General features: G+C 38.4%; 1 protein-coding gene and 2 long non-coding RNA genes across 3 annotated transcripts; 1 reads left to right on the top strand and 2 right to left on the bottom strand.

Annotated features, from left to right (window-relative positions):
- Positions 1 to 10488: 10488 nt before the first annotated feature.
- On the bottom strand, positions 10489 to 12657 carry LOC134329162 (uncharacterized). The gene is made up of 2 exons (XR_010014817.1): positions 12491 to 12657; positions 10489 to 10603 (listed from the first exon to the last, which is right to left on the bottom strand). It is a non-coding gene; the product is annotated as an uncharacterized LOC134329162 (long non-coding RNA).
- Positions 12658 to 25884: 13227 nt separating this feature from the next.
- LOC134329136 (uncharacterized) lies at positions 25885 to 26819 on the bottom strand. The gene is made up of 3 exons (XR_010014792.1): positions 26677 to 26819; positions 26317 to 26417; positions 25885 to 26033 (listed from the first exon to the last, which is right to left on the bottom strand). It is a non-coding gene; the product is annotated as an uncharacterized LOC134329136 (long non-coding RNA).
- A 6576-nt stretch (positions 26820 to 33395) lies between these two features.
- On the top strand, positions 33396 to 58369 carry LOC134329108 (NACHT, LRR and PYD domains-containing protein 4E-like). Its single transcript, XM_063010354.1, has 10 exons — positions 33396 to 33781; positions 35519 to 35683; positions 35944 to 36060; positions 36251 to 36311; positions 36773 to 36971; positions 38178 to 39960; positions 41695 to 41868; positions 46039 to 46212; positions 46465 to 46641; positions 57135 to 58369. Exons 1-10 carry the CDS (start codon positions 33756 to 33758, stop codon positions 57145 to 57147), a joined length of 2889 nt encoding a protein of 962 aa, XP_062866424.1. The 5' UTR covers positions 33396 to 33755; the 3' UTR covers positions 57148 to 58369.
- Positions 58370 to 60948: the final 2579 nt, after the last annotated feature.

A 60948-nucleotide genomic window follows, 5' to 3' on the forward strand; every position in this document is an offset into this window, starting at 1 on the left:
CAATACCACATTCAATATAAGGTTCTTTTGTTGGTTTTTATAGCCTTTCATGGCCAAGCACTTACATATCTCACTGATTTACTTCATCCATACTCACCTACTCGTTCACTTTGGTCATCAGATGAAAACGTACTTGTTGTTCCCCCTTTCAGGCTTTGTTCTATGTGACAGGGCTTTTAGTATATCTGATCCCAAACTCTGGAACTCCATTCCTGAGAAACTCCGAGCATGTACTTTGTTTTGGCTGAGCGGGAGTCATCTCTTCCCCTCCTGCGCCACCAACCAGACAAACCGCCAAAGTTTTTTATGTCGTGTTGTGTATCTTCTCTGGTAGTTAAAAGTTTAACTTAGTTATGTAATTTTTTATTATTATTTTAATCGAATCTAAAAGCAGAGTAGGGGGTAAAGCCTTGTTTTTTTTTATTATTCATGACGTTTTCTCCTGGTAACAGTAGAGAGAGAGGCAGGAAAAACATTGTATATTGATTAGTGTAGTACCTTGTACGGTGGCCGAGAAGTGCAAAACAAATTAACATTTTAGAAAACAAAATAACAAAAAAACAAATTTACAAGAGCTGAAACACTTTTACCAATGCCGAGACAAATTTACAAACGGCCGATCTGACGGAAATGGTAGGTACAATACACAGGAAGTGCTTGTTGCTTACCTGCTGCCAATCAAACTGTTTCTCGGGGGTAAAGTGAACGGAGTTTGTGATGGTAACGCTAAACAATATTTTGTCTATTTTGTGGAAATAATTTTATCCAGTTGACCTGCTTTTGTTTTTCTTGTAGTCTTGAAGTCCTTAGATCAGGGGTCTCAAACTCGCAGCCCGCAGGCCAATATTTTGTGGCCCCCGACATAACGGCAAAGTTCATTGTTAGTGCGGCCCGCACGGTTTTCTCACACGCACCTGTTTTGGCGAGTCGTTGCGCAACTCGTTACCCTTCACATTTTATTATTTTTCTCACTTAGCAGAAACGTGATTCAGAGCGACACCAAGTGGAAGGAAAATAAATCCTGTCAGCCAGTGCAAGGTACAGATAACAGAAAGAATGAAAGAATTTGTATTTCTACAGTAAACAGCTCTCATTATGACTGATTGATTCCCTCTACTGATGGAAGCGGAATGGGTGGATTACAGCAGATAAAAACTGTGCAGAAATGTACTGTAACGGCTCGCAGAGGCGCGACTCGGTTCCTTTCGTTCATTTTAAAGAGCTGTTCAATAGAATCGGATTGTTCGCATTAAATAACGAAACATCAAACTCCAAACATGTTAAACTTTTTAAAATCACCCTTCCCTCCCTCCTCTATACCTTATTTTAGCACCAGTTTATTTTTCATAGCAGAATTCAATGCAGCACTTTCCCAGACCCGATTTTTTAGCGTTTATTTTACTCAGTAACGGATGTTATTTAAAATGTAGCGAATTACAATTCTTAATACAAAACATACTTAAGTAGAAGTAAAAGTACTGGTTGTAAAATCCGACGCTGGTTGTCCGGCTGTGGCCCAGCGTCCAGTCTCTGATTCCGCGTGGCGGCAGAACGAGCGTCACCATAGCAACAGTGCGACGCGAGCCGTTAAAAAAGAGTAATCGTTCGTTCGTCTGAGGTAAGTTAACGTTATCTTAACGTAATCTTAACAACTTTTTACTTTGCAAAAAGTAAGCAGAAAGTCTATTAAAGAGTTTTGGATTAAGATAGAGAGCAATTTGGAAATGGAAACTGTTAGGTAATGTTATCTAGTTAGTTTCAGGTTAACTGGTAGTCTGAACTGAAACACTTCAAGTAACGTTAGCTAAAAGCAACAGTTTCTTGCATTAGCCAACAGCTGCAAAATAATTGAAGCTCTTTGAATACTGTGTATAATGTTAACTTAAAAGCTACAATAAGCAATAAGAACAAAAATAAAATATACTACATAATGTATATACAGTATGGGGAAACAAGTGTTAATAAATAAGTAGCAGGCAGGATCTGCGGCGGAAGTGGGCCACAATTACAAGCCTGCCTTAATGGGAAGTGATGTAAAAGTGTATGGTAGGCAGAAAAATTGATAATAATTTTTTTTTAATTAAATTTTCTATTACTAGTAAATGCATTTTTTTTGTCACCCAGCCCCAGTCATGTCTTTCTCAAAACCTGCTGTGAAGAGAAAGGTTGGCGACGAGCACAGACAGTTTCAGGAAAAGTGGGAGACAGAATATTTTTTTGTTGAGCACAGGGGCACCCCGACGTGTCTTATATGCACAGAGAAAGTTGCGGTGCATTAAGAATACAACATTAGACGTCATTACTCAACTAGACATGCTGAGGTGTATGCAAAATACCAGGGAGATGAGAGAAAGGTCCAGGCAGCAAGTATAGTCTGTCCAGAAAAGAAGGGTCAGTTTAGCAACATCAGCCTTTCAGCTAACACAGTGGCAGAGCACATTTCTGACCTGTCAGGTAACATATACGATCAACTGTGTGAGAAAGCCAAACATTTCTGTGCATACTCAGTTGCTCTTGATGAGAGCACAGACATCACAGACACTGCGCAGTTGGCAATGTATGTTCGTGGTGTTGACAACAATTTTGAAGTGATGGAGGAGTTGCTCTCAGTGATTCCAATGTATGGCCAGACCACCGCTCAGTAGATATTCTGCCAACTGTGTGATGCCATTGTGGATGCCGATTTACCATGGAAGCGGTTCGCTGGAATCACAACCGATGGAGTGCCATCAATGACGGGGAGGTGAAATGGACTGGTGGCACTTGTTCAAAGAAAACTGGAAGAGGAAGGTGTGGAGGAGGCCATTGCTCTGCACTGCATTATCCATCAGCAGGCCCTTTGCAGCAAATGCCTGAAGTTTGACAATGTAATGTCTGTTGTTGTGAAATGCATCAACCATATCAGATCCAGGGGCTTAAAGCACCGGCAGTTTCGGGCCTTTTTGGAGGAAATAGAGTCAGCATATGAGGATGTGCTCTACTTCACTGAGGTACGTTGGCTTAGCAGGGGAAACGTCTTGAAGAGGTTTTTTGAGTTGAGAGCAGAAGTGAAAGCCTTCATGGAGAAGGATGGGATGGCTGTTCCTGTGCTAAGTGAACCCAAATGGCTCATGGACTTAGCTTTCCTTGTTGACATCACACAGGAGCTGAATGTACTGAACAAGAATTTACAAGGCCAGGGGCAGCTTGTCACTGCTGCCTATGACAATGTCAGAGCATTCTCCACAAAACTTGTGTTATGGAAAGCCCAGCTCTGTCAGACAAATCCCTACCATTTTCCAGCATGCAAAGCACTCATGGATGCGGGCACACCATTCAGTGGTGAGAAGTATGCTGATGCCATTGTAAAACTACAGGAGGAATTTGATCACAGGTTTGCAGACTTCAAGAAACACAGAGCCACTTTTCAAATTTTTGCTGACCCCTTCTCCTTTGATGTGCAAGATGCCCCTCCGGTGCTTCAAATGGAGCTAATTGACCTGCAGTGCAATTCTGAACTCAAAGCCAAGTTCAGGGAGGTGAGTGGAAAAGCAGACAAGCTTGGACAATTTTTGAGAGAATTGCCCCCCACCTTCCCTGAGCTTTCCAGGATGTTCAAGCGGACCATGTGCCTTTTTGGAAGCACATATCTGTGTGAAAAGCTCTTTTGCACCATGAACTTTAATAAGTCAAAGTACAGGTCCAAACTTACTGATGAGCATCTTCAAGCCATACTGAGGGTCTCAATTGCTTCCTCCCTGAAGCCAGATGTGGCTCAGCTGTGTAAGAGGAAGCGCTGTCAGGTTTCTGGCAGCAAAGAGTAGGAAAAAGAAGCCTATGTTCTGAAGAATTGTTAATGTTCTGAACTGTTATTAATAAAGATTGAGAAGTTTGGATCAGTTGTACTTTTGTTTGAAATACTTGAAACCCTTTTTTTGTTGAATACTTGATGCGGCCCAGCCACTCCTAGACTCTACCTCCAGCGGCCCCCAGGTAAATTGAGTTTGAGACCCCTGCCTTAGATTGTTTGAGCAGATGTTTAGACGTGGCCTGTGCATCTCTATCTACTGTCCGCTTCTCTAAACATCTAAGGAATTCAACAAGAAAAATAAAAGCTGCCAACTGGCTGAAATAATTAACACAAAATGGACAGAACATTGTTTATTAGGGACGGAACATTTGATACTGAGACTTTGAAGCTTGTTTCACTTTTGTAACACTGGACTCAGTGTATCGGAGCTTGTATTAAACCAGCAGGAATGTGCGGGACTGATTCAAAGCTTTGGTGCTTTTATCTCACTGACTATATAAGAGACAGTCAAACTACACTCTAATACAGGGGTCTTAAACTTAAAATCTAGATCACTTTATTTATGAATGTGAAATGTATAAACACCTGAGAGATACATTTAATAATGATAAGAAAAACGAAGTGCTCAAAAAAGCTATGAACAATGATAAAATTTTCAAATTCCTCTCAGAATATATAGAAAGGGCTTTCTGAATAATATCCCAAACACTCAGGTATTGGGCAGAGGTGGAAAGAGTACTAAAATATTGTACTCAAGTAAAAGTACTACTACTTTAAATAATTTTTACTGAAATACGAGTAAAATTACTAGTCTAAAAACCTACTCAAGTAAAAAAGTAACTCATTTAAAACATACTTAGAGTAAACGTTACTTCGTTACTTGTGTTAGTAAAAAAAAAATTCTTAACAGCAGGGGGGTCTCTCCTGTGTAATGCAAACAGGACAAGTGGATATATCTCACAATAGTTGTTTTTAATTGAAATATAATGGAAAAAAACATGTTGATAGAAGATTTAAAGCATTTAGGAATGTAATGTGTTATTTTAGTACAGACCATCCCATAAAACATTTTCAAACTGTATAACCACTGAAGTTGGTATTAATTGTGGATTCTATAGAGCAGCCTTCTTTATACAAATACAAATACCAAACAACATCCTACTGCAGATCTCATAACTCAAAACAAGTCAAGGTTACAGGTGTTGTGACTTTCACTAAATGACTTAAAGAAAACCTTCAAGATGTAAGACAATTCTGGGAATAATGGATCTTTGAAGGGAGCTGGATCTTTAGGTTTCTGGCAGCAAAGAGTAGGTAAAAGAAGCCTATGTTCTGAAGAATTGTTCATGTTCTGAACTGTTATTAATAAAGATTGAGAAGTTTGGATCAGTTGTACTTTTGTTTGGAATACCTGAAACCCTTTTTTTGTGGAACACTTGATGCGGCCCAGCCGCTCCTAGACTCTACCTCCGGCGGCCCCCAGATAAATTGAGTTTGAGACCCCTGGCCTATATTAATGATTGATGCAATAAAATGCAAATTAATTATTTAAAAATCATACAATGTCTCTCAGTTGCAGTGTCCCTACGATAAAAATTACAGGCCTCTGCATTCTTTGTAGGTGGGAAAACTTGCAAAATCGGCAGTGTATCAAATACTTATTTTCCCCACTGTATGTGTCATTCAAAATAAGAAAATACATCTGGTGCCCTAGAATATTCTATGCTCTAAATAGTTCTGGCATTGTAATGTGATAGCTTGTCTTTCTTAGATTTACTTTGTTTTTACATCGTTGTTATGTTTGCACGTTCTATCTGATTGTTCTGTTCTCTTCACCTAGGTCCCAGCGCTCTAAAAAATTCTTACACTTAATGATTACTAAATATGTGAAAATACATTATATGATTATAAAAGGCCCTCACTCATTAATATATATCACAAATATTACATATATATTTGGTACCTTGAAATACAATAAACACTGGAAAGTTTAAGAATTATTAAATAAATGAATGATTGACAAATAAATAAATAAAACAATGTAAAGTGTTTCTCCATATTAGACTCTACAGTATAGAGTGAACATTTTAACCATTATACAGAGCTGAAGGTGCAGTTTTGTGTTTGTAATTAATACAGGGAAAATACTGATCTCATTATCTCTGTCCAGGTTGTGGAATTGTAATCTAACAGAGAAAAGTTGTGAAGTTCTGTCCTCAGTTCTCAGTTTAAACTCCTCCAGTCTGAAACATCTGAACCTGAGTAACAATAACCTGAATGATTCAGGAGTGAAGCTGCTCTCTGCTGGACTGGAGAATCCACACTGTAAACTGGAGATACTGGAGTAAGATCTTCACTTTCTAATCACTTAATCCTGGGAAACAATCAGCGTAAACAAATAAACCATCTCAGTGCAACACACACACACACGCACACACACTTTTAGAGACAATATTGAAATGATTACTGATTCAGCAACGTCATTTCAACTGCTTCCACTTTCATCTGCACTGCAGTCTGGGTAATATTATCAGATCTGCTACTTGGATTCCACCTACTGCTGCAGGGTGACATCTTTCATTTCTTGGATTGATCTGATTGTTTCTCTCCAGGTTGTGGAATTGTAACCTAACAGAGGAAATTTGTGAAATTCTGTCCTCAGTTCTCAGTTTAAACTCCTCCAGTCTGAAACATCTGAACCTGAGTAACAATAACCTGAAATATTTAGGAGTGAAGCTGCTCTCTGCTGGACTGGAGAATCCACACTGTAAACTGGAGATACTGGTGTAAGATCTTCACTTTCACACTGTAGATACAGAAGATCATTCATACAGAAACTGTTATTAACGTGTGTAGGAGTTTGATATTTTACTCATTTTCTCCACACAAGATAAAACACTTTATCATTCATATAATAGAATAGTTTTACATGTTAAAGATTTCTCAGTGATGATGTCTGGTTGTGGATCTGAATGAAGATGAAGGAGGAGGTGGGAGAAGATGATGTAGGATTTTTATTAAATTAGTTTCTTCTGCAGGTTGTGGAGCTGCAGTATTACCGATTAAGGTTTTACTGCTCTGGCTTCAGCTCTGAAATCAAATCTATCATCATTTCTGAGAGAACTGCAACTGAACGAAAATCATCCAGGAGAATCAGGAGTAAAACTGCTCAAAGATCTACAGGTGGATCCACAGTGTAACCTAGAAAAACTAAGGTAACTTGTTGTTGCTTTATACACAGACACACCTAAACAAACATTTAGACACACTCTCTCACACACACAATGGTATTCAAAACTGCTCATTAGCAGAACTTCATCTGTATCAGGGTTCTTCAGTGAACAGTGAATCATGTAAAATGTTCTATCATTGTTCCAGCTGGTGTGTGTGTGTGTGTGCTGGTGTTTATACTGGTTCAGTTTATGTTAAGTCTGATATGTTACAAACATCTGATCATGTCTGATCTCTTTTACAGCATCTGATTCTAACATACATTGAATTATGAGAAGATGATGAAGAGCTAAACACCATCTACTCTTCACACTGGGATTCTACATGGTGACGCTTTGCTGTTTCTTACTGCTGAAATCTGTAAACATGCTCTCTGTGTAATTTTTTGCTCCTCTCATGACTTCCTGTACAACTGCTGATGGACCTTCATATTCTCCTTCTTTACAACAAAGTACTGAAGTAATGAGATTGGAGAGCCCATCAGGTTAATGGTACCATCTATAATAATCTGGTAGACTGAACACTGAGCGCCTGGTACAGGCAAGTTTGAAGCTGAGAAATGGAGTGCGAGTCTATGAGGACTGCTTTAGAAAACCCTGCATTAGCTTGATGCATTAGCATGCTGTTCACTATCTGGCCCATAATGAAGAAGTTTAAAATGACTGGAGATGTTGAGATTCTGCCTGGAGGAGAAAATGAAGTGGCCAGAGAATCTTCAATGAGGTCTTGAGGTCAGAACTTCTTTCTAAATAACCAAAAGTTGATTAAACTACAATAGATTAAAATGAGAAACAAAGTGATGATTATTATTAATGTTAAATATAGAAGACGATGATAAATATATGTAAATATTTAATAAAAGGGACAGTAGGTGTAGCAGTTTTGTTAATGACTAATAATAATATCAACACTAATGTGATGAATATTTTGAATAAACCTTGTGTTCATGTTAACTTTAATGACTGGAATTACCATATAATTATTTTTTGGGAATATTGTGTGTGGAGTTCATGCAGTGCAGTGAAAAAGTATTTACCTCCCCTTCCAATTTAACAAATGATAATAAAGACCAAATAAACACAATGTTCTTAAACAATGGATTGATTGTTAGTGTTGAGGTTCTTATTGACAGTAATTGTTAGTGTGGTTATGTTTTAGGTTTATGTTTTATGTTGTTTTAAATAAGGTTGAGTGTTATTTAGGTGTGGTTATGTATATAGTTATTATTATTGCTATTGTGTAGGGTTATTTTATATTGAGGTTTTGTGGTTATTATATGAGGTTATTTTTAGGTTTATTAAGAATATATTCAGGGTTGTGTTTATTAAGGCCATGCTAGAAGAGGAAAGTTAATCTGGTAAACTCAAGGAAATACCTGTATGAACATATTTACACACGCACACCATCTTTTCTTATGTATACATACACGTGTGTTGTCCTCTGCTTGTCCCCGCCTACACTCACCCCCATGTATTGCATGCAAAAAGTATTAGTTAAGTCCTAATTGGGTTCTTATAAATCTAAAAGAAAAAAAATGGCACCCATAGGCCACTGCAAACCCCTATTAGTACTTTTTTTTTTATCTGCTGTGGGTGTGCCCCAGGACCCTCCGAACCCACCTGAGCATGACTCCAGGTGTATGTCTGTGGGGGCCAAGTATATATACATATAGACACATCCATAAATCCCTGTGTACACAAGCACACTCACCTATATATGACAAATAAGTAATAAATATAGTTGTCTAGTTGCCCACATCATAAAGAAATAAATATCCAAAATGTACATGCATAAATGCTTAGTTTAATCATACAAGTCATCATAGATGCACATACCCACACCCACACATATATTCACTGCAAGCATTTCTTATAGGCAGGATTGACTTTGAATTTTTTAAGCTGTGGCTTGTGATTAACGGGATGATGTCTTGGGAGTCCAGTTTACCCACGGGCATCTGTGTGGTTAATTCTCACAAAGTTTCAGCTTTAATTGAGCAGTGAAACTGTTTCGAGTATCCCCGTGGTCGTAACGCTTTAAAGAAAACCTGAGTGACTTCTGTGATTTAATTAGACTTAATTTAGATTAATTAATTAGATTTAATAAGACTCAATAGTCTTTTGAAAGTATGTCTGGGGTGATAACATGATTTGTGCAGTGAACTGTGTAGGTAGGATTGAAAAATATTTTTGTATGTAATGTTTTGTGTCCATTTTTAGCCATGAAAAAGATGGTAGTGTCTAAAATAAATAAATAAATAAATAAATCAACACGTTCGTGATGTGAACCGGCCAATTCCAAAAACTGTTCAAATAAGGTACGGTCATGTTGTCAGATGCCAAAGATATCATCCAAGTATCTATAGTACATCATGGGCAAGTGTGTGCATTTAGTGAATAGTGTTTCCTCCCATTCTGCCATGTAGATGTTTGTGTCGGCAGGCGCAAATTTCTTGCCCATGGCTGTAACATGAATTTGTAAATACATTTCTGAGTTGAATTTAGTCATTTCTAGTGAAGTTTAATTCCAACAGTTTTAGAATGCATTTATCTGGGCGAGTTGGATCTGGGTATTTGTTAAAGCATCTCTTCACTGCTTGTACACCAACATTGGTGTCAATATTGGTGTACAAGCTCACAATGAGGATCTGTCTATAAAAAGGAAACATGAGGTTATTGTTTTAATATTGAAAATAGTCCAACATTTTAAGTTTTTTGTTAAACACATGGATGTCCCTTCCGAGTTCCCCCAGATTGCCATTTTGTGGAACTGGATCAAAGGTTAATCCTTTACTCAGAATGTTTTCTTGAGCATCTGTGAGAGTAAAAGTTTGTGAAAGGTTAATGATGTTTTTCTTTAAAGGTTGTGTTCGGCACTTTAAAATCCTCAAAAGTTTAACTGGTCTAACCAAAATCTGGAGAGCTGCATCCCTGGTCCAATGGACAGGATTCCTAGGGTCCACCTTAAATCTCAATTGGCTTAGTTCCTGTAAAAGGTTGCCCCACTCCCTAATAAAATCATCAAGTATCTTCAAGTTGTGTTGCTGCTGCTCCTGTAAAAGGTCAGAGAAATAAATGAGAGGTGTATAAACGGTGGCAGCTCCTGCAGTTGTTTTTTGGCCATCTTGTACACCTGCTAGTCTTTGCTGTTTATACCCAAGGAAAGGATGACCGTCTGCATGCTGGGGTTCGGGGTCAGCTTCTGCAGGACTTTGGCAATGTGCAAAAAGTTGGCCCCTGGGAAGCTATCCACCTGGATGTCTGGATGGTCAAAATAAGGTATTCTGGCCAAATTCAAATATAATGGGTCTGGTAATGTCAAGTGACCAATCTGTATTTTTTTTTGGTTCTGGGATGTTTTGTAGGCACCTGAAACTTTGACTCTCCCTTGCACAGGGATCTGATATCCTGAATAGAGGTATTAATTCTGCTTTGATTAATTGATTAAGAGGGCTATTATTACAGGGAAATGAAGGGAGGGCTCAGAATAGGCCTTTATTTGACTGCCATTTGGAGAACCTTTGCATCGTCTTGTCCTTCCCCTCTCTCTCGGAGTCTCCTCTGCCCCCTTTCTGCGATGCAGCTAAGGAGAGTAAAGAAATATTGTTTTAGGTAAGTTGACATTACCAATGATTGCATTATGTTTTTTACTGCTACTGACCTGTGGTCTTATAGTATCTTGTTTCTGTGTTGATTTAGGTTGTGGGTGGACTTCAGTGTGTATTGTTTTAGTCCTGCAGAGGCTGACCTTGTTTTGACCCACGTCAGATGACCCTGTCTCATTTGAAACCAATCTGGCTGTCAGTGTTGTTTTGGTTCTATGCAGAATTTCATCCTTAAGTTTATGTTTGAATCTATTTCCCAATCAGGTAGTTTAAATTGTTTAATGGATTTGTTCAATTTTGTTTAAACCTCACTGTAATGTTCTTTTAGAATTTGCATGTTAATCATTATCCAGTTGTGTGTGGTTTTTTTTACTTTGGTGGTGGTATTTTGACTATGACATGATGGCTTAATAATTGTTGTGAGGTCGTTTGCCTGTTTTGACATGCCTTTAGGAAAATTACCAGTTCTGATTTCACTGTGTTCTGATTTTACTAATTTCACTGTGGTGTATAGTCTGAATTCATTTAAAATAAGACTTCCAAAGAGTTCTAGATATCTGCATTTATTTAAAATTTACTCGTGTCTTTGCCTTGTTATTTCATCGCCTTTAAAGTCTCTAAAATAGAAAGTCTACTGCTTACTGAAACCATTGCTGTAAAACCAAGAAATTAAAAGAAGAGGTAAAAAAACATTATTTAGTAAAATAACTAATGCAATCCATTGTTTGGTTCCTCAGACTTAAAATAAACTTGGGGGGGGAGATCCAAGATGTTTGGAGAGTGCTTGGAGTAAACAAGCCGAGTTCTGGGTTAGGGTTACAGTCAGGGAAAAATTAGGGTTAGAACTAAGATTATGATTAGCTCTATGGTTAATTAGGGTTGGGGGGGGGGGGGGGGGGGAGGGGGCAGGGGGCCCAGCGAGATTATCTGCTAGGGCACCAGTGCTGGGATTTTGATCTCTCACAGTTTGAATCTCTGGCCGGGCTGGCCACGACTGACAGTGCAGCAGACAAAAATCGGCCACTAGTCTGCTGGGTTGGGCAAAGACCGGAATAAAAAGTGGGCGGGGTCTGCAACACTGTAAGGACCCTGGTTAGTAGCCCAAGATGCCTTTACAGAAGTGGAGATCTGCGTGCGACTCTCCATAAGTGAGAAAAGGCTCATGCAATTTCACTGTCTGTATTTCACAACACTGTACATAGTATTGTATTTCCAGGCTTGTGGGTCACATACAGTATTCAGGTGCTTGTGCGGTCTGTTGGATCTTTCCGGACCTAAATTTCGATCTTCTCCGGTGCATTGTCACCAAAAATCGATATGTTCCGAAACAGGAACCTTCATTCACAACTGAATACAAAGAATTGTAGTTTTTTTTGCGGGAATTGTGACGTCACGATCAAGTTTTAGAGTGAACAGAAAGCAACAACGTTGTGTATCGACTTCAATGATTATGCGTTTTTGGTTTCATTAAAAATAGCACATAGGTTCTAAGAAGTGAACAGAACCGAAATAACAGAAATGTGAGGAGTGCAAAATGTTTGGGACATTAAAGCATGTCATATTTTTTTTAGCATATTATTATATTTATAAGCATACAGTCATACAGATGCAGGTTGTGTTGTGTTTAGCCATTTAGCTGCGTACTATATAAAAGTGAGAACTTTTAATCCACCATAAATAAAGCCAAAAAAATAAAAAACATGACATGCCCACTAGCAGCAGGCCAATACTAGTTAGTAGCTAGTTTTTTTGTCAAAATAAATAAAAACCACCAGCTAATATGACACTTTTTCTTGCCACCCTGACTGAGGTAAACCGATGACTGAAGAGTGAATGGACACCCACGACCTTGCTCACACACCCACCTTGTTGCTCATGCTGGAGAGGAAGTTGGTGATGAAGAGGCACATGCACAGGTGGTGATGGATGGTGGTACGAGTTTATTTGATGAAGCAGCAGAAGACAAAGGTGAGGATGCAGAGGACCAGACAGACCAGATAGAGGGACAGGCTGACCCGAGTGATCCACACCTACTGAAACTGCAGCCCTGCAGAGAGAGACTAATTAATTTTGGGACAACAGGTTTTATAATGACATGGTTTGATGAGTACATTGAGGAGGAACTCCTATGGCCTGCACACAGCCTTGACCTCCACCCCACTGAACATCTTTGGGATGAATTGGATGAATGGAAATAGTGACTGTGAACCAGGCCTACTTTGTGGAAAGTCAGTGGAAAGCCCTCTGAGAAGAGTGAAGGCTGTTGTATTAATGCAGATGTTTTTGGACTGCGATGTCTAACAAGCTTATGATCATGTGTTTACATACTTTTGGCTATATAGTGTATAGGCAAACAAAACCAACACATAGTAAAAAAACACCACCATTGGACACCTAATCCAATCTTTAGGGATGAATTGGAACACTTTTGGTAGAGAACTGAAGGGTATGTTTACCTTGATGGGATAAAGGGCCATTAAAACAGTGAAGCTGCTCAGGTGATTCCAGGTGCAAGCAGCATGTGTGATGTGTGGAGTTAAACCCCACCTTCCTACAGCCCATCCTGACCACGCACCTTTGGTCTGTTCCAAATACAGGCAGCTGTAGTTCACTTCACCTTCCTGTGGGACAGAAGCAGGCGCAAGAAGAGAATTAATAATTGTCACAGTGTTAGAAATGCATTTTTTTCTTACCTCACACAGGCACAAATTATCACAGACACACTCCAAAGTCTTTTTGGCCTTTTAGAGAGGATAAGGCTATTAGAGCCAAAGTTGTATAACAAGCTGATGGTAAGGTATCCACATACTTTTGGCCATATTTACATTTACAGCATTTAGCACTATTAGCTTGAGGGGCCTTGCTCAGGGGCCCAACAATGGCACCCTGGTGGTGGTTGGACTTGAACTGGCAACCTTCTGATTACTAGTCTGCTTCTGGAGGGTATATACATGTTATTGTTGTACCTGCAGTTCGGACAGAGACTGTGTGTCCTTGTTACTGATGAGCACCGTAACCACCCGGGAATTGAGCGTGTGGGTGGTGTTTCTGTCTGATGACTCGACACCCTGGTTCTGTTTTAGAGTGTTGCTAAAGTTTGGAGATTTGTAGCTGACCAAGGCCACGAACACATAACCTGAACAAGAGCAGAAAGAAAAAATTGTGACATCAGAAACAAAAATTATGACATCACAAAAACTATGAAATCGGAAACAAACTAACATCAGAAATATAAACAATGACATCGTAGTTTCTACATTTTTCTCCTTTCTGCTGACATCCGATTTCACAAGAAGGTTTACCTTTAGGTAACAGTCAGAAAGACTTAAAAAAACAAGAAAACATGTCAACTTTAAATACAAAAACAGTGTTGGTTTATAGACTATATGGTCAAAAGTATTTGGACACCCGACCATGAACTTGTTGGATGTCTTGGTTTAAAAACAAACTGTAGTAAAATGAGTGACCTTTGGGTGATCTTTTCAGCTAGAACAACATCAGTTCTACAGTGATCCTGACAGTAATTCCACTTCGAGGTGTGGTATCTCCTTCAAGAATCTTATCAGCCACTTCAGCACCAAATTTATGTACACAGTCTCAGGTGTAAACAGGACATTTTCAGGAGAGTGGGTCTGTGCTTTCTTCAGAATATATGAAAACATGTGTACATCTGTTGTCAAACTACAAGGAAGTGGTGCTTGCCACTAGTGTAGTGGCTTCTATTGTTTGTGATCTGGAAGAATTCACAAAGAGGTGCACTCACATATTAAGCATAACGTTCTCTCAGTAGTTCCTGAAACATTTCTTATAAGGTCAGTTGTAGAACAAAACTTGGAAGATTTTGAAAACCTCTTTGCATGTTTTAATTCTGACGCTAAAAGGGAGAAGTGGGGAATTGTGCCAGTGGAAATTGTTTTGGGAGTTGGGTGTGATAGTAAATGCGACAAGAAAACTGGCACTTACAGTCAAATGCCTGTGAATGACACATTCATTTATATTCCTATTTTGGAAAGTTTGAAATTCATGTTCAGAAATTCAGAGATTTGTGATGATCAAAGCACCTACCTCATCTCTTGGGAGTGTGTACAAGGACTGCAGTGATGGAAGTTACTTTAAAAACCATCCTCTGTTCTCTGTTTACAAATGCCTTGCAAATCCAGTTCTATTATGACGACTTTAAGACGGCCAATCGTATGGACCAGATGATGGCATGTATGTGGTGTTGTTGCATTGTTCGTTTTAGTCTGTATTCATATTTCAAATGTATAAATCTGACCATTGTAAGCCATACTGCTCCTCAGGCTTTCAGGTCAGCACAGCATGTATTTTTCCCCACACAAATGTTTTTCTACTGCAGAAAATCCATTTAATAAAACAATGGATGAAACACTTTTAATTATGTTTTTTTTTTTATATATATATATAAAACCTGTGTTAAATTTACTAATAAAAAAAAGTGTTAAATTAACTCTAGTCAGTGAGAAATATATCAACGCTATAAAAGTATTACTGATAACACTGGTATTGTTTTTTTTGTTTTTTTTATCTCTGCAAGATATAACCTACTTATATCTTAAGTGTTAGTGTTAAAATACTTTGTGTTAAAATAACTCTGGTCAGAGTTTTCCTTTAACACTATAGAGTAACTAGATTGACACTAAAACTACCAAGAGTGTTAAAATAACTCTAGCCAGTGAGAATTATATAAACACTTTAAGTGTTAAAATGAACACTTACAGAGTTGATTTAACACTGAGGATTTTGCTGTGTGTGCACCAGTTGAGCAAAACACGAAACTGCAGCTATAGCGCCAAATTATGTCCAAATAGCTCTACTGATGAACTATTATGTTATTATTGTTTAGGGACACTGAATTGAAAGTAATAAGAATATCTGACCTTAAATGCATTTGTTAGAAGTAACTATTTATTTAAGGTTAATAATATACAGGGGTTGGACTAAATAACTGAAACACCTGTCATTTTAGTGTGGGAGGTTTCATGGCTAAATTGGACCAGTCTGGTGGCCAATCTTCATTAATTGCACATTGCACCAGTAAGAGCAGAGTGTGAAGGGTTAATTAGCAGGGCAAGAGCACAGTTTTGCTCAAAATATTGCAATGCACACAACATTATGGGTGACATACCAGAGTTCAAAAGAGGACAAATTGTTGGTGCACGTCTTGCTGGCGCATCTGTGACCAAGACAGCAAGTCTTTGTGATGTATCAAGAGCCACGGTATCCAGGGTAATGTCAGCATACCACCAAGAAGGACAAACCACATCCAACAGGATTAACTGTGGACGCAAGAGGAAGCTGTCTGAAAGGGATGTTCGGGTGCTAACCCGGATTGTATCCAAAAAACATAAAACCACGGCTGCCCAAATCACGGCAGAATTAAATGTGCACCTCAACTCTCCTGTTTCCACCAGAACTGTCCGTCGGGAGCTCCACAGGGTCAATACACGGCCGGGCTGCTATAGCCAAACCTTTGGTCACTCGTGCCAATGCCAAACGTCGGTTTCAATGGTGCAAGGAGCGCAAATCTTGGGCTGTGGACAATGTGAAACATGTATTGTTCTCTGATGAGTCCACCTTTACTGTTTTCCCCACATACGGGAGAGTTACGGTGTGGAGAAGCCCCAAAGAAGCGTACCACCCAGACTGTTGCATGCCCAGAGTGAAGCATGGGGGGTGGATCAGTGATGGTTTGGGCTGCCATATCATGGTATTCCCTTGGCCCAATACTTGTGCTAGATGGGCACGTCACTGCCAAGGACTACCGAACCCTTCTGGAGGACCATGTGCATCCAATGGCGGTGCCGTGTATCAGGATGACAATGCACCAATACACACAGCAAGACTGGTGAAAAATTGGTTTGATGAACATGAAAGTGAAGTTGAACATCTCCTATGGCCTGCACAGTCACCAGATCTAAATATTATTGAGCCACTTTGGGGTGTTTTGGAGAAGCGAGTCAGGAAACGTTTTCCTCCACCAGCATCACGTAGTGACCTGGCCACTATCCTGCAAGAAGAATGGCTTAAAATCCCTCTGACCACTGTGCAGGACTTGTATATGTCATTTCCAAGACGAATTGACGCTGTATTGGCCGCAAAAGGAGGCCCTACAACATACTAATAAATTATTGTGGTCTAAAACCAGGTGTTTCAGTTATTTTGTCCAACCCCTGTAGTTGCATGGTTTGAAAAAAATCTTACTTTATACATGTTAACATGGTGCCTCCAATTACATTGCCAATCCACCCACAACCCCCAAACCAAACTTTCACCCAAGTGCAGGTATCCGCCAGGCCCATGCTGCCATCCTGCAATGTGCTCTCTTTTTGAAAACCAAAACAGGACCCTAACTAGGAGCACTTGCTCCCATTTTCAAGACATCTGCAGATGTTTGCCATCTGTAAACCCTCCCAGCATCTCACGATTACAAGGTACAGCCATGAAGGTTATTACCACACCACATTATTATAAAGAAAATAAAAAAACAACTCAAATAAGAATAAACTGAGGCAAGTTCCATCCACCCCCTTAGTATAAATGTATTTAAGAAACTGGACTAAAAGTAATATTGCATAATATATAAAACAATTACTTACTAAACTTTGCCTTTAATCACCTCGACAGCAGTAATGAGATTTCATATGAACGCCAACTGGGGTCAAGATAAAAAGGAACTGGTTATCCAAGGCCTTTAACTGGTCTTCCACAAGCTGTGACTTTAGCTGCCTCAGCAGCAGAGATACTGGTAGATACTGGTTTGATTCTGGTTTGGACAACTGCAAACCTTCAGAGATGGAGTTTATGTCCATTTCCAAGCAGACAGGTCAAACAAAACAAAAAGTAGAGCTAAAACAAATGCAACACTAAGTTTCAACTGTAAGAAGGCTTTATTAATCCCTTTTCTAACAAGCCAAATCAATAACAAACGAACCCTACACTCAGTAAGTTTTCTCCACACACACCTCAGTGAACTGAGAACTCAAATGAGCCTCAGGTGAATTTAATAAGAGCTACTAATGCAGCTGGGTCCTGATGTTACTGTTAATAGCAGTGCTGCTGGGTCCTAGTGTCCTATAGTTCACCTACCATTCTGCTGTACTTTCGTCTCCTACCCGTTACATACATTCAATCAAGTTTAGCTCATTTGAGCACCATACACACTTCTGAAACACAATAACATTAAACTAGGTCACGTAATAATGATAGTACATTTAATTAAACATTCAACTTGTTAAAGAATTAAAATTAAATCCGCACCCGCTGCTGCTGCTGGTACCACGGTAACCACACACACCGCTCAGCTGCTGCTGCTGATCCTCTTTCACCTGCATTTAGTACAAAACACCAACAACAAATCATCTGGATTCAACCTTTTCTTAACCAGGTACCAGAAAAGTCGCTCACTGCTGCCGTCAAAACCACGCAGTAAAGTTAGTTTAATATTCAACATTCGTTTAACCTACAAACCTTGTTTATAAGAATTATTTATTTTCAGTATAAAAGTATTATGGATTTTTTTTATCATAACTATAAATTAAAATAAAATACAAATAAAAGTAGCTTCTATAAAACAAGGTTTGTAGGATGTGAGGGACATAAATATGTGTTTAGTAAAAATAATTTGACTTTATTATATTAAATCATGTCAGAGTTTAATAGATTTATTTCTGATACACACTTATTATGGATTTACCGATATTAACTTTAAATAAAACAAATATAAAAGTAGTATCTATAAAACAAGGTTTGTAGGATGTGAGGTACATTATTATGTGTATATTAAAAATATGTATATTAACAATATATTATAAAAAATTAAAAGTTTGTATATTAAAAATATATAAAAAATAGTGGCCCTGTCCACACTGCCCTCTGCTCCTCTTTTATTGCTGGACCTGAAGCCGGTGATGGTCCTCATTCCACTCCAGACCTCCCTCATGTTTCCACTCCAGCTTCCTCCTATATCTGTTCTTAGCCTCCTTGATAGTTGTCTTCAGTTCCTTCTGGATCGTTCTCACCTCCTCCCTGTCTCCAGCTCTAAAGGCCCTCTTCTTATTGTTAAAGAGAGCTTTAATGTCTTTGTTACCCACGGCTTGTTATTTAGATTTTACATTTAACAGTCCTGGTTGGTACAATGTAGTCAGTGATTATTATGGATTTATTGATCTTAACTATGAATTAAAATACAACAAATATAAAAACAGTATCTATAAAACAAGGTTTGTAGGATGTGAGAGACATTAATATGTGTTTATAAAAAATAGTTTAACTTTATTATACTAAATCATATCAGAGTTTAATAGATTTATTTAGTTCCATTATAAAAGTATTATGGATTAATTGATCTTAAGTATAAATAAAAATAAAATAAAAATAGAAGCAGTATCTATAAAACAAGGTTTGTAGGTTGTAAGACACTAATATGTGTTTATAAAAAATAATTTTGGTTTATTATATTAAATCATATCAGAGTTTCATAGATTTATTTGTGTCCAATATAAAAATATTATGTATTTATTGACTTTAACTATACATTAAAATTAAATAAAAATAAAAGCAGTAACTATAAAACAAGGTTTGTAGGTTGTGAGGGGCATTAATGTGTTTATAAAAAATAGTTTGACTTTATTATAATAAATCATATCAGAGTTTAATAAATGTATTTGTGCCCAATATAAAAGTATTATGGATTTATTGCTCTTAACTATAAATTAAAATAAATAAAAAATAAAAGCAGTATTTAAAAAACAAGGTTTGTAGGATGTGAGGAACATTAATATTTGTTTATAAAAAATAGTTTGATTTTAATACATTAAATCATATAAGAGTTTAATAGATTTATTTAGTTTCAATCTAAAAGTATTATGGATTTATTGATCTTAACTTTAAATTAAAATAAATTAAAAATAAAAGCAGTAATTGTAAAACAAGGTTTGTAGGTTGTGAGGGACACTAATATGTGTTTATAAAAAAATAGTTTGGATTTATTATATTAAATCATATCAGAGTTTAATACATTAATTTGTGTCAAATATAAAAGTAATATGTATTTATTAATTTTAACTATAAATTTAAATAAATAAATAAATAAAAACAGTATCTATAAAACAACTTTTGAAGGATGTGAGGGACATTAACATGTGTATATTAAAAATAGTTTAACTTTATTATATTAAATCATATCAAAGTTTAATAGATTTTTTCAGTTACAATATAAAAGTATTGTGGATTTACTGATTTTAACTATAAATTAAAATAAAATTAAAATAAAAGCAATATCTATAAAAAAAAACAGTTTAGTAGGTTGTGAGGAATATTAATATGTGTATATTAAAAATAGTTTGACTTTATTATATTAAATTACATCTGAGTTTAATCGATTTATCCCTTATATACACTTGTTATGGATTCATTGATCTTAACTATAAATAAAAATAATACAAAAATAAAAGCAGTAATTATAAAACAAGGTTTGTAGGTTGTGAGGGACATTAATATGTGTTTATAAAAAATAGTTTGACATGATTCCTCAATATATTACAAGACTTTAATGGATTTATTTCTCTGTAATAAGTGCAGATGAAATGTTTCCTACAATTTTCTGTTAGTTTTATGACGCTCCCTAACACGTTAGCTGAAGTTGGCGCTTGATCAGCGGTTTCATTTGAATTTTTTCTTTAAATAAATAAATTTGACCTTAAAATTATTATAAAATACACTGTAAAAAGTAAAACATTGCTGTCGTTCATTTAATGTTTTTTTTCTAATTAAAATAGTTGAAAATTATTAGTTTGATTGTTTGAATTCGACTTCTTAATGTACTGTATATCTACAGTTTGTACCTGTTTTTTTATATTGATACAGTGTAAAATGTCAGATTGACTTTAAATTGCAATTATTCATTTAATCAGGGCAAGTTTTTAGCTTGAGCAAGATTTGCGCATGCGCAAACACGCCCGGACCTGTCGGTTAATTTCGTCAGTTGTGTCAACCACTTCAGGAGAAATAGCGAGAAGGGTACCTCTGCAGACCGGAGCCAGCCTTAAGTAGGCGGGGCTTATACCGCAAGTGGGAGGATACCCGCAAGTGGGAGGGGCTTATACAAAAACTGGGTGGTACAACTCAAAACTGGTGTTACAAAACCATTCCACACGTTTCCGTTAAGCGTTTTATATTCATATAAATATTTCAATAGTATGTTATACAGTATGATTCAAAACTGTCTGTGTGTGATCATAAAATAAACAAGGTAAACATTTTTATTTGAGACCACATACAATGTGTCCTACAAGGGGTAAAATGTCTGCATACATATAGGCTACTACTCTCTTTTTATAAAAATATATATATATATATATTTTTTTAATAGTTTATTTAACATTGTTACATAAAATGCACCAGATGTATTGTATAAGAGGCTTCTAGCATAAGCTCATTTGCAACCCCAGTCCCTGCTTAGGCAAAAAAGTACAAAATGTAAATACATAAAATACATAAAACAACATACTGATTTGAGCAATTACATTTATGATGAGTCCATCTTTATATCTGTTTATCAACTAATACTTACAGAGTGTTCACAGGTTGGATTCTGTTTAAACCATTGCTTTAAATTTATATTAAAAACTTTTAATTCATTTTGGGTTTTAATTTCTGAAGGTAATAAATTCCATAATCGTACACCTTTAACTGTAAAAGATGACTGACCAAAAGTTGTTCTATAGACTGGCATTCTACAGTTGCCACTTACTTCTCCCCTGGTTGTCACTCCTTTGTTTTCCTGCTTTGTAATAAACTGGCACAATATTTTTGGTGCAAGATTATTTACACACTTAAAGACAAGCTTTAGGATAGAGAACTTTATAAAATGATCAAATCTCAGCAAGTTGTATCTTTTTAGAATTTCACGATGCCATCTCATTGATTTCCGATCCATCACTTTTAATGCCTGTTTATATAATGACATTATAGGTTTAATTGTTGTTTGAGAAGCTTGACCCCATACAGTTGCACAATATGACATATGAGATAGAATCATAGCATGCACATACATCTTTGCAGCCTTCAGTGAAATGCAAGGTCTTATCATTCGAAAGCAGTTTAAGTTTTAATAGTTTTGGATAATTTCTTTATGTGAGTATCAAATTTTAATTGAGAATCCAAAGTCACTCCTAAATATTTGAACTCACTAACTCACTAACTTTCTCAATTTCCTTTTCATTATCATATATCAAAAAATCTTTTTGTTGTTTTTGTCTTAAGGTGAAACACATCGATACAGTTTTAGTATGATTTAAAGACAAACAATTGTTATTAAGCCACTGAGAAACACTAGTCATTTGCCTATTTAATATTTCTGCTGCTTTCTGTGGAGTCTTTGCTGATACATAAATGATTGTATCGTCAGCATACATTTGACACTCTGTGCCTTTGCATATTTCAGGCAAATCATTTATGTATTTTTTAAGTTAATATGGGTGGGGAGGAACCCATGGGAATTGCCTGTAAATATATGGAAGTGTAACAGTGTACACTTGTTTTCTCTAATGAAAGCACAATGGACTCACTAATATCAAGTAGAGATATAATAATCTATTATTTATACAAAAGTTATATAATAATTTAACACACTGCAATTAACTTATATTTGAAATGAACTATATGAAAGCATAATCATCAAAACCCTAGTCCAACTTAACCCATAAGAGCCATTTTTTTTTATTCAAACCATTTTGGCTGTGTTGAATAAATACAGCTCATATTTGCCTGAGGTTATTCATTATTAAGAGGAGCTGCTCAGATGGAAACTGGCCCTGATTGGCACAATTCACGGACACAAGCCTGAGCTTCCCCTCAGTTGCTCCAGGCAAGAGCAAGAGCGCTCTTCTCCTCCACCTTTGCTTTTATGAAGATCCACACACTGGTCAGTTATTCCCTGACTGGGCAAGGATGTGCTGCTCCTAAGCACGAAACACCGCACAAGGTGGGAGAAATGCCCCACACATCAAAAAGAGAGGGTATCTTCTATGCTCATCAGCTGCTGCAGGAATAGTAATTTATCTTACTTGTTCTCTCTCTCTCTCTCTCTCTCTCTCTCTCTCTCTCTCTCTCGCCCTACATATACTTTGAGTATCTTGAAAAGCGCTATATAAATAAAATGTATTATTATTATTACATATATTTTTACAGCAGTTTTTGGGAAGTAGTCATTTTTTGGCCTTGAGTGTGAGTTTTTCTTTAATCTGACACTGCAAAAAAAAAAAAAAGCACCAAAATCAATGTTGCTGCCAATCATTGACCCATCTCAGGGCCTAATAACAGTAAGAATGTTGAAATGTATTTTATGGAAATTATTTTAGTTTTTTTTTTCAATAAAAAACAATGGTGCTATGTAACATACCAGCATTTAAAAGGTTAAAAAAAGTAATATTTGATATGTATATTTCAGGCAGAAGTAGTTTTAAAAGTTTTATATTCATGCATAATATTTTTACAGCAGTTTTGCGAAGAGGCAATTTTTTTGTCCTTAGGGACAAATGCATTAGAATATTAAAGACCTATTAAAGGTTAATTATTTGGGTTTTAGATTTACAAGAAAGGGGGTTATAATGTTATGCCTGATTTGTGTATGCTATTAGTAATATTGTTTAGTAATACCTCTTATCCAAAATCAGAATGTAAATGCATTTTGTTTAACTTGTACCTGTAACCTGTACCTGACAATGATATTTGAACAATAACAGGTAACATATACTATTTTATGGAAATTATTTTAGTTTTTTTTTTCAATAAAAAACAATGGTGCTATGTAACATACCAGCATTTAAAAGGTTAAAAAAAGTAATATTTGATATGTATATTTCAGGCAGAAGTAGTTTTAAAAGTTTTATATTCATGCATAATATTTTTACAGCAGTTTTGCGAAGAGGCAATTTTTTGTCCTTAGGGACCTGTAACCTGTACCTGACAATGATATTTGAACAATAACAGGTAACATATACTATTTTAATTGTATTTTTATTATGTTTCCGATGTGAAAGTTGCATATTAAATAGTGGGTTAAGACCGGAAATTCATTGAACCCTACTCCTTTAGGACCCTGTCTTGCAAAGACGTTCTTTCGCTGATATCCGCCCACTTGCGGCACAAGCCCCTCCTACTTGCGGGTACCCGCCCACTTGCGGTATAAGCCCCTCCTACTCACGGTACTCCGGTCTGCAGAGATACATACTTGGTTCCTAGTGGTGGTAAATTCGGTTCATTTCATGGACTCGAGTTAATCTGAGTCACTCAGTAATGTGATCCGGTTCACTTGAGTCAGTTGAGTCACTTGTACTAACATCTTGATTGTGATTGATTTACTGCATGAAAATGCATCAAAATATCTCTTGTCTTCTGTGCACTCATCTTCTGTAAATAAATCCTTCTCTCTTAATTCTCTTGGCACTCATATGATCCGGGTTAATTGAGATTTCAGACTCATGATTCCTGATTCAGTACAAAGATTCGAATCATTAACCTCGGTGATTCAGGAACCGCCCAGCTCTGACGGAAGACAGTAAAAGTGAAAGTAAAAGAACGCTGCTATTGTTTATGTCGAGAGGAACTAAAACAGTTTAGAACAATACAGTGAGTATCTGAATCTAAAGTTCACACTCACAAATGATTTAATTCTACATTAGATCTGATTACAGAGTACTTTTATTTTATTTACCCAGCTAACACAGAACGTTCCCGTAACGTTTGATTTTGGTTCCCCTATGGTTATTTTTAGGGAACCATCCCATAACGTTATGGGAACGTTCTATTTTCGTTAAAAAAATTAGCGCTGTTCCCGGAACGTTCCGGGAACTATGAAACCTAACGTTCTCTCATGGTTTTATGAAAACTAACAGAGAACGTTATCTAAAAGTTGCCTTAAGATTTTCTTTCTTATGTGTTTAAAGTAACATTCCAGTAACGTTCCCGGAAGGTTTTCTTATGATCTTTAAAGTTTTTTGGTAGGAACTTACCAAAAAAACAGCCTTTTGCTTGAGACGGTCCATGTAGATCAACCTTTACTTACCCAGCTAGCAAAATTGTATCGGCCCACAAGCGGCCCGAATCGCGCATGCCGGAAAAAAACCAGTCGGCCCGATGCCCGCGCGCCGAGTCGGCGTTGTCTCGGTTGTGAATCACGGCCGCAGCGCGGCCCGATATTTCTGGCCCGAGTCTGGGAATAACTCGGCCCGGACTCGGCCGAGTGTTACGGCTGAGATACGGCTCAAATGAGTCGGCCCTCGACCGGCAAGCCATAATACGGCCTAGTTTGAGCCAGATGTATGCCGTAAGTACCTGACTCGGCCCAGTTTCGGCTTATTACCAGTATCCCCCCATCCTATCCCACCCTGTCTGCCAATCCTTCCCTCAGAAAACAGAATCAGGTTACATGGAAAATGACTGCTTTTATTAAATAACGATTTACATACATTACAATACAATGTCTCTATAAAAAAATGGCAACTGCAGTATACACAAACCTAAATCACGATATATATATATTTATATGTATATATATATATATATATATATATATATATATATATATACATATATATATACATATATATATATATACATATATATATATATACACACACACACACATATATATACATATACAAATAGATAGAGATAGATCTAGATATATAGACAGATATATAGACATACATATCTAGATAGATAGCGAGATAGTTAGATAGATAGCGTTAGAGATAGATATAGAAATAGATATATAGACAAATATATAGATAGACAGATAGAGACAGAGTTAGAAATAGTTAGATATCTATAGATAGAGAGATAAGATAGACAGATATATAGATAGATGGATATATATAGACAGATATATATATAGATAGATGGAGATATAGATAGATAGAGACAGACAGATAGATATCACATTATACATATATTATGTTTACTAAGTAGAAAACAGATTTTATTCCACATTAATTATAATTTATGAGAGCAGAGCCATATGTGTGTATAATAAAAACCTGTACTAGTATAAACTTAGAGCATGCGATGCTATAACAAACATATATAAACCTGGGTAAAGTTTACAAAATAAGGTTTCTAATTTTAAATTTGAGATTACATTTCACAAATCCACGGGTATTTTACAAAATCAGGAGTACGGATTACAAATTAACGGGTACAGTTTATAAACCGAGAATGGATTACTAAACCATGGGGACTAAACCATTTCCTTTTTAGTGACCGCTACCATGTGCTGTAAATTAGAATCAAATGGAATGACTTTTCCTGTTTGTAGAGCTGCATTTCCTCTTCCACATCAGGCCGTATCTTCCATATCTTACCAGTTCTTCTAGTCTTTCACTGGAGCTGTAAAATGCAGGAGCAGTGAATCAGTTTTCTAATGGACATAAATCTCATCTAATCTATAATTCAATTGTGGTTGTACAGTGAGAGTACAGACACAAGTCTACACTGACTTTTGACTGGTGGCAAGCTTCCTCTTTTTTAATTTTTTTTTTTTAATGTTTTTTTGTTTTTTTGTTTAAGAAAACAGGTCACTATACATCGACATCAACTGCATGCCTCTACAAATCAGCTACCCATTCAACTGTTTGAAATATAGTAGAGAGGTATGTAATGCAGAAATTACCTCCTCTTGTCTCCTTGCCCTCTCCTTTCTCCCTCCATCTCTATCTGGAGCCAGATGTAGCCATCTTTTTACCACTGACTCAATGGCTACATCTGTGGCTTCTGCACACACAACATTTTTTCTCACTGACTCTAAAATAGAGAAACATGACATGTTAGGCAAATATCTATCACTTAAAAACAGTACTTGAAATTAGGAGAGTCCTCATGGTCAGATTATGACAGTAAAGGGCCCCTGGGTAAGAAAGTGCTATAGATCCCACCTGTCCCTCAGGAAAACTGAGATCTACAATATGTTATGTAGTTTGTCCCTCCTGAACATGACACTGTCTTTTATGTGATTATTAATCAGTGTACTTACGATTGACTATTTCTCGTAAACATGAGTCGCTGAATGAGACCTTTCCATTGGCCCCTTTCCAGTTCATTGATCTAGCGAGGTCATTTGAAATCATCTTCTGAAGAGTACGCCATGTCGTATCTCTTACATTTGTACCCCCGATGATGCCAAAATAGTTTATCTGAAGCAAAACAGCAATAAGTTGACATTGTGTAAGCTAATTTACAATTCTTTTAAAAAAGATAAAAGTAGTGATCAGATGTGAAATCTAAAAAAAGAAGCACTAGAACACAATCATAATACGAACAAAAAAGGCTTCCCACCCCTGATATTAGGGCAGTCATGGGCTTAAGGAACCGGCATTGTGATCTGAAGGTCCCCGGTTCGATTCCCGGTAAAGCCCAGTCATGATACGGCTGAAGTGCCCTTGGGCAAGGCACCTTACTCCGAATTGTTCCCTGGGTGCTGTGGAGGCTGCTCATCACTCTAGGCATTTGTGTTCACTTCACTAGTGTGTGTGTGCATATTATATTATAGCATATTATAATATATATATATATATATATATATATATAGGACGGCACGGTGGTACGGTATATATATATATTGTAATATGTAGATATATATATAAACACACACACACACACATACAGTGTATCACAAAAGTGAGTACACCCCTCACATTTCTGCAGATATTTAAGTATATCTTTTCATGGGACAACACTGACAAAATGATACTTTGACACAATGAAAAGTAGTCTGTGTGCAGCTTATATAACAGTGTAAATTTATTCTTTCCTCAAAATAACTCAATATACAGCCATTAATGTCTAAACCACCGGCAACAAAAGTGAGTACACCCCTTAGTGAAAGTTCCTGAAGTGTCAATATTTTGTGTGGCCACCATTATTTCCCAGAACTGCCTTAACTCTCCTGGGCATGGAGTTTACCAGAGCTTCACAGGTTGCCACTGGAATGCTTTTCCACTCCTCCATGACGACATCACGGAGCTGGCGGATATTCGAGACTTTGCGCTCCTCCACCTTCCGCTTGAGGATGCCCCAAAGATGTTCTATTGGGTTTAGGTCTGGAGACATGCTTGGCCAGTCCATCACCTTTACCCTCAGCCTCTTCAATAAAGCAGTGGTTGTCTTAGAGGTGTGTTTGGGGTCATTATCATGCTGGAACACTGCCCTGCGACCCAGTTTCCGGAGGGAGGGGATCATGCTCTGCTTCAGTATTTCACAGTACATATTGTTCATGTGTCCCTCAATGAAATGTAACTCCCCAACACCTGCTGCACTCATGCAGCCCCAGACCATGGCATTCCCACCACCATGCTTGACTGTAGGCATGACACACTTATCTTTGTACTCCTCACCTGATTGCCGCCACACATGCTTGAGACCATCTGAACCAAACAAATGAATCTTGGTCTCATCAGACCATAGGACATGGTTCCAGTAATCCATGTCCTTTGTTGACATGTCTTCAGCAAACTGTTTGCGGGCTTTCTTGTGTAGAGACTTCAGAAGAGGCTTCCTTCTGGGGTGACAGCCATGCAGACCAATTTGATGTAGTGTGCGGCGTATGGTCTGAGCACTGACAGGCTGACCCCCCACCTTTTCAATCTCTGCAGCAATGCTGACAGCACTCCTGCGCCTATCTTTCAAAGACAACAGTTGGATGTGACGCTGAGCACGTGCACTCAGCTTCTTTGGACGACCAACGCGAGTCTGTTCTGAGTGGACCCTGCTCTTTTAAAACGCTGGATGATTTTGGCCACTGTGCTGCAGCTCAGTTTCAGGGTGTTGGCAATCTTCTTGTAGCCTTGGCCATCTTCATGTAGCACAACAATTCGTCTTTTAAGATCCTCAGAGAGTTCTTTGCCATGAGGTGCCATGTTGGAACTTTCAGTGACCAGTATGAGAGAGTGTGAGAGCTGTACTACTAAATTGAACACACCTGCTCCCTATGCACACCTGAGACCTAGTAAGACTAACAAATCACATGACATTTTGGAGGGAAAATGACAAGCAGTGCTCAATTTGGACATTTAGGGGTGTAGTCTCTTAGGGGTGTACTCACTTTTGTTGCCGGTGGTTTAGACATTAATGGCTGTATATTGAGTTATTTTGAGGGAAGAATAAATTTACACTGTTATATAAGCTGCACACAGACTACTTTTCATTGTGTCAAAGTGTCATTTTGTCAGTGTTGTCCCATGAAAAGATATACTTAAATATCTGCAGAAATGTGAGGGGTGTACTCACTTTTGTGATACACTGTACATATACACACACACACACACACAATGTGTGTGTTTCATTACATGGATGGGTCGAATGCGAATGGACCAATTCTGCTGTGTACAAGCATAGTGGCAAATAAATCACGTTCATACTGTATTTACTTACTGCTTTCTCTTTGATGGCTGGGCTTTCACGAAGCTCCTGCTCTAGTGTGGTAAGACCACTCCTGTCCTTAATGGGAAACTTTGCTGCTATCGCCACCACTTCTGTCTGGTCTGTACCCATAGCACCCATAGAGTTTTGTTTTTGTAGTAACAGCAGGATTTGGGCCTGTTGCTGCTTGATTATTTCAAGCTGAGTGAGAATTTCGATCTGCACAGCTATGAAATATTAAGACTGTTAGCACATGTCCCTATGTCCTAAAAAGGAATGGATTCAAGAATGTAATCAGTGCTGACCCCACATTTAGGCCTGATGGATACGTATCAATAAACGATTAGTTTGTGCTTGTTAGGTTTTACCATACTAAAATAAAATTTTCTTACCATTGGCAGTATCTGGCAGATAATTTACATCAGATATTGTTTCTTCAAAATCACCATTGTCTCCAACATCGTCTTCACTGTCAGACTGAATATATTTCCTATTGAATCCCCTATTGAATACAAAGAATGTACTTTTCAAATTAAGGTAGACTTGACATTAGTATTTCCCAAAAGAGATACAGGTGACAGCAAGGTTGGGTAATTGTCCATAATGTCCCATTAGTCTTAATCATCAGTTGGTGGCATGTAGTTATTTGGCTAATAGAACATTTACCTTCCTTTCCTTCTTTTGTATGAGGGCATTGTGTCATCTTCACTCTGTTTGCAGATCACTTTGCTGTTCAGCCAGTGCTAATTTAGGCCTTATAGCATCGTATGAATCTGATGGCAAAATAAAGGCAGAAGCATTTATGTAGCATTATATAATAGCTCTCTCAAGTCTGACTGGCTCAGGTTTTCTTAGAATGCTCAGTAAATATATTTATGAAAACAGTTTTAAGTGCAGGGTTCCAAATGTGCATATACAGTAAACTTAAACTGAATAAGACAAGGACTATAATAACCCCAGTTAACATGTGCATTGGCACTGAGCGTGTCTCAGCCAACCAGTATGTGGTCAGAACTAAATATGGTATAGCATGGAATTACATATTCATAAAATTCAACTTCAAGCATTTTGTTATTGCAAACATTTTAGAAAACAGGTGATTAATTAAATCATTATATGGTAAGCTGTGGCATGACATACTTCACAAGAAAGCTATTCATGAGTATTTTGAAATTACACACTTTTCGTGCATCTCACTATGACAGCGTATTTTGCCCAGTCTGGATTCGGAATTTCTTGCTTTTTCACTGCCTTGCTCATCTCGTTTCCATTTTTGTATGGGGGCCAGCTACAGATTCCATTCGATACCCAAACAGCTGGGACTACTGCAACCTTTTTGTCTGCAAATTCCACAATGTGAAACATCCTGTAGTGGAAAAACAGAAAAGTGTTTACAATCATTTACTATATTATGTGGGGACTACTTTGGACCTGGTCACAATACTGATGAAATAAAGCACAAACAATGGCTGTATACTAAAAATAAATAATTAAATAAACATTTTCTTCTCTAATGTGAACATTACTAATATTAAAATACTTAGGTATGTCAGAGCGATTGTATGAGGGCTACGTTTATCATTAAAGAACGTTAGCTATGTGAGAAAAAGTGTAGCTAGTTAGCTAGCTAAAGTAAGCATAAAAATAATTTTTATATTGTAAAAATACAATTACATTTTACTATAGCATTCGATAGAAAAACGTATATATAATTAACAGTTTTAACTACACCTGAGTGATATATATATATACAAAAATATAAGATTAAATTGAAATACTTACAGAATGAAGCAGGACACTGAAGCGGGTGAGAGCTCGCGCACGGCGGTGAGAGAAAAGAGCGGGAATCTTCATCGTCCTCTTCTTCGGTGGTTTTTACCTCAGCTTACTTTCACCCCTTCATGTTCCTCATTCAGAGTTTATTCATTATAAAGTTTATTCCAGTCCAGTCGTCTTTAAAACATTACTTATTTAATCTCTTCTGTCTCCGTATTAACCTGCACTATTTCCCCTAATAATTTTTGTCGTTCATGTCTCAGTCATTAGAGCATATCAATTATCTAAAAAAATATATCATATTAACAAAGACTACCTATAATTATGTGGTATTTAACAAGTTAAAATAATTATTTAATTTATTAAAAATTATTCCATCGTTTTCCAGACAGTTACCGGTATCGGTCCGAGTCTCTGATATTTATAGTGGGCCACATACCTCATGCTGAACGTGGCCCGAGTTCGGTTATACAGAACTCAGCCGCTTCTCTTACTACAGATATCGGCCCAGACTCGGCCCTAATGACGTCACCCGAGTCCGACAGTACGCCAGATGTCCCGCACCTCACCCACATGTGGCCCGATAGTACACTGCTAGCTGGGTACAAGTACCAACTATAAAACTATGAAACCTAACGTTCTCTCATGTTTTTATGAGAACTAACAGAGAACGTTAGGTAAAGCTTGTATAAGGTTTTATTTCTTATGTGTATAAAGTATCGTTCCAGTAACGTTCCCGGAAGGTTTCTAAGTTAACCCAGCTAGCACAATCATCTGGCCCAGTTCCCACTTTTCTATCGGCACAGTCGGCCGAGTGTCAGAATCGACCAGAATCAATGTAGCCAGATCCGGCCCAGTTGTTACCACAGCTGGGTTTGGCTGGTGCTCGTAGAAACGCGTGCGCGCCGACGCTGGTTGTCCGGCTGTGACCCAGCGTCCAGTCTCTGATTCAGCGGCGGCAGAACGAGCGTCACCATAGCAACAGTGCGACGCGAGCCGTTGAAGAAGAGGAATCGTTCGTTCGTGTGAGGTAAATAAACATTTAATCTCAACAACTTTTTACTTAGTAAAATGTAAGCAGAAAGTATATTAATGAGTTTTGGATTAAGATAGAGAACAATTTGGAAATGGAAACTGTTTATGGTAATGTTATCTAGTGAGTTTCAGGTTAACTGGTAGTCTGAACTGAAACACTTCAGGTAACATTAGCTAAAAGGCTAACAGTTTCTAGCATTAGACAACAGCTGCTAAATAATTAAAGTTCATTGAATACTGTGGATAACGTAAACTTAAAAGCAACAAGAACAACAACAACAATAATAGTAATACAATAATAAGCAACAGACGACCTACCATCTCTGACTACATCCACAAGGTGGACCAACAAAGCAGGTGTGTATAATTTAAGAGTGGACAGTGAGTGGACACGGTATTTGAAAACTCCAGCAGCGATGCTGTGTCTGATCCAGTCATATAAGCACAACACACAGTAACACACCACCAACCACGTCAGTGTCACTGCAGTGCTGAGAATGATCCACCACCTAAATAATACCTGCTCTGAGGTGGTCATGTGGAGGTCCTGACTATTGAAGAATAAGGTAAAAGGGGGCTAACAAAGTATGCAGAGTAACTGATGGACGACAGTGGAACTGTAGAGCTACAAAGTGCACCTATAGATAGATAACTTCATTAATCCCACAGGGAAAATCAGTAAATGGTTAGTTAACTATATGGTTAGTGGAGCTGATAGAAAAAGAGTATACATACAAAGAGGTGGTTTTAATGTTATGGCTGATCGTATATAATTTTATAACCCAAAGATTGTCCCTTGTATTTTTTGTAGATATTCAAGTGTCCACTACCATCACTGAGCCACATTTGCTTATTCACCTCTCATACATGAGTAAAAACTATAACACTACTCTGCAGCATCTAACAGCCGGTGTAGATCATCAGCCAAGGTCACAAGATCCAGCAAGAAGGTTCTGGGTTCGATCCCCAGGTGGGGCGGTCTGGGTCATTTCTGTGTTGTTTGCATGTTCTCCCCATGTCCGCGTAGGTTTCATCCGGGTGCTCCGGTTTCCTCCCACAGTCCAAAGACATGCAAGTGAGGTGAATTGGAGACACTAAATTGTTCATGACTGTGTTTGATATAACCTTGAGAACTGATGAATCTTGTGTTATGAGTAACTACCGTTCCTGTCATGAATGTAACCAAAGTGTAAAACATGAGGTTAAAATCCTAATAAACAAACAGTACTTCTTTATATTGTGTATATATATATATATATATATATATATATATATATAGTTTACTTTTATAATTATTATTCTTATATGCAATTATATGTTATTTTCTATGTATAGTATTCATATAGCTGTCATTTTAAAGTAAATACAGCATGTTATTATCCAGTTCTGAATATTATAGCGCTACAGCAGATTTAGCATTTAGCTTACTTACTTATCACAAGCTTTAGCAGACTAAGCCAAAAATGCTTTATACATTTCTTAACTTTTAGGAAATGCATTTACATCTTCGGCATTTAGCAGACGCTTTTATCCAAAGCGACTTATAGTTATGACTGAACACAATTTTGAGCAGTTGAGGGTTAAGGGTCTTGCTCAGGGGCCCAACAGCTGCAACTTGTCAGTGGTGGGGCTTGAACCGGCAACCTTCTGATTACTAGTCCAGTACCTTAACCACTGAGCTATCACTGTGGTAATAGCATTATTAATGTTTAAATCATGTTACCATATATTGTGTCAAACCTATTAAGCTAATTTTAACAGAATGACTCGTGTAAAGATGAACAGTAGTAATACTAATGAATTAATATGTTGGTGTGTTTTAGTCTGCTGGGCAGGAACCCAGCTGTGTCTTCATGAAGAATGATTAGTCTGTGAAATATCAACATGGAAGACTGTACAACTGAGCTGAGGTAAAGAACAACTTTGTTTTTGTTCTTATGAGAAATGAAAAACACAAAACATGCTTAATAATTCCAAATGTGATACAATATTACAAATCAGTTAAAAGCATGTCATAGTCCATCAAATTCTCCTTTATAATAAACATATTTCCAAATAATGTATAAACTTACATATACAATTCCTAATCTAGACGGTCTAAACTAGTATAAGACTTGACAAAATGACACTTTGACACAATGAAAAGTAGTCTGTGTGCAGCTTATATAACAGCTTAAATTTATTCTTCCCTCAAAATAACTCAATATACAGCCATTAATGTCTAAACCACCGGCAACAAAAGTGAGTACACCCCTAAGAGACTACACCCCTAAATGTCCAAATTGAGCACTGCTTGTCATTTTCCCTCCAAAATGTCATGTGACTCGTTAGTGTTACTAGGTCTCAGGTGTGCATAGGGAGCAGGTGTGTTCAATTTAGTAGTATAGCTCTCACACTCTCTCATACTGGTCACTGAAAGTTCCAACATGGCACCTCATGGCAAAGAACTCTCTGAGGATCTTAAAAGACGAATTGTTGCGCTACATGAAGATGGCCAAGGCTACAAGAAGATTGCCAACACCCTGAAACTGAGCTGCAGCACAGTGGCCATAATCATCAAGCGTTTTAAAAGAGCAGGGTCCACTCAGAACAGACCTCGCGTTGGTCGTCCAAAGAAGCTGAGTGCACGTGCTCAGCGTCACATCCAACTTCTGTCTTTGAAAGATAGGCGCAGGAGTGCTGTCAGCATTGCTGCAGAGATTGAAAAGGTGGGGGGTCAGCCTGTCAGTGCTCAGACCATACGCCGCACACTACATCAAATTGGTCTGCATGGCTGTCACCCCAGAAGGAAGCCTCTTCTGAAGTCTCTACACAAGAAAGACCACAAACAGTTTGCTGAAGACATGTCAACAAAGGACATGGATTACTGGAACCATGTCCTATGGTCTGATGAGACCAAGATTAATTTGTTTGGTTCAGATAGTCTCAAGCATGTGTGGCGGCAATCAGGTGAGGAGTACAAAGATAAGTGTGTCATGCCTACAGTCAAGCATGGTGGTGGGAATGCCATGGTCTGGGGCTGCATGAGTGCAGCAGGTGTTGGGGAGTTACATTTCATTGAGGGACACATTAACTCCAATATGTACTGTAAAATACTGAAGCAGAGCATGATCCCCTTCCTCCGGAAACTGGGTCGCAGGGCAGTGTTCCAGCATGATAATGACCCCAAACACACCTCTAAGACGACCACTGCTTTATTGAAGAGGCTGAGGGTAAAGGTGATGGACTGGCCAAGCATGTCTCCAGACCTAAACCCAATAGAACATCTTTGGGGCATCCTCAAGCGGAAGGTGGAGGAGCGCAAAGTCTCGAATATCCGCCAGCTCCGTGACGTCGTCATGGAGGAGTGGAAAAGCATTCCAGTGGCAACCTGTGAAGCTCTGGTAAACTCCATGCCCAGGAGAGTTAAGGCAGTTCTGGGAAATAATGGTGGCCACACAAAATATTGACACTTCAGGAACTTTCACTAAGGGGTGTACTCACTTTTGTTGCCGGTGGTTTGAACATTAATGGCTGTATATTGAGTTATTTTGAGGGAAGAATAAATTTAAGCTGTTATATAAGCTGCACACAGACTACTTTTCATTGTGTCAAAGTGTCATTTTGTCAGTGTTGTCCCATGAAAAGATATACTTAAATATCTGCAGAAATGTGAGGGGTGTACTCACTTTTGTGATACACTGTATGTATCTCAGTCTGGTGGAGGGTAAGAGATCAGACTCACCTGAACCCAGCTGTATTTCTGTGAAGACTGATCGGTCTAAGGAAGAACCAAAAAACTTCGGAGATGAGGACTGTTCTACTGATCTGAGGTAAAGGCGACTTATTATTGTTACTCTGAGGTGTTAAGGACAGAGAATATTTATTCATTCTTAATATGACATAACGTTGCAGGGCAAATTTAAGGTATTTCTTACTTCATCCAGTCTCATTTTAAATGAAAATATTTTTATATAATTTGTTGTTTTACATATAAGATCTTTGTATTTTAGGATGCAAGTATTAAATTTCACACTTTGAGGTTCACTGACTGTTTCTTTTTGTTTTGACTTTATTCATTTATTTGCCTCAGTCTGATGGAGGGTAAGAGATCAGACTCGCCTGAACCCAGCTGTATTTCTCTGAAGAGTGATCAGTCTAAGGAAGAACCAAAAAACTTTAGAAATGAGGACTGTTCTACTAAGCTGAGGTCTGACGATTTTCTCACTTTTACCTGATCAAACTAATTAACTAAGTTTATTCTATCTAGCTAATGTTAATTTATTATTATAAAATGATCAGTTATGAATTGTATTACAGCATGTGGTAATGTAAATACATTTCTCTGTATTTGTTGGTGTGTGTGTGTGTTGTGCATGTGTAATGTTTCTCATTTACAGAAACCAAAAGGAGAAATTAAAAATCACAAGCAGAGATAAACTGGAGTCCATGTATCAAGGTGTATATTTAGTGATTTATTTAAGTTTAAATGTTTGCAGTTGATTTTTATTAGCATTTTTGACAGTTGGACAGAGCTGTTGATCATTGGACTTCAGTAAGCAAACTACTTTGACTCTCCAATTAAACCATGAATAGAAGTTCACCAGCTGAGATGTACAGTACTTTGTTATTTATAATTCTGCAGTAAATGTTAAAATAACAAATTAGAAGTAATACATAAATGTGCTGTAACTGCCATAGAGTTCGTGAGGTGGGCATAATTACAGAAACATGCCTTTCTGCCTTGCCATTTATAGCTGGCAGAGGGGGCACGGAAGCGCAGATTGACTTGTTAGTGTCTTCAAGTTTTGTTGTCCTTTTGTTGTCAGTTAATAGTATCATATGTGACCATAACACATAGATTTGTCTCTGAATATCTTGGTGTTTTTATAATTCTGTTACTGTGTGTTCATAACCAGGAGCTGGAACACAAAATCTTCACTCTGTTGAAGAATGAGCTGAACAGGTTTAAAAAGCTCCTAAGTTCAGATTACCCAGCACACTCTGAAAAGGAGCTGGAGAGTGGAGATCATCTAAGTATCAGAGATTCAGCAGTGAAGATCACACTGCACGTCCTGAAGAACATGAACCAGACAGATCTTACGTACACACTACAGAAGAGTAAGAGCTCTAAGTCTTAAAATTTACTCATAACACTACAGACAGGACACTGTTCCATTGTAATTATTACACTTAATGGGCAAAGCTACACTATATTGCCAAAAGTATTCACTCACCCATCAGAATAATTGAATCCAGATATTCCAATCATTTCCATGGCCACAGGTGTATAAAACCAAACACCTAGGCATGCAGACTGCTTCTACAAGCATTAGTAAAAGAATGGGTCGCTCTCAGGAGCTCAGTGAATTCCAGCGTGGTACCACAAGTCCAGTCGTAAAAGCTGTTATAGCTGCACATCATATTAAACCCTATGGATTAAGAATGAGAGTCACTCAAGTTCATATGCATGTGAAGGCAGACGAGCGAATACTTTTTGCAATATAGACACCATGACCAGGACATGCCATTTAAATATGATGGACATTAATATGGAGTTGTCCCCCACCTCCGGTGTGGATGTAACAGCCTATTATTAACAGTGTGTGTGTGTGTGTGTGTGTGTGTGTGTGTGTGTGTTGAAATTGGAACAAACTTAATCAAAAGATTAGTTTAGAGGTCAGATGTTGGAGGAGAAGCCTGGTTTATATTCACATTTCAATTTTTACCAAAGGTGACCGGGCTCTGTTCAGATCACTGTAATGTTTCAGATTAATTTTTATATGTAACTTATTATTACAGTGATTTTTCTAGCTAACTGACATGTAACAAGCTTTCCAAAATACATATTTTTAAACTGACACTTGGAATATGCCCGCATCCATACACATCACCAAATACAAAAATAAAAGCTCATGAAAAATAACATGAGTTAAAACCTAAACTTGAAATGAAAGATATGAAGCATTGTGTATACATACAAATATTATACACATAAAATCACACCACCATTAGCAGTTAAATGTTTTAATTCATTTGTTCAGAACAGTGCAGAACACAACTTAAACTCAATAAAAGTGACAGGATATAAAAACTGATTAGCTCAATTTTGAAGATAATAAAAAACAACATTATCAATACATTTATTAATATATAATTTATTCATTCATATTGCTGTCATTGACCTCAACTAATGATGAAATTAGCTATAAAAGCCCTAATGTATTTAAAATATTAAGGAATTTAATGTGGATGTTCAACAAAAGTGTAGTGAATTTTCATGAAGTGGTCATTCAGTTCTAAAATATCATTTCTTTTGTTTATTAGAGCTGATTGCCTCTGCGCTTCAAGAAAAACTCAAATCTAACCTTACAGGGAAATTTAAAAAGGTTAATGAAGGAATCTCCCAGCATGGAAGCTCAGCACTTCTGAATGAGATCTTCACAGAGCTCTACATCACAGAGGGTTGGAGTGTAGACGTCAATAATGAACATGAGGTCAGACAGATTGAAGCAACATCCAGGAGACCAGCAGCACAGGAGATTCCCATCAAATGCAACGACCTCTTTAAAGACACGTCCATCAGAACTGTGCTGACTAAAGGAATCGCTGGAATTGGGAAAACAGTCTCAGTTCAGAAGTTCATTCTGGACTGGGCTGAAGGAAAAGCAAATCAGGATGTCATCTTCATATTTCCACTTCCTTTTAGAGAGCTGAACTTGATGAAGCAGGAAAATCTCAGTCTGATGGAACTTATTCATCAGTTTTTCCCAGAAGTAAAAGTTCTGCCATCATTAGACTGTGATGTTTATAAAGTTGTGTTCATCTTTGATGGTCTGGATGAGTGTCGACTTCCTCTAGATTTTCAAAATAATGAGCGATTGTGTAACATAACAAAGTCAGTAAAAATGGATGTGCTGCTGACAAACCTCATCAAGGGGAACCTGCTTCCCTCTGCTCACCTCTGGATCACCACTCGACCAGGAGCAGCCAGTCAGATCCCTCCTGAGTGTGTAGACCAGGTAACAGAGGTACGAGGGTTTAGTGACCCTCAGAAAGAGGAGTACTTCAGGAAGAGGATCAGTGATGAGAACCTGGCTAGTAAAATCATCAAACACATGAAGTCATTAAGAAGCCTCTACATCATGTGTCACATTCCAGTGTTCTGCTGGATCTCAGCCTCTGTTCTAGAGAGAATTCTGGATGAAGTTGAGGGGAAAGAAATCCCCAAAACTCTGACTCAGATGTTCACTTACTTTCTGATCTTTCAGATAAAACACAAGGAACAAAAGTACCATGGTAAACCTGACCTTGATCCACACCAGACCAGTGAGATGATACTGGCACTGGGGAAACTGGCCTTCCAACAGCTGGAGAAAGGAAACCTGATCTTCTATAAAGAAGACCTGACAGAGTGTGGCATTGATGTCAAAAACACATTAGTGTACTCAGGAGTCTGCACCCAAATCTTCAAAAAAGAGGCTGGACTGCACCCGGGTCAGGTCTTCAGCTTTGTGCACCTGAGTGTTCAGGAGTTTCTGGCTGCTTTATATGCATTTCTCACCTTTATTAACAAAAACAGAAATGTGCTGGTGAAGCAAAACACTGAATTCTTTAACATCTTTAGAAACCATACAAACATGTCTGACTTTCTGAAGAGTGCAGTGGACAAGGCCTTACAGAGTGAGAATGGACACCTGGATCTTTTCCTCCGCTTCCTCCTGGGTCTCTCACTGGAGTCCAATCAGACTCTCTTACAAGGCCTACTGCCACAAACAGGAAGTAGCTCTTACAACAAAGAGGAAACAGTCAGGTACATCAAGGAGAAAATCAGTGAGAATCTCTCTCCAGAGAAATCCATCAATCTGTTCCACTGTCTGAATGAACTGAATGATGATTCTCTAGTGCAGGAAGTCCAACAATACCTGAACAGAGAAGGTTATGTTCATCACGATGGACTCCGTCTCTCTCCTGCTCAGTGGTCGGCTCTGGTGTTTGTGTTGCTGAACTCAGGTCAGGAGCTGGATGAGTTTGATCTGAGTAAATATTATCCATCACATGAAGGTCTTTTGAAGATGCTGCCTGTGGTGAAAGAATCAAAAAGAGCTAAGTGAGTCATTTATTGATAAACATTTGATTCATAAGTTTATCACACAAACATGTATAAAACTAAGACGGTGCAAAACTACAGTGTTGCAGTCTGATCTCGCACTCTGCTAATTATACTAAGTAGGGATGTAACGATACACTCTACGCACAATGTGATGTGATTCACAATTCATAAGACAAATTATGACAAAGTTTCGTTTTATTATTTAAAAAAAAAAAATAAAATACTGTATTTCTGCTTATCTTTTATTCATCTCAATAATAAATGTCTTTTTATTTTAGAGTTAGGTACAAACTATGCAAAACAATGCTGCACACTTTCCTTTTTGTGTAAAAAAAATGAAATGAAATAAATCCAACATTAAATAAATAAATGAATAATACAAATAAACAAAGTATCCTCACATACTTGAATTTAGCTGTAAAATTCCAAACCTGGCAACCCTGTAGTGACGTCAACCAGGCGAGGTAAATAATGCCAGCGCCCTCTGCTGTTTAAAGTGAATATCGATTCATTTTACATGTAAACTGATTTAAATCGTTACACATGTGAATTAATTTTTAACTGTCTTGTGGTGCATCGTTACATCCCTAATAACTTAAAAAATAATGTTAACTGTTTCTGCACCACCTACTAACTTGCACTCTGCTAATTATACTGAGTATAATATCTGCTGTGAAATAGTGAAAATTATCAACCACAGAGCTCCAAAAATATCAGGACTAAATGGTGAAGTTCAGTAATAATCAGAGAGATGCATTAATAATAAAGACACTCATGTTAGCTTGAAGGGTCGCTCAGGTGGTGCAGCAGAAATACAGCAGTGAGAGTAAAACATTTACAGAGTAAAATAGTAAGTTATTATAGATTGTAAATTTAATTTAGATAAAATGATTAAACCACAGTGGTCAGGACTATGGTGAATCCACTGCTATTTAAAAAGACTTTCAAGGAAGTAGGAACACACACTGGGGACACACACTCTCATCTATGTTTTAGGATGGAGACAAAAATCAAGCTGTCATTTATATATTTAGTGTGTAACATTGTATTAATTCTCAGTTGCTGCTTTCACACCATTAATGATGTAAAAGGGGGATAACAAGATTTGTTGTGTTCGTTAATTGGAAAGATCACTCTGCTCAGTTATGAATCAACAAAAATTATTTATTACAAGATGTGTAAAAGTCGACAGTACAGTCACTAGGCCGAGGGCTCGTAAGATAACCAACTTCACATGCATGCAAAACGGAAGGTGAGCCCCGATACAAAGCTCACACATCTCTTATATGTCCCTTGGTTACATTATGATACACATCATGCCTCTGTTCTCAAGCCGGTTCCATCTGGTCCACTTTACTGTCTGAAAACACATGTTTTTCGGTCCGAAAACACGTTCATCAGCGTATACTCTAGTGACTGTCTCCTGTTTTGCCTGCTAGCTATCTGCTCTATTCTGTTCACAATGACCGCACATATCTCTTGTACAGAACCTTCAGAGCTCAGGCTCTCATTCATACACATTATACAAGTAATAATTTCATTTATATGATTAATAATCTCACACTACATGGCTATAGTTAGTGCTTCCACTTTTTTGGACTGTGTAGAAATGTAAAGCTCCACCCCTTAGTAAATCAGTACAGTAGAGCAGTCCTGCTATTGGTTGATTCACTAGTTCAACTGCTTTTACTTTTATGTGCAATGTAGTCTGATCTGATTATTTCTCTCCAGGTTGTGGAAGTGTAATCTAACAGAGGAAAGTTGTGAAGTTCTGTCCTCAGTTCTCAGTTTAAACTCCTCCAGTCTGAAACAGCTGATCCTGAGTAACAATAAACTGCAGGATTCAGGAGTGAAGCTGCTCTCTGTTGCACTGGAAAATCCACACTGTAAACTGGGGCTCCTGGGGTAAAATCTTCACTTTCACACTGTAGATACAGAAGATCTGTTTTACTTTAAAAGCATAATTTTATTAAAAGCTGAACCTTGGTGAATGGTTTGTTTGGGACTCTTTGGAGTCTTCATACATAATCACATCCTATCATGATTGTTTCTTTACTGTAGCTCACTAGCTTACCTGAGATTAGATCCTAAACTAGCAGCACCTGAGTTTCTGGTGCTGAACCTGCTGTAGGACTTTATCATGGATGAAGTAAAATGTGATTCAGCTTTTAAAAAAGTCATAACTGCTATTTTTTATTTTCTCTGTGTTCCTCTATACAGGAATAAAGTGATTTTTGTGGATGAGCTCTTTATAGACATTTACAGATGCAACAGCAACGTTCTTTAGCTACAAGCTAGTAACCAGTTTATATTCATCTGTGATCAATTCCACAGCAGCGTGAGCACCAGAAAACATCTACTGCTGGTTCAGGATCCTAAGACTGTAGAATTTTAACCAGAAATCATCACTTCTTGTGGTTCATTTAGCAACTTAGCTCTGACTTAGCATTTTAGCTCTAACTTTCTTTATGAACACAACGTTTTATACATCGTGACTCATTGACTCAGTTACAATAACCAGTTGGGTGGGTAGCACTGTCAAGTCACAGAAAGAAGGTCCACGGTTCGATCTCCTTGTCGGGCGGTCCGGGTCCTTTCTGTGTGGAGTTTGCATGTTCTCCCTGTGTCTGCGTGGGTTTCCTACTGGGGCTCCGGTTTCCTCCCACAGACCAAAAACATGGAAAGGAGGTAAAGTGTAGACACTAAATTGTCCATAACTGTGTTTGACATTGAACTTGTGAACTGATGAATCTTGTGTAACCAGTTTATCTTCATCAGTGTATTCATACATTCACCAGAACTACCATTTCTGTCATGAATGTACCCCCCCCTTTCCTTCTCCTTTAGCGCATCCAACTGTTTAATTTGCATCGTGGCGCCACCTAGTGTTGCATGCAGAGACACACCCTAAGGGCACTCTTTCCTCATCTCTGTGCAGGCACCTCTAATCATCAGGTCATAATCGCATTCTGACAGAGAGAGACCCACATCTGGTTCTTTGTCCCGCCCCCCAACTGAGCAACCGGCCAATCGTTGCTCATACAGTCACTCAGCCTCAAACTGGTAAGGCAGAGCTGGATTCGATATGAGGTACTCAGAATCCAGCTCTGGTTGCAGCGTGACTTTTTACCGCAGCGCCACCTGAGTGGCACAGATGCTGCTTTTAAATGCACATCAGGCAGAAGGTTTCACTTTGATCAAACTCGTTTACCTGAATTGATCGTGTTCATGTAGTTTGTGTGGGAAGATAAAAAATATGGAGGCTGTCAAGCTTCTATATTTATTTTATTATTTGTGTTAATTGTAGATGTTTAAAAGTGTTACAGTTAAAATTAACAAACAAATGAACAATTATAATTTGATATCCACCCTTAATTAATCGTTCAGCCATAATGGAAAACGCGTTTACAGCAAAACTCAGTGTTCACATCACAATAACTACAAATGATGCAGTAATAGCTGCACTACTGTACCATACATTAGGAGTAGGGTGGCCACATTCATAGTCAGAAAAAGGAGGACATTACACCCCAAAAAGGCGGACATTACACCTAAAAAGAAGACGTCATATTAGGAACAGAGGGACATGATACTGCAACACACAGAATGAATCCAGAACCCATATAAGTTTTTGACCAATTTAAGCAAGAATTCTATAACAAATGACTGTTTTACTCACTTAATGTTGTGTCTACTTTTAATATTTAAGTCCGTTCCTCACTGCCTCCAAAAGTTTACTTTTTGGCATTTTTACAGCGTTCCTGAGCATGAGAACTGACTATTGACTCAGGTAGAGGTGTTCACAGAACAGAGCGGGCAGGGGAAATTCAACCACCCAAACACAGACTATCATTTAAAGGGCAGACCTTCTGCGATTGGCCAGTAGTAGCACTAAAAACAGTCAAATGAGGCTGTTTAACCAATGAAATACAAAGCATTTGTTTTGACATGTACCTGAGCCAATGACAGATATTATTGATTAAAAATGAAACCAGTTCACTGCAAAAGGAGGATTTTTAAGTGAATGGAAGGCAGCTGAAAAGCCGGACTGTCCGGCCTAAAACTGGCCACCCTAATTAGGAGTGTGGTGGTAATTAACCTGTTCTGTTCTCTGTTAACAAGCTAAGCTAAGACTGTAAACAAACAAACAAAAAAAACACTACAAAAACAGCAGATAATCTAAGTCCTTCTTTCTTCTCTCATGATCAATTAGTTAAGCACCATTAATTAAAATAGAACTAAAGTCCCAGGTTCCATTGGTTGGTGTTTGGGAGGGTTTTTGGTTTTGAATGTGTAGATGTCATAGTGTGATTGATGCTAAATGATCTACTAGCTAACAACAATCTACTAAATACTCCTCATTTGATCTCTTAAAAAATCTTTAAAATGTGGAATCCACTTTACAGTGGGGTCAAAAAGTATTTAGTCAGCCACTGATTGTGCAGGTTCTCCTACTTAGAAAGATGAGAGAGGTCTGTAATTTTCATCATAGGTACACTTCAACTATGAGAGACAAAATGAGAAAAAAAATCCAGGAAATCACATTGTAGGATTTTTAAAGAATTTATTTGTAAATTATGGTGGAAAATAAGTATTTGGTCAATAACAAACAAACAAGATTTCTGGCTCACACAGACCTGTAACTTCTTTAAAAACCTCTTTTGTCCTCCATTCGTTACCTGTATTAATGGCACCTGTTTGACCTCGTTATCTGTATAAAAGACACCTGCCCACAGCCTCAAACAGTCAGACTCCAAACTCAACCATGGCCAAGACCAAAGAGCCGTCGAAGGACACCAGGAAGAAAATTGTAGACCTGCACCAGGCTGGGAAGAGTGAATCTACTATAGGCAAGCAGGTTGGTGTGAATAAATCAACTGTGGGAGCAATTGTAAGAAAATGGAAGACATACAAGACCATTGATAATCTCCCTTGGGGTCAAGATCTCATCCCGTGGGGTCAAAATGATCATCAGAACGGTGAGCAAAAATCCCATTACTTCACGGAGGGACCTGATGAATGACCTGCAGAGAGCTGGGACCAAAGTAACAAAGGCTACCATCAGTAACACACTACGCCGAGAGGGACTCAAATCCTGCAGTGCCAGGCGTGTCCCCCTGCGTCCCCCTGCTTAAGCCAGTACATGTCCAGGCCCGTCTGAAGTTTGCCAGGGAGCATATGGATGATCCAGAAGAGGATTTGAGAAAATATCATGTGGTCAAATAAAACCAAAATGGAATTTTTTGGTAAAAACTCACCTCGTCATGTTTGGAGGACGACTGATCTGTGTTAAGGGAGGAATGAACAGGGCCATGCATCGTGAGATTTTAAGCCAAAACCTCCTTCCATCAGTGAGAGCATTGAAGATGGAACGTGGCTGGGTCTTCCAGCATGACAATGATCCCAAACACACCGCTCGGGCAACAAAGGAGTGGCTCCGTAAAAAGCATTTCAAGGTCCTGGAGTGGCCTAGCCAGTCTTCAGACCTCAACGCCATAAAAAATTTGTGGAGTCTGTGTTGCCCAGCGACAGCCCCAAAACATCACTGCTCTAGAGGAGATCTGCATGGAGGAATGGGCCAAAATACCAGCTACAGTGTGTGCAAACCTGGTGAAGACTTACAGGAAACGTTTGACCTCTGTCATTGCCAACAAAGGTTATTTTACAAAGTATTGAGTTGAACTTTTGTTATTGACCAAATACTTATTTTCCACCATAATTTACATAAATAAATTCTTTAAAAAATCCTTCAATGTGATTTCTTGGATTTTTTTTTCTCATTTTGTCTCATAGTTGAAGTGTACATATGATGAACATTACAGACCTCTCTCATTTTTCTAAGTAGGAGAACTTGCACAATCAGTGGCTGACTAAATACTTTTTGACCCCACTGTATATCTGAAATCACATTTTACACTTATGTTAGAATGATTACCGATTCAGCATCATCAATTCAACTGCAATTCAACTGTAATGCATTCTGGGTAATATTATAAGATCTGCTACTTGGATTCCACTTACTGCTGCAGGGTGACGTCTTTCATTTCTCTGATTGATCTGATTATTTCTCTCCAGGTTAGATGGTTGTAATCTAACAGAGAAAAGTTATGAAGTTCTGTCCTCAGTTCTCAGTTTAAACTCCTCCAGTCTGAAACATCTGAACCTGAGTTACAATAACCTGAAAGATTTAGGAGTGAAGCTTCTCTCTGCTGGACTGGAGAATCCACACTGTAAACTGGAGATACTGGAGTAAGATCTTCACTTTCACACTGTAGATACAGAAGATCATTCATACATAAACTGTTATTGATGTGTGTAGGAGTTTGATATTTTATTCATTTTCCCCACACAAGATAAAACACTTTATCATTAATATAATATAATAGTTTTACATGTTGAAGATTTCTCAGTGATGTTGTCTGATTGTGGATCTGAATGGAGATGGAGGAGGAGGTGGGAGAAGATGATGTATGATTTGTATTAAATGATTTTCTTCTGCAGGTTAAGGGGCTGCAGAATTACAGATGAAGGTTTTACTGCTCTGGCTTCAGCTCTGAAATCAAATCCATCATCACGTCTGAGAGAACTGCAACTGATCCACAATCATCCAGGAGTATCAGGATTAAAACTGCTCATGAATCTACAGCTGGATCCACAATGTAACTTGGAGGAAGTACAGTGAGTTACTGTTGCTTTATACACAGACACGCCTAATTACACACACATGCACACATTACACACAGACACACACACACGCACACATTACACACACATGCACACATTACACACACATGCACACATTACATACACATGCACACATTACATACACATGCACACATTACATACACATGTACACATTACACACACATGTACACATTACACACACATGCACACTACACACACATGCACACATTACATACACATGTACACATTACATACACATGTACACATTACACACACATGCACACATTACACACATGCACACATTACATACACATGTACACATTACACACACATGTACACATTACATACACATGTACACATTACACACACGTACACATTACACACACATGTACACATTACATACACATGCACACATTACATACACATGCACACATTACACACACATGCACACATTACACACACATTACACACACATGTACACATTACATACACATGTACACATTACATACACATGCACACATTACACACACATGTACACATTACACACACATGTACACATTACATACACATGCACACATTACATACACATGCACACATTACACACACGTACACATTACACACACATGTACACATTACATACACATGTACACATTACACACACATGCACACATTACACACACATTACACACACATGTACACATTACATACACATGTACACATTACATACACATGTACACATTACATACACATGCACACATTACACACACATGCACACATTACACACACATGCTCACATTACATACACATGCACACATTACATACACATGTACACATTACACACACATGTACACATTACACACACACATGTACACATTACATACACATGTACACATTACATACACATGCACACATTACATACACATGTACACATTACACACACATGTACACATTACACACACATGCACACATTATACACACATGTACACATTACACACACATGCACACATTACATACACATGTACACATTACACACACATGCACACATTACATACACATGTACAGATTACACACACATGTACACATTACATACACATGCACACATTACATACACATGTACACATTACATACACATGCACACATTACATACACATGTACAGATTACACACACATGTACACATTACATACACATGTACACATTACACACACATGCACACATTACACACACATGCACACATTACACACACATGCACACATTACACACACATGCACACATTACACACACATGTACACATTACATACACATGCACACATTACACACACATGTACACATTACATACACATGTACACATTACACACACATGTACACATTACATACACATGTACACATTACATACACATGTACACATTACACACACATGTACACATTACATACACATGTACACATTACACACACATGTACACATTACATACACATGTACACATTACATACACATGTACACATTACACACACATGTACACATTACATACACATGCACACATTACACACACATGTACACATTACATACACATGTACACATTACATACACATGCACACATTACATACACATGTACACATTACACACACATGTACACATTACACACACATGCACACATTACACACACGCACACATTACACACACATGTACACATTACACACACACGCACACATTACACACACATGTACACATTACATACACATGTACACATTACACACACATGTACACATTACACACACATGTACACATTACACACACATGCACACATTTGCACACATTACACACACATGCACACCTTACACACACATACACACATTACACACACATGCACACATTACACACACATGCGCACACATGCACACATTACATACACATACACACCTTACACACACATACACACATTACACACACATGTACACATTCCACACACATGCACACCTTACACACACATACACACATTACACACACATGCACACATTACACACACATGCACACCTTACACACACATACACACACATGCACACATTACACACACATGCGCACACATGCACACATTACACACACATGCACACATTACACACACATGCGCACACATGCACACATTACACACACATGCGCACACATGCACACATTACACACACATACACACATTACACACACATGTACACATTCCACACACATGCACACCTTACACACACATACACACATTACACACACATGCACACATTACACACACATGCACACCTTACACACACATACACACATTACACACACATGCACACATTACACACACATGCGCACACATGCACACATTACACACTCATGCACACATTACATACACATGCACACATTCCACACACATGCACACCTTACACACACATACACACATTACACACACATGCACACATTACACACACATGCACACCTTACACACACATACACACACATTACACACACTACACACACATGCACACATTACACACTCATGCACACATTACATACACATGCACACATTCCACACACATGCACACCTTACACACACATACACACATTACACACACATGCACACATTACACACACATGCACACCTTACACACACATACACACACATTACACACACATGCACACATTACACACACATGCACACCTTACACACACATACACACACATGCACACATTACACACACATGCACACATTACACACACATGCGCACACATGCACACATTACATACACATGCACACATTACACACACATGCACACATTACACACACATGCACACATTACATACACATACACACATTACACACACATGCACACATTACATACACATGCACACTACACACACATGCACACATTACACACACATGCACACATTACACACACATGCACACATTACACACACATGCACACAGTACACGCACATGCACACGTTACACACACATGCATACATTACACACACATGCACACATTACACACACATGCACACATTACACACACATGCATACATTACACACACATGCACACACTACACACATATGCACACATTACACACACATGCACACATTAAACACACATGCACACATTACACACACATGCACACCTTACACACACATACACACATTACACACACATGCACACATTACACACACATGCGCACACATGCACACATTACACACTCATGCACACATTACATACACATGCACACATTCCACACACATGCACACCTTACACACACATACACACATTACACACACATGCACACATTACACACACATGCACACCTTACACACACATACACACACATTACACACACTACACACACATGCACACATTACACACTCATGCACACATTACATACACATGCACACATTCCACACACATGCACACCTTACACACACATACACACATTACACACACATGCACACATTACACACACATGCACACCTTACACACACATACACACACATTACACACACATGCACACATTACACACACATGCACACCTTACACACACATACACACACATGCACACATTACACACACATGCACACATTACACACACATGCGCACACATGCACACATTACATACACATGCACACATTACACACACATGCACACATTACACACACATGCACACATTACATACACATACACACATTACACACACATGCACACATTACATACACATGCACACTACACACACATGCACACATTACACACACATGCACACATTACACACACATGCACACATTACACACACATGCACACAGTACACGCACATGCACACGTTACACGCACATGCATACATTACACACACATGCACACATTACACACACATGCACACATTACACACACATGCATACATTACACACACATGCACACACTACACACATATGCACACATTACACACACATGCACACATTAAACACACATGCACACTACACACACATGCACACATTACACACACATGCACACATTACACACACATGCACACATTACACACACATGCACACATTACACACACATGCACACACTACACACACATGCACACATTACATACACATGCACACATTACACACACATGCACACAGTACACGCACATGCACACATTACACACACATGCACACATTACACACACATGCACACATTACACACACATGCACACATTACACACACATACACACATTACATACACATGCACACATTACACACACATGCACACATTACACGCACATGCACACATTACACGCACATGTACACATTACACACACATGTACACATTACACACACATGCACACATTACATACACATGTACACATTACACACACATGCACACATTACACACACGCACACATTACACACACATGTACACATTACACACACATGCACACATTACACACACATGTACACATTACACACACATGCACACATTACACACACATGCACACATTACACACACATGCACACACTACACACACATGCACACATTACACACACATGCACACATTACACACACATGCACACATTACACACACATGCACACATTACACACACATGCACACATTACACACACATGTACACATTACACACACATGCACACATTACACACACGCACACATTACACACACATGTACACATTACTCACACAAAACACATTACACACACAAAACACATGACACACACAAAACACACACATGCACACATTACACGCACATGCACACATTACACACACATGCACACATTACACACACATGTACACATTACACACACATGCACACATTACACACACATGTACACATTACAAACACATGTACACATTACTCACACAAAACACATTACACACACAAAACACATGACACACACAAAACACACACATGCACACATTACACGCACATGCACACATTACACACACATGCACACATTACACACACATGTACACATTACTCACACAAAACACATTACACACACAAAACACATTACACACACAAAACACACACATGCACACATTACACGCACATGCACACATTACACACACATGCACACATTACACACACATGTACACATTACACACACATGCACACATTACACACATGCACACATTACACACACATGTACACATTACACACACAAAACACATTACACACACAAAACACACATATGCACACATTACACACACATGCACACATTACACACACATGTACACATTACACACACATGCGCACACATGCACACATTACATACACATGCACACATTACACACACATGCACACATTACACACACATGCACACATTACATACACATACACACATTACACACACATGCACACATTACATACACATGCACACTACACACACATGCACACATTACACACACATGCACACATTACACACACATGCACACATTACACACACATGCACACAGTACACGCACATGCACACGTTACACACACATGCATACATTACACACACATGCACACATTACACACACATGCACACATTACACACACATGCATACATTACACACACATGCACACACTACACACATATGCACACATTACACACACATGCACACATTAAACACACATGCACACATTACACACACATGCACACATTACACACACATGCACACATTACACACACATGCACACATTACACACACATGCACACATTACACACACATGCACACACTACACACACATGCACACATTACATACACATGCACACATTACACGCACATGCACACATTACACACACATGCACACATTACACACACATGCACACATTACACACACATGCACACATTACACACACATGCACACATTACACACACATACACACATTACATACACATGCACACATTACACACACATGCACACATTACACGCACATGCACACATTACACGCACATGTACACATTACACACACATGTACACATTACACACACATGCACACATTACACACACATGTACACATTACACACACATGCACACATTACACACACGCACACATTACACACACATGTACACATTACACACACATGTACACATTACACACACATGCACACATTACACACACATGTACATTACACACACATGCACACATTACACACACATGCACACATTACACACACATGCACACACTACACACACATGCACACATTACACACACATGCACACATTACACACACATGCACACATTACACACACATGCACACATTACACACACATGCACACATTACACACACATGTACACATTACACACACATGCACACATTACACACACGCACACATGTACACATTACTCACACAAAACACATTACACACACAAAACACATGACACACACATACATTACACACACAAAACACATTACACACACAAAACACACACATGCACACATTACACGCACATGCACACATTACACACACATGCACACATTACACACACATGTACACATTACACACACATGCACACATTACACACATGCACACATTACACACACATGTACACATTACACACACAAAACACATTACACACACAAAACACACATATGCACACATTACACACACATGCACACTTTATACACTTATGCACACATTACACACACATGCACACATTACACACACATGCACACATTACACACACATGCACACATTACACACACATGCACACTTTACACACACATGTACACATTACACACACATGCACACATCACACACACATGCACACATTACACACACATGCACACATTACATACACATGCACACATTACACACACATGTACACATTACATACACATGCACACATTACACACACATGCACACATTACACACACATGCACACATTACACACACATGCACACATTACACACACATACACACATTACATACACATGCACACATTACACACACATGCACACATTACACGCACATGCACACATTACACGCACATGTACACATTACACACACATGTACACATTACACACACATGCACACATTACATACACATGTACACATTACACACACATGCACACATTACACACACGCACACATTACACACACATGTACACATTACACACACATGCACACATTACACACACATGTACACATTACACACACATGCACACATTACACACACATGCACACATTACACACACATGCACACACTACACACACATGCACACATTACACACACATGCACACATTACACACACATGCACACATTACACACACATGCACACATTACACACACATGCACACATTACACACACATGTACACATTACACACACATGCACACATTACACACACGCACACATTACACACACATGTACACATTACTCACACAAAACACATTACACACACAAAACACATGACACACACATACATTACACACACAAAACACATTACACACACAAAACACACACATGCACACATTACACGCACATGCACACATTACACACACATGCACACATTACACACACATGTACACATTACACACACATGCACACATTACACACATGCACACATTACACACACATGTACACATTACACACACAAAACACATTACACACACAAAACACACATATGCACACATTACACACACATGCACACTTTATACACTTATGCACACATTACACACACATGCACACATTACACACACATGCACACATTACACACACATGCACACATTACACACACATGCACACTTTACACACACATGTACACATTACACACACATGCACACATCACACACACATGCACACATTACACACACATGCACACATTACATACACATGCACACATTACACACACATGTACACATTACATACACATGCACACATTACACACACATGCACACATTACACACACATGCACACATTACACACACATGCACACATTACACACACATACACACATTACATACACATGCACACATTACACACACATGCACACATTACACGCACATGCACACATTACACGCACATGTACACATTACACACACATGTACACATTACACACACATGCACACATTACATACACATGTACACATTACACACACATGCACACATTACACACACGCACACATTACACACACATGTACACATTACACACACATGCACACATTACACACACATGTACACATTACACACACATGCACACATTACACACACATGCACACATTACACACACATGCACACACTACACACACATGCACACATTACACACACATGCACACATTACACACACATGCACACATTACACACACATGCACACATTACACACACATGCACACATTATACACACATGTACACATTACACACACATGCACACATTACACACACGCACACATTACACACACATGTACACATTACTCACACAAAACACATTACACACACAAAACACATGACACACACATACATTACACACACAAAACACATTACACACACAAAACACACACATGCACACATTACACGCACATGCACACATTACACACACATGCACACATTACACACACATGTACACATTACACACACATGCACACATTACACACATGCACACATTACACACACATGTACACATTACACACACAAAACACATTACACACACAAAACACACATATGCACACATTACACACACATGCACACATTACACACACATGTACACATTACACACACATGCGCACACATGCACACATTACATACACATGCACACATTACACACACATGCACACATTACACACACATGCACACATTACATACACATACACACATTACACACACATGCACACATTACATACACATGCACACTACACACACATGCACACATTACACACACATGCACACATTACACACACATGCACACATTACACACACATGCACACAGTACACGCACATGCACACGTTACACACACATGCATACATTACACACACATGCACACATTACACACACATGCACACATTACACACACATGCATACATTACACACACATGCACACACTACACACATATGCACACATTACACACACATGCACACATTAAACACACATGCACACATTACACACACATGCACACATTACACACACATGCACACATTACACACACATGCACACATTACACACACATGCACACACTACACACACATGCACACATTACATACACATGCACACATTACACACACATGCACACAGTACACGCACATGCACACATTACACACACATGCACACATTACACACACATGCACACATTACACACACATGCACACATTACACACACATGCACACATTACACACACATACACACATTACATACACATGCACACATTACACACACATGCACACATTACACGCACATGCACACATTACACGCACATGTACACATTACACACACATGTACACATTACACACACATGCACACATTACATACACATGTACACATTACACACACATGCACACATTACACACACGCACACATTACACACACATGTACACATTACACACACATGTACACATTACACACACATGCACACATTACACACACATGTACATTACACACACATGCACACATTACACACACATGCACACATTACACACACATGCACACACTACACACACATGCACACATTACACACACATGCACACATTACACACACATGCACACATTACACACACATGCACACATTACACACACATGCACACATTACACACACATGTACACATTACACACACATGCACACATTACACACACGCACACATGTACACATTACTCACACAAAACACATTACACACACAAAACACATGACACACACATACATTACACACACAAAACACATTACACACACAAAACACACACATGCACACATTACACGCACATGCACACATTACACACACATGCACACATTACACACACATGTACACATTACACACACATGCACACATTACACACATGCACACATTACACACACATGTACACATTACACACACAAAACACATTACACACACAAAACACACATATGCACACATTACACACACATGCACACTTTATACACTTATGCACACATTACACACACATGCACACATTACACACACATGCACACATTACACACACATGCACACATTACACACACATGCACACTTTACACACACATGTACACATTACACACACATGCACACATCACACACACATGCACACATCACACACACATGTACATATTACACACACATGCACACAGTACATACACATGCACACATTACACACACATGCACACATTACATACACATGCAGTGGTATGTCTGTCATCAGGGTTCTTCAGTGAACAATGAATCATGTAGAATGTTCTAACATTGTTCCAGCTGGTGTGTGTGTGTGTGTGTGTGTGTTGGTGTTTATTCTGGTTCTGATTGTGTTGAGTCTGATAGGTGACTGAAACATCTGATCATGTCTGATCTCTTCTACAGCTTAATGCTCTAATACACATTGAATTATGAGAAGAAGAAGATGAAGATCAGTTGAGATAAACATCATCTACTCTTCACACTGGGATTCTACATGGTGACACTTTGTTCAGCTTCTTACTGCTCAAATCTGTAAACATGCTTTCTGTATAACTGTGTGCATGACATCACTTCCCGTACAAGATTAACACTATCAAACCAACTCTGAACTGCTGATGGTCCTTTATCTCCTCCTTCTATACATGCTTATTAAAGTAAATAGATTGGAGAGTCCATCAGGTTACTGGTACCTCTAAAACAGAGTAACGGCCCATGATGACTGCTTTAGAAAACCCTGCATTAGCTTGATGCATTAGCCTGCTGTTCACGATCTGGCCTGTAATGAAGATGTTCAAAGAAGTTTAAAGCTACTGGAGATGTTGAGATTCTGCCCGGAGGAGAACATGAGGAGGATTACTCGAGTGGCCAGAGAATCTCCAAAGATCTTCACTGTGAAATTACAGATGTTAGTGAGGTCTCGAGGCCAGAACATATTTCTACATAACCACAAGATATTTAGGACTGGCTGAAGAAAGTCTCTTCTGTATGATTCTCATCCTGGAACTTTCTAAGGGACCTTGTTGAATGGTAAGAACAGACCTAAAAAGACATTAAACAGTAGAGGTCCTGGGTTGAGGGGTACATAATGCTCTCTTTTTTGCAAGTCCAAATCAGACCACAGTTTTGTACAGAATATTACCCACAATCCACTGTGATCCTGTGATGTTTTTACCAGTAACCAGTGGGTTTTTGGAATGGTATATATCTATAATATATAATATAAAATTATGAATCATTTTTATTTCCATTTATATATTTGGTATTTAGCAGATACTTTTATCTAAAATGACTTACAGTACAGTACACAAGCTTTTATTAATTAATACAACATGTACATTTATTTATGGAGATCTGGGATCTCAACAGCTTTTAAACCATATTTTGTTACAACCAACAGTAAATTGTGTGATTATGTTTTAACAATGATGCTTAGCATTTGGTTTTGGCATGTATTGCAGCATCTACTTAACATGTATATTTATAAAATTTAATAATATTTATCTGTGATACTTGTGAACTTTGTAAATATGTGACAGTAACAAGACAGTTAGATGCTGGAAGACACTTGTTGTAAAAATCCAACTTCAATAGCATTTATACTGTGTTACACAGAGCATTAAAACAAGCTGTGAAATGTGTGGCAGTTATGATGCACAATCTCTAGAATTTAGAACTGGCACTTGATATCTGACCACCTGCAGCAAGATTTAATGGCAGCAGGTACTGAGGTTTTAGTTTGCAGTGTAATTTTCATACTAAACGCTTCATGTCTAAACCTAGTGACCCAAAAACACTAAATAGTTGGCCGAAATAATAAAAACCATGTAAATAATCCACAGTTTTTAAATACTGTTCTGTGGAGTGATGAAACACAACTGTAACATTTTGGGCCTTTAGATCAGCAGTATGTCTGAAGGAGGAACAATGCAGCATTCGCTAAAAGGGCAGACTGCTTACAGTGAAGCATGGTGGTGGCTCTGTGATGTTCTGGGGCTGCTTTGCTCCTTGCACTGAAAATCTTCAGTGTGTGTGTGTGGGGGGGGGGATGAATTAAATCAAGCATCAGGAAATTCTAGGTGAAAATGTTATGCCTTCTCTGAGGAAGCTGAGGCTTGGGCATCATAGGACCTTTCAACAGGCCAGTGATCCTAGGCATACCTTAACGTCTACCAAGGCTTGGTTTCAGAAGAACAACTTGAGGATTCTGAAGTGAAGTCACAGGGATGAACTGGCCATCAGGTACACTGAGAAATATCCCAGTGGGCTGATATCTCTGTTTTCAGATGAATGCAGAATTCAAAAGAATCACCACCATCCCACTTCAGTCTAAGCTTCTGTCTCAGCTGGACCACCACTCTAACGTCAGATGCCGCTGTTCTGAGAGAGAGGAGGACAACTAGGGAGAGGCTTCGAACAATCATTGATCAGAAGGCAGATGTAAGTGATTCACAGTCATGAGAAACCTAGATAAGTTAAAAGCTATTAACGATGGGTTGTTTTTCCCTTATTTTTTTAAATTGCTAGAATTGTATCTTAGTTTTAACCTTATGTGTCGTATATCTAGGACCCTACTACATTTACTGGGAAATTTCACAGACCTCGTTTTTCAAAATTACACTCATAAATTAAATGATAGAATAAAGGGAAGCTACAGTACACTGCACAGCCTATTTTAATAGCAAGAATAGCAAAAATAGTAAGATAAAAATCCACACCCCAACCTCCCCTTCTTTATAAAGAAAGAAAAAACTGTTCATAGGCAAATTATCAGGAGCATAATTCTTTACTGGCTTTTTCATTTGAGCACAGACTGTAGAGAGATGATCACGTGAAGCACACTTTTCCTTTGACTATGGACTCCCCAAGGGGACAAAATGAAAGCACATACATCAAGAATCAGAATTATTAGATGCCATAACATGCTCCCTACTAAGAGGGGTTAATTCAAAGTGCTAAAGTGACTGAATAAAGAGAGAGCGTCCTTCCTTTGTTAGCGGTGAAGGCAATCCCAGCATTCTGTGCAGCACAACTTTTCTCACCAAAGATTTCAAATATGGCGGACAAATGCGGAAAAACTTACAAGTTTTTTTCAAATGTAAATAAATTTTTATTGATTTTTCGTTTGTATAAAGGTGTACGAGTGTAATTTATTTGCAAATGGAGTAAATGACCTGAGGCTAACTGTGTTGGCTTAGTAAGTAAAAGCTGTGGTGACATAATGGCTGTCTAAGTAGTGTCTAAGTAATCTAAGTATTGTGTCTGAATAACTTATTTTATAAGTTTGATGTCAAACAGACCCATTGTCAGCACACTACACCACAGGAGAGTCTCTTACACTTAATTATGATGCTAAAAGAAGCTTTAAGAGGAAGAATATTTTCATGTGATGATGTGAAAGCAGTGGTACATCAGTGGCTACACACTGAACCAAAACATTTTTTGCTGATGGCATTAAAAAAAGCTGGTACGATGCTGGGAATAATGCATCAGAAGGTGACTATAGGAAAGTGATGTACTTTGTTTTTTTTTTATTTTTAATAAATACAGTTTAAAAAAAAAGGGAAACTTTCTGAAGAAGCCTCGTACATACAGACATACACTTGATTCTGTTAAAATATGGCTCAGATATAAAGTTCCATGAGCTGGTGGAGCTTAGTGTATGAAGAAGTTAAGTAACTGTAACATTTAGGGTGCAGGGTTGGATTGTAACAGTCAGTATTGTGTATGTTCATGTTCTGGTTGGTATTGCAGATGTGACCAGTTTAACTGCTCGTGGATAAAAACTGTTCTTAAATCTGGTGGTTCTGGCTCGGATGTTACGGTACCTCTCTCCAGATGGCAGTGACTAAAACAGGAAGTGGCTGGGGTGTGTGGGGTCAGAGTTAATACTGCTGGCTTTCCTCACACATCTCTTGTTGTAAATGTCCTGTATGGTTGGGAGTGCAGTTGCTGTGATGTGCTGGGCAGTTTTCACCACTCTCTGAAGGGTCTTGTGTTCAGCAGCATTGGTGCTGCCGTACCAGACTGTGATGCAGCTTGTCAGGATGCTCCTCACAGTGGATCTGTAGAAGTTGCAGAGGAGCTGCTGTGGCAGATTGAATGGAATTCATTTTAATAAAACAAGATAGATTTTCAGACCTGATTATGGCACCATGGACATAATGAAATTGCTTCAGAGTTACAAAATACCATTAAATAATGGCAATAAATACAGTGG

This window comes from Trichomycterus rosablanca, chromosome 15, assembly GCF_030014385.1.
Source record: "Trichomycterus rosablanca isolate fTriRos1 chromosome 15, fTriRos1.hap1, whole genome shotgun sequence".
Taxonomy (NCBI): Eukaryota; Metazoa; Chordata; class Actinopteri; order Siluriformes; family Trichomycteridae; genus Trichomycterus; species Trichomycterus rosablanca.

Excerpts from the sequence above, each read along its gene's own strand:
- LOC134329108 (XM_063010354.1), top strand. The coding sequence starts at position 33,756 with ATGGAAGACTGTACAACTGAGCTGAG. Across the intron at positions 33,782-35,518 it reads GACTGTACAACTGAGCTGAG|AAATGTGAGGGGTGTACTCA; the intron begins GTAAAGAACAAC and ends AAATATCTGCAG. Across the intron at positions 36,972-38,177 it reads TACGTACACACTACAGAAGA|AGCTGATTGCCTCTGCGCTT; the intron begins GTAAGAGCTCTA and ends TTTGTTTATTAG.